Raw genomic sequence first — 72,089 nt, forward strand, 5'->3', positions numbered from 1 at the left:
TCAATTTGCTTAAATGGCTTCATTACTAATATATTTGTGGATCTTATTTGTGAAAGTTTTTCTTGTCATGGTTTTTCACAACATATCCCTCAATACATTTTTGAAAAACCATGTGCTTCAAGTCATACTATTAATTGCTTTCCATGTTGGCATGAATACTATTAATTGCTTTGCATGTTGGTATGAATACTTTTAATTGTCCTGCATGTTGGTATGAATACTATTAATTTCTTTGCATGTTGGTATGAATACTATTAATTGCTTTGCTTGTTGGTATGACTAATTGAAGCTATCAGGAAACTCTCTTTGCATGATGGTTAAATCTTATCCTTTACCATATGCTTTATTTGGTGTAAATATGATCTTATGTATACTTACAAACTACCACCGGGAAATATTTCCTAATACCACTTGTCCTAGGGCAATTGGCAATCTTTTATGAGGTAGAGATTTATTGATCATATTTACATTGGCTCTTGTGTTTAAATTGCCTTATCTATTGCCATGAATTTGTTGTACTTTGACTCCCATGTGTCTTCCTTGCATCTTATGAATCTAATTTGTCTATTCAAACTTTCTTAGCTTTTTTAGTAGATATAGGTAGCGTGATGATCCTAGTTTTTATGCATTTTGTATTCATATGCGAAATCCTAGATAATGCACTAATCTTGGGGGAGCTCTCCTATATTTGTTAGAATGCTTAACGTCTCTTGATCATTATCGAAAATTTGGTTTTGGGAGACATAAATTTTTTTTTTGGTACTTTGTGCCATCATAAAAAGTGTCGAGGGTTTGGTTTATTTGTTGGAACCTTGCTCTCTTGAGAGTTGGTTATCTCATTCCTTTGTGTTTAGGTTTAATTAGCTTCTTATAATGAAATAAGTCTTTGGAGTGAATCTTGTGTTGATTTGATTCTTTGATATAAGTTGGACAACCATTGTCTCTTGATTTATTTGGTGGTTTGTCCAAATTGTATCTTCCTTTGGTTCTTGAAAGTATTGTGCATGCATATTTAATATATGTATATCTTATGGCATGTGTTACTTTCTTTGATCCAATATATAGGATAAACTCCATCAAATCCTAATTTGGCTAAGATGTGCATGAAATTCAATTTCATATCTATAGGCACATAGTATTGTGGAGTTTGTCCTATATGTTGTAGTATGTCTAACTACTTCGGACCCAAATAGTTTGGGGACCATTTTGTACTTACCTTTATGTTAGGTACAATGGACATGCATTGGATGCTTGTCTCACTCTTGGGAAGAAATGGTGACTCAATGGTAACTTGAGGCAAGCTAGGATGGTCAACAAACACATATCTACTACATCCACACCAATGCTATCTCGGTAACAAGTATCATCTCATGCATATTTTTCTAGCATCCAACCATGTGGTTGCATCTTGGCATGAATCTCTTGATTTGCAAATGTTGTGCTTCTTGGAAAAGTCTTAATGAAACCTCTTTATTGTGAATGTGAGTAATTTGAGATGAGTGCATTTGTTGGGAAGTATATTAAATCATGCTCATGATTCATCCATCCCAACTATGTCTATCTAGCAATTTTATTGCATATCAATTCCTCAAACCTCTCACATGTGCAATATCGATGAAAGTGCAAATTGAGTTATCTCTTTTTGGTATCTTCATTTGTGATACTTGTTTCCTTTCTCAATGCATCCCAACTATCTTCTATCCCTTGTTGATATTTGTGATGTATTTTATATGTTTGTGGTTGAAGTTCATGAATATACAATAAGATAAAATTGAGTCTTTGGCCGTGCTATTAAGCAAAAATTCTTATTGATATATTGCATGACTTCGTCTTGGATATCATGCTATATTTCTTGTGTATCTATTTTGTGTGTGCATGTTTCTTTGTGGATAAATATCTTTGTGATATTGCCCACTTAGAGAAACTTATACACATAAGAGATGATACATCTCCATTCGATATCATATTTATTTGTTGCATGTTGATTGGTCATGCTAAGCAATATAATTCATTGAAGACTATGATGATGCTTTTTGCTCATCCTTGTAATAGTCTTATAATATGCTTTATCATGCCTTTCACATATCCTCTTGGTTGAGCCTTTTATTATGGTGCCTCTTACTTGTTGCTCAACCATTTGTTTGTTGCAAGTGTTAAGCTTAATTTTCTATCTATGATCTATTGCAAATGTCCGTGCTTTAAATGGTAATGAGGGAGTGAGGATTCCATGTTATGCATATTGTATTCAAATGCAACATTTTAATTTATACATGTACCTTGGGGAGCTTCCTCATTTTATTTAAGGCACTATTTTGTGGTGATCATTATAGTTTGATTCACTTGGTATCTTTTGTTTTGAATGATATTATGGGAGTGATGATTCCATGTTTGTGCACTTTATACTTCAATGCAAATTGTCTAGTTTTGTGCACAAACCTTGGGGAGCTTCCTCATATTATTTAGAGCAATCTTCTTGATCTTATCATAATATCTATCTTTCTTTTGGTATATTCTTTGTGGTTCATTTGGTTGCTTGCTTCATTTGTTGAAGCTTCTTGACTCTGTTATCTTTTTGCAATCTTTGATCTTATCTATAGTGTGATTCCTTCCGAATATTCGTCATTGGATACATGCATTTGATTCCACTCAAATTATGAGAAATGCACACGCTATGGAGGAACTCCCACTATATTGGCCTTCTAAATTTTTAACCCATTTCGGCAATTGGTGCCAATGGGGGAGAAGTTTGGAGGGTTTAAGGGAATTTGGTTATGTCTTTGCTTTGTGCTTAAGCATGTGCCTTTATTGCATTGCATCTTGTTGCTTTGCATAGTTGAATATTTAGAGGAAACTCCACTAGGCTTTGAATGCCAATATATGCAATGAAAGTCAAGATCATTCACACATGCATATATTATGGGGGAGTTTGCTCTATATATTCAACTTGTTTGTTACTTAAATTCCTTATATATACCCTCTCAAAGAGATTGTCATCAATTACCAAAATGGGGGAGATTGAAAGTGCATGGAGCCCCCATGTGTGGTTTTGGTAACTAATGACAATCCCTATGGACTAAGAGCATCTCCAGTCGCGTCCCCCAAAGCGTCCCCCAAAGGGATTTGGGGCGCGCCGGACAGAAAATGCGTTCCAGCCGCGTCCCCCAAAGCCCATTTTTTGTCCGGCGCGGCCCGATACGGTGTCTGGCGCCCCGAGCCCGTCCCCGTCCCACAGGGGACGCACCGGGGACGCCGGACACAACGAAAAGCGAGGCGGGCTCCCACATGTCGGCGACTATTTGCATAAACCGTTGGTTCGCGCCTCTTTTCTCGTCGCTCCTTCCTTCCCGCGCCTCCCACCCCACCGCCGCCGCTGGATTTCCCGGCCATTTGGGCGTCTGATCTCTGCTGAGAGTCGGCACCGTTGTCGCGGCTGGGGCTCCCGCCGGTCGTGGCGCCGCCGCCGCGTCGCCAGCGCGTCCCAGAACGCGTCATCAAATCCGCCCCACCTCCGCGCACAGAAGGTGCTCGACGACTTGCCAGGTAGGCACGATTGGCCGCTGTTTGTTGCGTCGTCTGCCTCGGCACAATTTTAACCATTGATTTTGCTTTAGCCATGGACAGCGACGATGAGATGGTTGCCCTGCTGCTGGAGGACGAGCAAGCCTTCGACAACGACCTGCGGGAGCATTTGCTGATCATCGCGTCCCTCCAGGACATGCTTGACGCTGAGGCGGAGAAGAGGAAGAGGTCGCGCCGCGGAGGATCAAGGCCGGGAAGAAGGAAGTCGAAGCCCCGGCAGAGGATGGAGGGGCATGCCATGCTGCACAACGACTACTTCGCCGACGAGGCAACACATGCCGACAATTTTCGGCGCCGGTACAGGATGAGCAAGGGGCTGTTCATGAATATCCTCCACGGCGTTCGAGAGTTCGACCCCTACTTCAAGCTCAAGCTCGACGCTGTAGGCGTTCTTGGGTTCTCGTCCATTCAGAAGTGCACCGCCGACATGAGGATGCTTGCATACGGAGCACCTGCCGATACACAGGACGACTACCTTCGCATGAGTGAGTCTACTGCCATTGAGTGCATGTACAAGTTTTGCCGAGCTGTGGTGGGAAAGTTTGGCAAATACTACTTGAGAGGGCCAACTGAGGAAGAGACTGCAAGGATCATGGCACAAAATGCTGCCAGAGGATTTCCTGGAATGCTTGGAAGCATCGATTGCATGCACTGGGCATGGAAGAACTGCTCGTTTGCTTGGCAAGGTATATACAAAGGGCGTCATGGATATTGCAGTGTGGTGCTTGAAGCTGTGGCAGATTATGACCTGTGGATTTGGCATTCTTTCTTTGGCATGGCGGGATCACACAATGACATCAACGTGTTGCAGCGGTCTCCGGTGTTCAGCAGACTAGTGGAAGGGCATGCTCCACCATGCAACTATGAGATCAATGGCCACCAATATACCAAAGGCTATTATCTAGCCGATGGTATATATCCAAAATGGGCCACTTTTGTCAAAACAATCTCGAATCCATCAGGTCTGAAGAATTCCCACTTTGCTACATGACAGGAGGCTTGCAGGAAGGATGTCGAGCGGGCATTTGGTGTGCTTCAAGCACAATTTGCCATTGTCCGGTACCCTGCTCTAAGCTGGTCTCACGACCAAATGTGGGAGGTGATGCAGGCTTGTGTGATCATGCACAACATGATCATCGAGGATGACCGCAAGAATCATGTTAGGTCACATGTTGGTCCCTATGAGTGTCAAGGCCCTCTTGCGGAGGTTGATCATGAGTTGCCTGCAGATTTTGCTGATTTTCTCGCTATGCACGCAGAGATCCGTGACAGCAATGTTCATGATCAACTTCAAGCTGATCTCGTTGAGCATTTGTGGAGGATCAAAGGAAATACTGTGGCACCTTGATGTAGCATCTAGCCCTATTTATTATATTTGATTACTTGTTTTATTGTTTGTTGTAATTTAATTTGAAAACAATCCTCGCAAACATTTTTATTCATATGCTACATTTGATAAATGGTTATGTGTTTAAAAAAGTATTTTAAATGTTTGGGGGCGGCGTTTGGGGGACGCGGATGGGGAGCAACGTCCCCCAAACGCGGCACGAACAAAACACGTCCCCCAAACGCTCAATCCGGCGCGGTTTGGGGGACGGTTTGGGGGACGCTTCTAATGTTTGCATTAAGTTATATTTGTAGGAGTTGTCCATAGGCAATGCTTGAACCATATGTTGGCTTCAAGGTTTCAAGAAGAAGAATTTGATGAAAGATATCAAGTGTCAAGTATGACTTGAAGATGAAGATGAAGATGAGCCAACTCGAAGAGATCATATGCTTGAAGCTTGCCATGAAGAAATGAAGTGCAAGTTCAAGATGAGCCAACTCGAAGAGATCATAAGCTTGAATCTTGCCATGAAGAAATGAAGTGCAAGTTCAAGATGAGCCATCTCGAAGAGATCCTTTGTTTGACTCTTTCCATCCATATGGTGATCATGGATATGTGAAGTTGCACCGAAGAAGAAGCTCTCCCATGGTGGATTATGGGGGAGCAATCCACAAGACTTCGTCAAGCAAGCACAATCAAGAAAGGCGTTCCATCTTGTTGAGGTCAAGATCGTCATCATCGATCTCAAGTGGAATGCGCAAGTATAAGGTTTGCTCTTGATAGGGTTTCTTTCTCACCGGTCTCATAGTGTAGTTGGAGACCGGTTTATAGTTTAGTTGCCGTACTATCAAGAGGGCTCTCGAGTGAGTAACTCGATCGTATCGTTCGGAGAGAGCTCAAACCTTTGCATCCTTGCATCATATTTCTTGGTTGTTATTTGGATCTTATCCATGTGGTGATTTAGAACTTGTGGTTATTTCCATAGCAAGCTCTAGTTCATCGAAAACGGATTCCGCATAAATCACTTGTTGCGTTTTCGATATTGGAGTTTTTCTCGGTTTCTCGTATTGAGAGGTTTCACTCTAAAATACATAGAAAAACCTACCCCACTTGTTCTTAAGCTTTTCACAATTTTTGGGGTAGCTCTTGTCATCTTCTTTACAACAAAATTGGTTTCACCTGAATCCGAGTTTCCTAACTCAAGTTGTTGCATTTTCCATAATGGAGGTTTTACCGGTTTGCTGTTTATAGATAGGTAAAACCTTTTTCCATTTTTTTTCTATCCTACTTTGCTGGACTATGATGTTTCTATGCATATTGTTGTAGAGCTCGTTGTTGTGATTTCAACGAGCCCAAGATCATTGAAATTGGAGTCCGGATGCAAAAGTTCTTAAGGTTTTCGTATCGGGTGTTTGGGCAAAAATTGGGGGGGGGGGGGGGCAGAACTGCCACCGCGAACTCCCCGGCACTGCCGCCGGGAGCACCCCGGCACTGCCGGTGGCCAAGGCCGGAACTGCCGGCCACCCCTGCACTGCCGGTGGAACAAGGCCGGCACAGCCGGCTGATATGTCCCAAACGTATCTATAATTTCTTATGTTCCATGCTAGTTATATGACAATACTCACATGTTTTATATACTTTACATCATTTTTATGCATTTTCCGGCACTAACCTATTAACAAGATGCCGAAGCGCCAGTTCCTGTTTTCTGCTGTTTTTGGTTTCAGAAATCCTACACAGCAAATATTCTCGGAATTGGACGAAACAAAAGCCCACGGTCTTATTTTGCACGGAGCCTTCCAGAAGTCCGAAGAGGAGACGAAGAGGGGCGACGAGGTGGCCACACCCTAGGGGGGCGCGGCCCCACCCTTGGGCGCGCCGCCCTATGGGGTGGGCCCCTCGGGCGCCTCCCGACTCTGCCCCTTCGCCTATAAATTCCCTCCGTCGCGAAAACCCTATTACCGAGAGCCACGATACGAGAAAAGTTCCAGAGACGCCGCCGCCACCAATCCCATCTCGGGGGATTCAGGAGATCGCCTCCGGCACCCTGCCGGAGAGGGGAATCATCACCGGAGGACTCTACATCATCATGCCCGCCTCCGGATTGATGCGTGAGTAGTTCATCCTTGGACTATGGGTCCATAGCAGTAGCTAGATGGTTGTCTTCTCCTCTATCATGTTTAGATCTTGTGAGCTGCCTATCATGATCAAGATCATCTATTTGTAATGCTACATGTTGCGTTTGTTGGGATCTGATGAATATGGAATACTATGTCAAGTTGATTATTGATCTATCATATATGTGTTGTTTATGATCTTGCATGCTCTCCGTTGCTAGTAGAGGCTTTGGCCAAGTTGATACTTGTAACTCCAAGAGGGAGTATTTATGCTCGATAGTGGGTTCATGCCTCCATTGAATCTGGGACAGTGACAGAAAGTTCTAAGGTTATGGATGTGCTGTTGCCACTAGGGATAAAACATCGATGCTTTGTCTAAGGATATTTGTGTTGATTACATCACGCACAGTACTTAATGCAATTGTCTGTTGTTTGCAACTTAATACTGGAAGGGGTGCGGATGCTAACCCGAAGGTGGACTTTTTAGGCATAGATGCATGCTGGATAGCGGTCTATGTTCTTTGTCGTAATGCCCTAAGAAAATCTCATATTAGTCATCATGATATGTGTATGAATCTCTATTTTTCAATTGCCCAACTGTAATTTGTTCACCCAACATGCTATTTATCTTATTGGAGAGACACCACTAGTGAACTGTGGACCCCGGTCCATTCTTTACATCTGAAATACAACCTACTGCAATCATTGTTCTCTGTTGTTCTTTGCAAACAAACATCATTCTCCACACCATACGTTTAATCCTTTGTTTACAGCAAGCCGGTGAGATTAACAACCTCACTGTTAAGTTGGGGCAAAGTATTTTGATTGTGTTGTGCAGGTTCCACGTTGGCGCTGGAATCCCTGGTGTTGCGCCGCACTACACTCCTTCACCAACAACCTTCACGTGGCCTTCATCTCCTACTGGTTCGATAACCTTGGTTTCTTACTGAGGGAAAACATGCTGCTGTACGCATCATACCTTCCTCTTGGGGTTCCCAACGGACGTGTGCTTTACCGTCACAAGCAGCTCTTTTTCTGGCGCCATTGCCGGGGAGATCAAGACACGCTGCAAGGGGAGTCTCTCACATCCAATCTCTTTACTTTGTTTATTGTCTTGCTTTACTTTATTTTATGTTCTATTTTGTTTGCTTCCTTATATCAAAAACACAAAAAAAAAACTACTTGTTTTACTTTACTTAATTCGGTTTGCTTTATTATTGCTAAAATGAATACTCCTGAGAACACTAAGTTGTGTGACTTCACTAGTTAGGCTTAATGGAAAACAACAAAAATATTAGAGATCTTTATAGTATTTATCTTGAGTTAGGACATGAGGTGTTTGAAGAGAAAATTAAAAAACCTATGGAACTTTATATGCATGCTAATGACAATGTTATTAGTATGAATGCTTTGAACACCATTCTTGCTAATGCTATGGAAAATTCTAAGCTTGGGGAAGCTGGTTTTGAGGAGCATGATATTTTTAGTCCCCCAAGCATGGAGGAGAAAATTTACTTTGATGATACTTTACCTCCTATATATGATGATTACAATGATGACTATCATATTTTCAGTCCACCTACTATTGAGGAGAAAATTAATTATGATTACAATATGCCTCCTATATATGATGATTATGGTGATGAGAATAATAATGATAGCTATCTTATTGAATTTGCTCCCACTACAATTAATAGTAATGACTATGCTTATATGGAGAGTACTAATTTTATGCATGTAGCTCATGATAAGAATGTTTCATGTGATAGTTATATTGTTGAGTTTGTTCATGATGCTACTGAAAATCTTTATGAGAGAGGACAATATGGTTGTAGGGATTTTCATGTTACTAAAACACCTCTCTTTTTGCTTAAAATCTTGAAGTTGCGCTTGTCTTGTTTTCCTATGCTTATTGCATTATGCTTACATGACTTGTTTATTTACAAGATTCCTTTTCATAGGAAGTGGGTTAGACTTAAAAGTGTTTCTTATTTGCTTTTGATTCTCTCTTTTGCTTCAACTTTTATTTCTTGCGAGAGCATCATTAAAATTACTGAGCCCATCTTAATGGCTATAAAGAAAGCACTTCTTGGGAGATAACCCATGTTTTTTATTTTGCTACTGTTTTGTTGTGTCTTGGAAGTTGTTACTACTGTAGCAACCTCTCCTTATCATGTTTATTTCATTGTTGTGCCAAGTAAAGTCTTTGATAGTAAAGTTGATACTAGATTTGGATTCCTGCGCAGAAACAGATTTTTACCTGTCACGAATTTGAGTAGATCTCTCTGTAGGAAACTCGTAAAATGCTGAAACAATTCATGCGTGATCCTCAGATATGTACGCAACTTTCATTCAATTTGAGCTTTTTCATCTGAGCCTGTTAAGTGCCTCTAAAAAATTCGTCTTTACGGACTGTTCTGTTTTGACAGATTCTGCCTTTTATTTCACATTGCCTCCTTTACTGTGTTGAGTGGATTTCTTTGTTCCATTAACTTTCAGTAGCCTTGGGTAATGTCCAGAAGTGTTAAGAATGATTGTGTCCTCTCTGAACATGTGAATTTTTGATTATGCACTAACCCTCTAATGAGTTTGTTTGGTGTGAAGGAAGTTTTCAAGGGTCAAGAGAGGAGGATGATATAATATGATCAAGAAGAGTGAAAAGTCTAAGCTTGGGGATGCCCCCGTGGTTCATCCCTGCATATTTCAAGAAGACTCAAGCATCTAACCTTGGGGATGCCCAAGGCATCCCCTTCTTCATCGACAACTTGTCAGGTCACCTCTAGTGAAACTATATTTTTATTCCGTCACATCTTATGTGCTTTACTTGGAGCGTCTGTTTGTTTTTTTTTTGTTTGAATAAAATCGGATCCTAGCATTCCTTGTGTTGGAGAAAGACACGCTCCGCTTTTTCATATGAACACTGGTGTTCTTAGCTTTACTTTTAATGTTCATGGCGGAGTTGAAAACCGCTTCGTTGATTGCTATTTGGTTGGAAACGGAAAATGCTTCATGTGTTAATTGGTATATGGTCTTGAATAATTTGATACTTGGCAATTGTTTTGAGCTCTCATAGATCATGTTTAAGCTTTTGTATCATGTAGTTTAAACCTATTAGTGGAGAACTACCGTAGAGCTTGTTGAAATTTGGATTGCATGATTGATCTCTCTACAGTCTAGATATTTTCTGGTAAAAGTGTTTGAGCAACAAGGAGACAGTGTAGAGTCTTATAATGCTTGCAATATGTTCTTATGTAAGTTTTGCTGTACCGGTTCATACTTGTGTTGCTTCAAACAACCTTGCTAGCCAAAGCCTTGTACTGAGAGGAAATGCTTCTCGTGCATCCAAAAACCTTGAGCCAAAACTCATGCCATTTGTGTCCACCATAACTACCTACTATGTGGTATTTCTCTGCCATTCCAAAGTAAATTGCTTGTGTGCTACCTTTAAAAATTTCATTCCTTGTCTTTGCAATACATAGCTCATGGGAAAATAGCTTAAAAACTATTGTGATATTGAATATGTTGCTTATGTATCTTATTTCTTATAAGTTGCTTGTTGAGCGGTAACCATGTTTCTGGGGACGCCATCAACTTTTTACACCTTTGTTGAATATCATGTGAGTTGCTATGCATGTTCGTCTTGTCTGAAGTAAGGGTGATTTATCATGATTAAATGGTTTGAGTATGCATATTGTTAGAGAAGAACATTGGGCCGCCAACCAAAGCCATGTATCATGGTGGAAGTTTCAGTTTGGACATTAATCCTCAATCTCTTATGAGAATATTATCTGTTGTTGAATGCTTAAGCATTAAAAAGAGGAGTCCATTATCTATTTTCTATGTTGTCCCGGTATGGATGTCCTCAAGTTGAGATCTATCAAAACTGAGAAATCAAATGCGATCTATCTCCTTGGACCTTTGTACAGGTGGCATAGAGGTACCCCTTTGTGATACTTGGTTGAAACATATGTAATGCAATGATAATTCATGGAAATCCGAGCTAATTAGGACAAGGTGCGGGCACTATTGGTATTCGATGCATGAGGCTTGCAACTTATAGGAGGTCTTATGCATAACACATATGAATTATTACTACCGTTGACAAAATTGTTTCCATGTTTCCAAAATAAAAGGCTCTAGCACATGAGTAATCCATGCTTCCCTCTGCGAAGGGCCCTTCTTTTACTTTAAGTTGAGTCAGTTTACCTACTTCTTTCTATCTTAGAAGCAAATACTTGTGTCAACTGTGTGCATTGATTCTTACATGTTTACTTATTGCACTTGTTATATTGCTTTATGTTGACAACTATCCATGAGATATACATGTTACAAGTTGAAAGCAATTGCTGAAACTTAATCATCCTTTGTGTTGCTTCAAAACCTTCTATTAAGAATCTATTGCTTTATGAGTTAAATCTTGTGCAAGACTTATTGATGCTTGTCTTGAAAGTACTATTCATGAAAAGTCTTTGCTATATGATTCAGTTGTTTAGTCATTATCTTTACCATTGCTTCGAATCACTTTATTCACTTCATATGCTTTACAATAGTATTGATCAAGAATATGATAGTAGCATGTCACTTCAGAAATTATCCTTGTTATCGTTTACCTACTCGAGGGCGAGTAGGAACTAAGCTTGGGGATGCTTGATACGTCCCAAACGTATCTATAATTTCTTATGTTCCATTCTAGTTATATGACAATACTCACATGTTTTATATACACTTTACATCATTTTTATGCATTTTTTGGCACTAACCTATTAACAAGATGCCGAAGCGCCAGTTCCTGTTTTCTGCTGTTTTTGGTTTCAGAAATCCTACACAGCAAATATTCTCGGAATTGGACGAAACAAAAGCCAACGGTATTATTTTGCACGGAGCCTTCCAGAAGTCCGAAGAGGAGACGAAGAGGGGCGACGAGGCGGCCACACCCTAGGGGGGCGCGGCCCCACCCTTGGGCGCGCCACCCTATGGGGTGGGCCCCTCGGGCGCCTCCCGACTCTGCCCCTTCGCCTATAAATTCCCTCCGTCGCGAAAACCCTATTACCGAGAGCCACGATACGATAAAAGTTCCAGAGACGCCGCCGCCACCAATCCCATCTCGGGGGATTCAGGAGATCGCCTCCGGCACCCTGTCGGAGAGGGGAATCATCACCGGAGGACTCTACATCATCATGCCCGCCTCCGGATTGATGCGTGAGTAGTTCATCCTTGGACTATGGGTCCATAGCAGTAGCTAGATGGTTGTGTTCTCCTCTTGTGCTATCATGTTTAGATCTTGTGAGCTGCCTATCATGATCAAGATCATCTATTTGTAATGCTACATGTTGCGTTTGTTGGGATCTGATGAATATGGAATACTATGTCAAGTTGATTATTGATCTATCATATATGTGTTGTTTATGATCTTGCATGCTCTCCGTTGCTAGTAGAGGCTTTGGCCAAGTTGATACTTGTAACTCCAAGAGGGAGTATTTATGCTCGATAGTGGGTTCATGCCTCCATTGAATCTGGGACAGTGACAGAAAGTTCTAAGGTTATGGATGTGCTGTTGCCACTAGGGATAAAACATCGATGCTTTGTCTAAGGATATTTGTGTTGATTACATCACGCACAGTACTTAATGCAATTGTCTGTTGTTTGCAACTTAATACTGGAAGGGGTGCGGATGCTAACCCGAAGGTGGACTTTTTAGGCATAGATGCATGCTGGATAGCGGTCTATGTTCTTTGTCGTAATGCCCTAAGCAAATCTCATATTAGTCATCATGATATGTGTATGAATCTCTATTTTTCAATTGCCCAACTGTAATTTGTTCACCCAACATGCTATTTATCTTATTGGAGAGACACCACTAGTGAACTGTGGACCCCGGTCCATTCTTTACATCTGAAATACAACCTACTGCAATCATTGTTCTCTGTTGTTCTTTGCAAACAAACATCATTCTCCACACCATACGTTTAATCCTTTGTTTACAGCAAGCCGGTGAGATTGACAACCTCACTGTTATGTTGGGGCAAAGTATTTTGATTGTGGTTTGCGGGTTCCACGTTGGCGCCGGAATCCCTGGTGTTGCGCCGCACTACACTCCTTCACCAACAACCTTCACGTGGCCTTGATCTCCTACTGGTTCGATAACCTTGGTTTCTTACTGAGGGAAAACTTGCTGCTATACGCATCATACCTTCCTCTTGGGGTTCCCAACGGACGTGTGCTTTACCGTCACAAGCACCGGCCACCCCGGCACTGCCGGCCTGTCGCGATTTTGGCCCCAACGGGCAGAAATCTGAGACCCCTATTTAAGGCCTTCTTCCTCCTCTTTCTCCCCACTTCTTCTTTCTCCTTTTGCTCTCCTCCATTGCTAGTTTTTGAGAGCTCCCTCTACCTCAAATCCCTCCAATGATTCTTGAACCTTTTTGAGGGAAAAGGAAGAGGAGATCTAGATCTGCAATTCTACCAATCAAATCCATCCCTTTGTGAGTGGAACTCTGTAGATCTTGATCTTGGTGTTCTTTGTGAATTCCTTTGTTCTTCCTCTCTTATTCCCCCAATATCTTTTGTAGCTTTGTTGGAATTTGAGAGAGAAGGACTTGAGCATCTTTGTGGTGTTCTTGCCATTGCATTTGGTGCATCGGTTTGAGTTCTCCACGGTGATTCGTGGAGGTGAAAGTAAGAAAGTTGTTACTCTTGAGTTCTTGGAACCCTAGACGGATTCTAGGCCTTTGTGGCGATTTGTTGGGAGCCTCCAATTAAGTTGTGGAAGTGTGCCCCAACCTTTGTGTAAGGCCCGGTTTCCACCTCGAAGGAAATCCCTTAGTGGAACCGTGACCTAGGCCTTTGTGGCGAGGGTCACCGGAGATTTAGGTGAGGCGCCTTCGTGGCGTTCGGTGTGTGGTGTGAGTACCGCATCTTGGGGTGAGGCCTGTGTGGCGTTGGTGTGCATCGAGCAACCACACCTCAAGGTGAGCCTCTTGTGGCGTTCGGGAGCACTAAGCCACCGCACCTATCCACCGGAGATTAGCACTCGCAAGAGTGTGAACTTCGGGATAAATCATCGTCTCCCACGTGCCTCGGTTATCTCTATACCCGAGCTCTTTACTTATGCACTTTACCTTGTGATAGCCATCGTGCTTGAAGTTATATATATCTTGCTATCACATACTTGCTTGTATTGCTTAGCATAAGTTGTTGGTGCACATAGGCGAACCATTGCTTAGAATAAGTTGTTGGTGCACATAGGTGAACCATAGTATATAGGCTTTGCGCTTGACAAAGTAAACGCTAGTTTTATTCCGCATTTGCTAAGCCCATCTCGTAAAAGTTTTAAACCGCCTATTCACCCCCCCCCCCCCCCTCTAGGTGACATCCGTGTCCTTTCAGCTTCTCCTTCGTGGAGCTTGTGAAGTGGTTTTGGAGCTTACCATCTCCGGAGTGGAGGAAAAGCTAACCATAAGGAAAGGGCCATTATCCTTCGTGGGTTTGGCTCGGAGAATAGGGTGTGCCTTCGTGGCGTTGGGGAATCCTTCGTGGGACATCCACTCCTCCAAACGTGACGTACCTTCTTGCAAAGGAAGGGAACACGGGAATACATCCTCGTCTCCGTGTGCCTCGGTTATTTCTATACCCGAGCTTACTTTTTCTTGTGATAGCTATCGTGCTTGAAGTACATATATCTTGCTATCACTTGTGCTACATATATCTTGTGCCTATCTTGCTTAGCTCTAGTTGTTGTTGTTGCACTTAGGTGAGCCTAGCATATTTATGATTTGCTCTTGTAAAATAAACGTTAGTTTAATTCCGCATTCTTACAAGCCAAATCCGTAAGAGTTTTTAAACGCCTATTCACCCCCCCCCCCCCCCCCCTAGGCGACATCTCGTCCTTTCAGTATATATACACTTGTGTGAGTGCCTGTGATTATACTGTGTTTCGCAAAAAAAAACATGAGAAAAAGAATGAAAAAATAGTAAAACACTTAATGTGACTTTGCAGAGAACCTCCAATCTCAAAAATAAATAGAGAAACTTCTAAAACAATTTGCGGGTCATACTAGATTTACTCTAAGGTGGAACCAAAGTCCCATAAGAAGGATGCATCACATATAAAAAAAAAGTGAAAGGGAAAATATGAAACCCGTACTTGTGTAGACACTATGCAAGAATCAGAGGACACGCATCTCGGATTAAGCATGTACGCGAACAAGCATCAAGGATGCATGGGCTCCTCTGCCTGCCAGATTGAGCGCCGCCATCGATAGCAAAATCTAGGTTCAGAACACCACCGACAGGCAGGAGAAGCACTATGACAATCAAATTCCAAGTGACACAGTGGATGCATGTACGGAGGATCCAAAATTCATTGAGGCAAATGCAAATGTTGAGTCACCACCATCATCTGAAGAAAAGCCCTTTAAGTGGGCGATGGACGCATCATGACCGTGGGAACAACAACACCGTCCTCCTTGCTTCGCTACCCAACCTAGAAGCAACGAAGGGGCCACAAAGTTTCGAGGCTGAGAAGGATCTAGATAGCATCACCGTGAGCCATGCCTGCGATGATGGACTCGCACCAATGGTAGGAAAACACACCATTGAAACATCACTTGCACAAGAGTGGCCCGAAACCCAAAACTCAATGAAAAGATGTCTTGGGTCCACCCCATCTTTGTTCCCCTAGGGAAACAAGGCAATAAGAACAAAGCCAAGGTCTCCAGCAGCAAGACATTATGGGTATATTCCTTTAAAAAAACACTTTAGTGTTGTCTTACTTGATCTTATATGTTACATGCATTTAATTTTGACATCTTATTGCAACCAATGAGAATCACTGCATACCCAAAATTGTTTGATGCATGGGCATATTTCTATGTTGCAATGAATTTGGAAGGTTTCTTGGAAGTGGGGGAAGATTTGTGGGAACGAGTTGCAAATGAAACGAAGATATCGCAAGCTGGGGTTTTATGTTTCAATGCTCGTATGACCCCACCTCACGGTTTTAGGTAAGGAAGACGGCCAATCCACCCCCGATTTTATCTTTTGCTGGCGAAGACGGAAAGCCAGTACTTATTTCACTGTATTTATGAAGCGCACAGTCGTTCACGGCAGAGCAGATTTGGGCAATTATGACGCTCTCCAGTCCCAAGATGGGAAGGTTGCTCTAGCTCGTGAAGGTTGAAACTTCGAGAACAATTACAAAACCAGACGGCGTATTTACAACATGTCCAAAGAAAATTTCATGAAAATATGGGTTCTCTAAGAGCATCTCCACCGGTAGCCCCAAAATAGGCGTCGGTAGGGGCGTCGGTACCTCCGTCTGAGGGACGGCACTGCATCCTCTATTTAGGGGAGCTGTTCCCACACCGGCGACCCAAAACGGTGGGCCCGATAGATGTTTTGAATTAAAATAATAATTAAATGCATAGAAAATTGAATAAGAAACATTTTATTCCACAAACTAATATATAATTGGGAACGTGGTTTACACGAAGATATAGTTTGGAACATGGTTTTCCACAAACTAATACATAGTTTGAACCATGGTTAACACAAATATAAACATTGCAAAAAACTAAACCTAACTAGGCAGGTCATTGCAGGTTTCGTGTGTTCGCTGCCAAGAAAGAACACTCGAGGGCACACCCAGTCACCCAAACTGGAAAATCCAGCTGGCGAGGGTGCCCCTGTTGGTTCTTTCGAGGAAGAACATCCAAAAACATGCGAGCCGATATTCGCTGCGAAGAAACAACACTCGTCAGTCGTCGTCCTCCTCAGCGTTGTCGACGTGGTTCGACGTGGTAGTTCCGGCGACGTGGTAGTTCTGGCGGCAACGCGTCTCGTCGAACACCTTGACGCTTTTGTCCCTGTCGCCAAAGTAGGAGAACACGAGCACGAAGCCGGCTTGGAGGCTGTGGTGGCGAGCGAACTTCTCCCAGCCGATGTGGAGGTACATCTTGCCGCGCCACGATCCACAGCCGCACGAATCCTCCCGCAGATACAGCATGCCCGGGCGGTCATCGCCGGCGAAGCTGTCTGGCAACCTCTGGATGTCGCGTGGGTCACCCTTGAGGACGAGGACGAACTCGAACAGCACGAGGCCCTCCCGGCAACATCTGGTACCCGGTACCCGTCTGGCATCCATGCGGATACCCACACCAACGCCAAATTTGGTAGATGCTGGTGCAGGACGGCGCCGGCGAGGAGGTGATCTGGGGCGACGCCGGTGACAAGTGATACGGGAAGACGTCGACGATGAGGTGCTGTGGGGCGACGCCGGCGACGAGGTCTCCGTTGACGGCGAGCGCTCAGGTCGATAACGGCGGTGAACTACTCATTCCTAGCCTACAGAGTGGTAGGAGGGTGGCTGGATGGAGGTGCGCCGACGACCGCCCGCGCCGCCGGTGGTACTGTGGTAGCCCTCGCCCTCGCACAATTTGGGAAAAGTTGTGAGCAGCGGCTGGGCTGTACTCTGGACTGAACGAGCGTTGCTCTTTGTTGCTATGCCTAATGCCTACCCCAAAACGATTAACTGTGCAGTGGGCCACCGAGGCGCGGGAAGCATAGCTCGCAGGACGTCGGATCGCTCTCACGGCCAGAACGACTGACCTCGCAATTCGCCAGAACGAGGTCGACTGTTTATTAGACTAGATTTTAGATGTGCGTCTTGGCGCACGATCCCGTAAAAATCGCACAAATTTACATTTTAAATAACAACGATATAAATAAAGGTGTAAAAAGATAATATGTTTCTCAAGTTTTACACAATAGTCAGTGGAATGAAATTAGGATAAAGCACACGAAATCACCAACAGTGTAGCAAACGCTTATATAAAAATACTGGACCAGAACCTCTGTTTAACTAACTTCACAAGGATCAGGGTTCTTATATTTCTCCTTCAGAAACATGTACACATAAGAAACTAACTTCCGAAGGAGCGGGACTTAGTGCCTTATAGTATTTTGACTAACTTCAGAAGGAGTGGGGTTTCTATTTTAACTTAGCCATGCTTACGAAAAATAACATATTTAACTATTTTTTTGCAATAAAGGTACTAAACCCTGCTTCTTCTGAACTTAGAAACCAACTTATACCGTCCTTATCATCATTAGATTGATGTTCACCATTTTTTCTCCTCTGCAAACCTAATAATGCAGCAACACAAATACTTTGCATCAGTGTGTAATTAGGAGGAACCAAGACAGTACCTAACTGATACAACTATGGAACTCCTTTTACGCAAGTGTTAACAAAGACCCCTGAATCAGAGCACTTTTGTAGGTTCCATCAAAGTAAATGGGATACCTAGGTTTTAGTTGAATTCAAGTATTAATCTAATCTCAACCATTCTCAACAAAATTTTGCTTTATTTGCAACGACTGAAGATGATATTTAGAGGGTCTTTACTGATTAAAAAGATTTAATTCTGACATGTACTACTGAAAATCTGTGGCAGAACATATAAGCGTTTCGTGTCCATGGGGAATTGGCGATAAATTTCAATAGACATATAATTACCATATAAAAGCTACTCATGTACACACAATCACCAGCTCCAGAGATATTTATTATTCAAACAACAGAAAGAACATATATTACATCAGAGAGGTTAAGCTTTACCATTTTCCTGATGTAAATACCAATGCAGTATTTTTTGCTTCTCTTATACGCATGATGACTGCAGCAAAACGCTGTTTAAAATAGACAGCTAGCAAAAGCAAGCATAAAGTATATGCTGTTGAAGAAAAGCATGAGACGTTGTTTAATCTATTTGGGGAGCAACTGTTCTACAATTTATCATTCTATAAGCATGAATTCTGAAGAGTCTTCAGTATGTTGGTTCCATGAAATAACACATGCACAAATTTACCAACTCTTATACCAGGTCATTCACAAAGCAGGAGACAGAAAGACAAACACTCAATATTCACGGAAATTGAAAATATAGCATCAAAAGGCCAATAACAAAGGTCATGAAGGTATTAGGATAATGATTTCACCTTGAGGTTATATCCTGCAGTGCGCACCTGTATAGCTATTTGTTTCAGGTCCAATTGACATGGACACAATATTCCTGTCATCAGAGCAAACACCACCAGAAAGCAGAATCCACCGAGAACATCAGTAGTAAAAAACACATTAAGGAACTCTATTTGCTCCCGAAACTCAATATATCATAAACAAAATAAAACTAATAGCGAATTTGAACACGCTGCGTTGACAGGGTTTGTGCATAATTACAGCCTTGTTTTAAAACTGATGTTGAACATAACAAATTACTTTTTATCCCAAATTCAAGTATGTGTATCTTAGCAATGCTTCTTTTTCCCCGAACTGTGGGTAGCATAGCATTATAGGTTTCATTCATGCATTTTAGAGCATTCAAGTCATGTTGTGGCATGAATCTTAACCCAACCTATTTCACCGGTGGACCTCGTTATGTGAGGGCCAGGAAATTTATATAGGTTATTCACGGTACAAGGGCCGCGACTCTGGGTAGTGAACATCAAAGTTTACACAGAGAAAAGTATGTCGTCTGCACCTCCAAGTCTAGAGCATACAAAAAAATACCTAGACCAACATTTTTTGAATATCCAGGAGGATCATATAGAATTTTGGACAAAAGAGAGGAAAAGCAATTGTTTTTTCAAGCACCACATGACCTCACCTGCTGACAATTTGTCTATTACTTTCTTTAAGCATAGCAAATCATGTATTACTTTCTAAATATTATTCAATAATACTTCCATGGATTGTATATGTCAACACTTCAGTGGCAGTCTGGGTGTGCCACTGAACGTTTGATTGTATTATTCAATAATATACTTCCATGGATTGTATATGCAACCACTTCTAAGTTCATAATTGATTAATCTGGAATAGGAGAATATAAAGAAAAGGAAATATTCAGAAAAAATGAAGTCAGTATTCAGGAAAGGCGAAGGAAATGTTCAGGAAAAGATAAAATAGCACGAAAAGCAAAACTACAGCTGGTAGAACCAACTAGTCTACCAGGCCTAGGGCGGAGGTTGTAGGGGAAAGAAGGGGCGGCGTGCGTGCGGAGGCGAGGACGCCGGCGGCAGGGCGCCGTCGCGCGGCTGAGGAGAGGCGGCGGCGCAAGGCGAGGCGGCGGCTAGGGTTTAGACTCCGACTCCTTGAGGGGTCGGCAACAAAGATATGTTTATTGCTTGCTTGATCTTGTCTATTACAACTCGTATTTATAAAAGAAACTGCGAAACCCTAATCTGCTAATTGGGCTAAGCCCCTAACTAAGCCTGGCCGGTCGGGCCAGTGGGCCCCCTCCGGCGGTAGACCAGACCGGTCATAACATCTCTCCCCGCCTGCGCAAACAGCTCGTCCTCGAGCTGGTAGTCTGGATAATGTTGCTGGAACTCCTCACGTGGTTCCCAAGTCGCCTCTTCCTCGGAAAGGCCCTCCCACTGCACCAACAAGTGCCAAATATCACGACGTCGCTGAGCGCGGAGCACCTTGGATGGGCTGGGTAGCAGACGACCCTCTGCCGTCGGCGGAAGTGGCGGAGTGGCCACCGGCGGAGCACCGCGATAGGGCTTCAGCAGCCCCACATGGAAGACGCCGTGAATGCGGGTCCCCTCGGGCAACTGAAGACGGAACGCCAAGGTCCCAATCCGCTCCATGATGACGAAGGGCCCGGCATAGCGCGGACCAAGCTTGCGCTTGGCACGCGGGTCGAGGGACTGGTGAGAGCGGTGCAACAGGCGAAGCCACACCCAGTCACCCACCGCGTACTCAACCTCGCGGTGACGCCCGTCATAGTAGTGCTTGGCGACCTGCTGAGCCTGAACAAGACGCTGCCGCACCTCGGCCAGCATCTCGTCGCGGGCGCGGATGAGCTCGCCAGCTGCCTCCGTCCGCGCCGTCGCCGGGTCCACCGGCAGAATAGGCGGTGGTGGCCGACCGTAGACCACCTCGAATGGCGTAGCGCGCAGGGCGGAGTGGTAGGAGGTGTTGTAGCAGTACTCCGCCCATGCAAGCCAATCCACCCAAGCGCGAGGGTGATCACCTGTAACACAGCGCAAATACATGGTGATCACCTTATTGACCACCTCGGATTGGCCATCCGTCTGAGGGTGGAACGCCGTGCTGAATCGGAGTTGGACCCCGGCCATGCGAAGAGATCCCGCCATACATGCCCCGTGAACACCGGATCCCGGTCACACACAATGGATGAGGGAAACCCGTGTAGGCGGACGATGCCGTCGAAGAAGGCGCGGGCCACCGATGATGCCGTGTAGGGATGGCCAAGCGCGATGAAGTGGGCGTACTTGGAGAAGCGGTCAACCACCGTGAGGATGACCGACTTGCCGCCCACCTTCGGAAGGCCCTCGATGAAGTCCATGGAGATGTCGGCCCACACCTGCGAGGGGACGTCGAGCGGCTGCAAGACTCCGGCCGGGCGCAAAGTCTCCGTCTTGTTGTGCTGGCATGTCTCACATGAACGCACCCAATCCTGGACCATGGTCTTATCGCCAGGGACGTAGAAGTCCGCGCGCAGACGGTGGAGTGTCTTTTGGACACCCTCATGACCCGCGGAATGCGCCAAGAGTAGCACCTGGTAGCGGAGGTCCTCGTGGTCAGGGACGAACACGCGGCGGCCGTGGAGGAGAAGACCGCCGACGAAGCGCCAGGGGTCATGCAGCTCGCCCGCGTCGAGCTGTTGCCGCAGCAGCTGGGCGTCCGGTGCGGACGCGGTCGCCTGGCGGATGCGGTCGAAGAGGGCGAAGGAGGGCCCTGAGCGGATGCATAGCAGGCGTCCGTCCGAGACTCCCTCACCAGCGTCGAGATCAGCGTCGCGGCGGGACAAGGCGTCGACCACCGTGTTGAGGCGCCCAGGACGGTACTCCACCGTGAAGTCGAAGCCAAACAGCTTGCTGAGCCACTGGTGCTGGGGCACCGTCGACAGCCGCTGGTCCAAGAGGAACTTAAGACTGTAGTGGTTTGTACGTACGCGGAACGAGCGCCCCCATAAGTAGGGACGCCAGTGGCGGACGGCCTGGACCAAGCCAATGAGTTCCTGCTCGTACGCCGCAAGTTTGAGGTGGCGTGCAGCAAACGGACGGCTGAAGTAGGCGAGCGGTCCGGCACCCTGGTGAAGGACGGCGCCGAACCCCGCCCCGGAGGCGTCGCAGTCGACGATGAACGGCCTGTCGAAGTCCAGCATCTGGAGGACGGGACCCGTCGTGAGGGCCCCCTTGAGGGCCTCGAAGGCAGCGGTAGCCTCGTCGTCCCAAGCGAAGGCATCGCGCCGCAGCAGGCGCGTGAGGGGCGAGGCGATGAGGCCAAACCCCCGGATGAACTTCCGGTAGTACCCGGCGAGGCCCAGGAACCCGCGTAGGGCGCGTGGTGAACGCGGCGTCGGCCAAGCGGCGACAGCCGCCACCTTGTCCGCATCCATCGCCACCCCGTCGGCGGAGATGACGTGACCAAGATAGGCCACCGAGGTCGTCGCAAACGAGCACTTCGAGCGCTTAAGGTGAAGTCGATGCGCTCGAAGCTCGTTGAAGACGATGGCGATATGCTGCAGGTGCTCCGCCCAGGAAGTGCTGTAGATCAAAATATCATCGAAAAAAACCAGCACAAAACGGCGTAAGTAGGGGCGAAGTACGTCATTCATCAGGGCCTGGAACGTCGCGGGCGCGTTGGTGAGGCCGAAAGGCATCACCACGAACTCGAAGTGGCCATGATGTGTCTTGAACGCCGTCTTGGCGATGTCCTCCGGGTGCATGCGCACCTGATGATAGCCTGAGCGGAGGTCGAGCTTGGTGAAGAACCGCGCCCCGTGGAGCTCGTCAAACAATTCGTCGACCACCGGGATCGGGAACTTGTCCTTGAGCGTGAGGGCGTTGAGGGCGCGGTAGTCGATGCAGAAGCGCCACGTGCCATCCGACTTGCGCACCAACAGCACCGGCGCGGAGAACGGGGATGTGGAGATCCTGATGATGCCTGCGGCCAGCATGAGCGCGCACTGACGCTCCAGCTCGTCCTTCTGCAGCTGGGGGTAGCGGTATGGACGGACCGCCACTAGCGCCGACCCCGGGAGCAGGTGTATGCGATGGTCACACGCTCGAGGGGGCGGCAGGTCGCGCGGCTCCTTGAAGATGGCGTCGTGCTGCTGCAGGAGGTGCGTCAGGAGGGGGTGCTCGGCGTCGTCGGCGCCGGAGACGAGCTGCAACTGCGGTGCGGGGGAGGCGCCCCCGAGACCCTCCCAGCGAATGTGGCGCCCCTGGCGCCAGAAGGTCATCGTGAGGGCGTCGAAGTCCCAAAGGATGGGACCGAGCGTCCGCAGAAAGCCGACGCCAAGGATGAAGTCGAAGCAGCCCAAGTCGATGCCGGCGCACGTGATGACGAAGTGCTCGTCGCCGATGGTGAGGGGTACGTGCTGGGCCACCCCGTGGCAGTGGAGGCGGTCACCGTTGGCCACGGTCACGCGGAGGTTATCCCAACCCGTCGGCTGGAGCGCAAGGCGGCGCATCGTGGCGGCGGGGAGAAAGTTATGTGTAGACCCCGTGTCCAGCAGGGCCACCAGAGGCGCGCCCTGGATAGTGACCGGCAGCAGCATCGTCCGCTCGTGGCGGATGCCGGCGAGCGCGTGTAGAGAGACGACGAAGGCCGTGGCAGCCGCGTCGGGCGGCTCGGTCGCGGCGGCAGCCGTCCCGGACGTCGGGTCGCCCTCCTCCACGTCGAATGTCTCCAGGTAGAAGAGGCGGGGGCACACGTGGCCGGGCGTATATGGGTCGTCGCGATTGAAGCAGCCCAAGGCGGCGGCGTTCGAGCTGCGCGGCCGGGGTGAGGCGGCGGAAACGTGCGCGTGGCCGCGAGGCGGGGCCGGCCGGTCCAGTGGGGCGGGGGCAGGTGGTAGCCGCGGCCGTAGGAGGAGGCCGGGCGGCGCGGGTATCGCGGGCCAGGGGCGCCTGCTGAACCGCCTGGGCGCGACGCTCATAGGCGCGTGCGTAGTGCATGGCCGTCTGTAGGTCTTGCGGGGCCTGGAGCTCGACATCCACGCGGATGTAGTCCGGCAGGCCGCCAATGAAGAGCTCGGCGCGCTGCTGGCCCGTCACGCCGGGCGCATGGCACGCGAGGGCCTGGAAGCGGTCGGCGAAGTCCTGTACCGTGGTGGTGAACGCCAAACGCCCAAGTTCCGCCAAGCGGCTGCCGCGGATCGGGGGGCCGAAGCGGAGAAGGCAGAGCTCACGGAACCTGTCCCATGGGGGCATGCCGCCCTCATCCTGCTCCAGGGAGTAGTACCACGTCTGGGCGGCGCCGCGGAGGTGGTACGAGGCGAGCCACGTCCGGTCCGAAGCAAGGGTACGTTGTCCCCGGAAGAACTGCTCGCACTGGTTGAGCCAGTTGAGGGGGTCCTCGACGCCGTCATATGTAGCGAAGTCCAGCTTGGTGTAGCGTGGGGGTGCGAGGCCGGCGGCGCCCTGGGCGGGGTACTCCGCGCGACCCGCGGAAGGCTCCGCGAAGCGCGAATACGTCGGGTCCGGGAAGGACGGGCGCGGAGGGTCCCCGGCGGTCGTGTAGACGGGGGAAGGCGCCGGTGCGGCCGAGTAGATGGGCGGGGGCTCCGTCGCTGTCACCCACGCCGGAAGCCGGGAGGGTGATGGCGGGAACTGCACCCGCTGGATGGGCACGCCCTAGGGCAGCGATGCGGGGCCCCCGCTAGGGGCCGGCTGCCACGACGCCCATGGCGGCGGAGGGCGAGGCCGAGGGCGGCACGAGCACGCCCGGGCGGGTAGGGCCGCCGGCGCGGCGGTGCGCGGCGAGGCGGTGGCGGGGGTGGAGCGGTCATCCCTGCGTGCCGATCAAGTACGGCGGATGCCACAGACGGCGGTGGCGAGGTCGCGGATGGCCGTCGAGAGCTCTGCTGCGAGAGGAGAGAGCGGCGGCGGCGCGGCGATGGTGGCGGTGGGCAGGCAGACGACATGATCGAAACCGAGGTCTACGATACCAAATTGGTAGAACCAACTAGTCTACCAGGCCTCGGGCGGAGGTTGTAGGGGAAAGAAGGGGCGGCGTGCGTGCGGAGGCGAGGACGCCGGCGGCAGGGCGCCGTCGTGCGGCTGAGGAGAGGCGGCGGCGCAAGGCGAGGCGGCGGCTAGGGTTTAGACTCCGACTCCTTGAGGAGTCGGCAACAAAGATATGTTTATTGCTTGCTTGATCTTGTCTATTACAACTCGTATTTATAAAAGAAACTGTGAAACCCTAATCTGCTAATTGGGCTAAGCCCCTAACTATGCCTGGCCGGTCGGGCCAGTGGGCCCCCTCCGGCGGTAGACCAGACCGGTCATAACAATAGCTGGTTGTGTTTGATACATGCTCTAGACTGAGGATATAAATCTGAATAAAACAATACATATAATTAAGTATTTGTTATCCAAACATAAGGGTCTCGCTAAGAGTAATCCGCGCCGCTAGCAGCGGCATGCAAGAACTCTAGACCAGCAACAGTGGCAAATAAAGAGAGTAAGATAGCAGTAAGCTATTACTGCTTACACTTACATGCAGATGCAAACACTGGGGGTGTTATCTTAGTGAGCTTCTGGCTTTGTGCTTTTCTGAGTGGATCAAGTTTTTACTTTGTGCTTTTCTTTCACTGATAGTCCACTCATGTCTTCCTCTGATAGTCAAAGAAAAGCACAAATCCAGGGGACATTTTTACCTGTGGGGATGTGAAATAACTAAGAGTTTGGTAGGTTGATCTTAAACAGAGAAAGGGGAATACCAAAGTGCCACATAACTTTGAACTTAGAAAATCTATTACTCTAAAAAAATGCAAAAAAAAGTAGACTTAAATTATTCTCAAATGCAACATGGGTTTGTATATTCCTTGGAAACCCATCAATGTGAAATATTATTCCACCTGATCTAAGGAGATTAAAGCATAAAAATTAAGTTTTAGGACTATTCAGGCAAGAATAATAAAGCAGAAATGCGCAAGAGGAAGAGGGAGCAACAAGTAGAAAATAAAGAAGTTCAGCATAAGAAACTGCAGGCAGGAAAACCTCTATTACGTCCTCTGCTTGTATGGATACAAGCACAACACCATGACCAACCAAGATTTATGCCATGTCTGTTCTAGAATGATCCTATTATATTTCTTCCGCCACCATCCAATCGAAAAGAAAGAGGAGCTCAAAATCCAAAGTGAACCATTAACCTAAGACAGCTTCTTTCACCCCAATTATTTGTAAGAGAACTTTTAGTTTGGCAGCAAAGATCAAACAGAAAAAACTTACTTGTGTAATGTTATTTGTAATGACAAATATTTTAGCACCACTGACTATTTTGTCAAACATTGTAAAATAACAACCAAGCTAATATCCAGTGAACCATTGAAGGGATCAATATTTGAGAAAGCAAGATAAATTCAGGAAGTGATGGTAATATCCATATTTGATCTCACTGTGAATGCAGATCATCAAGCAAGATGCAAACAAAAGTGTAAGTCTAGGGAGTAAAGCGTTGAACTGAGATGAAGCAAATCGTATGATAGGGATGCCAAATTTATCTGAAATAGCAACCACTGTAGGAAATGAGAAGCTCCAGGGAGTATAAATATGAGGTAGTAACTACTATGTATTTTTTCAAACACTGCATGCATGCGCTTTCTACAGTATTAAAGATGGTTTGGTATAGGAAAGAGTGAAATATATTGAATGGATGATTATTAATGGCTAGAAATGTTCATGCTAACAGGAAAGGAGCAAGAAAATTATGTTCAGTTCATTCAGTAACATTCAGTAAAGACAGAGCATAAACAATTGCAAATAATTCAGTTCTGAACATTTAAGCCGTCATAGAAGAAAGCGAGTTGAAACATGAGATGGCATGCATTTCCATACTTTTCAAACAAAGATGAATGGTTGAATTTTTAAAAAACAGTTGCATCACTGAAAAAGCATGTACATGATACATACACTTAAGACTACTCTTAGTCTTATTCAACTGATAATTTGATCCAGCGAGATGCCGTGTGTGAAGAGTGTTACTTCCATTTAACATCTTGACAAAATTATCACCCGGAAAAGATGCACCGCGGAAAGTTAGGATGCATAAAAATTAAAGGTATTTCTCTCTGGTAAAATAGTAAAATATATTTAGGAGTCCATTTCAGTTGAAAAGTGTGGTTCTCTGTAGACAAATAATTTAATTCACATGTTCAAACAAACAAACCTCATAAATAGACTTGAGATGCTGATACAAATCACACTCCATTTCAACAAACATAGTAGAATACATCCCACGTTTCTATTCAACATAGAGATAAAGCATGTGACTTACCAACTTAATTCTATGCATTTCTGATGCATTTAGTGCAAGCACACAATCAAGTAATCAACTGCAGAACTTGGAGCTATCTCACTAAGACCATCTTCGGATGGCGGAGTCCACCGCCCTTGATTGTTTCTACCGGTTTTGTAGGGCGGTGATAGCAGTGTTGGGGTCATCTACTTGAGATCACCCACTATCGAAGACACTGCTAAGATCCTCGATGTCAATGAAGCTCGAAGATTTCCAGGGATGCTTGGAAGCACTGACTGCATGCATTGGAAATGGAAGAACTATCCGTTTGCCTGGCAGGGAATGTACAAGGGTCACAAAAAAGGCTGCACTGTGATACTTGAGGCAGTGGCTACCCATGATCTCTGGATTTGGCACTCCTTATTTGGTATGCCGGGATCCAACAACAACATCAATGTCTTGCAGTGCTCGCCGATCTTCTCCAAACTTGTTGAGGGTCATGCTCCCCCGGTTAACTTTGTGATCAATGGCCGAAAGTACAACAAGGGATACTATCTTACAGACGGTATCTATCAAAAGTGGGCAACATTTGTGAAGACTATCTCAGGCGCCGTCCTCCCGAAGGAGCTGGAGTTTGTCAAGGAACAAGAAGGTTGCCGAAAGGACGTCGAGCGTGCATTTGGTGTCCTCCAGCAGAGATTTGATGTAGTCCGGTTCCCCGCTTTGACTTGGTCCAAAGATCAGATGTGGGAGGTGATGACCTGTTGTGTCTGCTTACACAACATGATTATCGAGAATGAGCGGAAGTATCCGGTCCCTCTCAGCGAACAAGCTGCACCATATGATGCACCATATGACAGAGAGGGTCCTTTTGCACAGCCTAACCACCACGTGCCGGCATCGTGGGCTGCGTTCATCGCTATGCGTCAGGAGATTCGAGACTCCACAATGCATCAACAGCTGTAGGATGATCTGGTGGAACACATATGGACGCTTCGAGGCAACACCAACTAGTTTCTATTTGATTTGTTTGAAAACTTGTCTTGTTTTGTTGAACTGTAACATTTATTTGTAAAAATAAGCCAAATGTTGGCAAAACTGGTCAAATTCACCGAATTATGCTAGAACTTCGGCGCTCTCCAGTCAAAACTTTCGTCCAATCCGGCGCTATTTAGCGCCTAATTTGACCGTGGGGAGCGCCAACAGCTGGAGATGCTCTAAGGGCCCTGAAGTCTAGTTCGCCCCGGGCCTTTGGAATCTCAGGACCGGCCCTAGCTATGTGAAAAAGGTAAGGAATGGTCTTCTAAAAACATTCTCTATTTCCTTAAAATTTTGTATTTTTAAAATTGTTCACTCGATAAAAAAATACACTTTAAAAATTGTTTACTCAGTTAAAAATAGTTCAGATTTTAAAAATATTCAAATCTAGAAATTGTTCATAAAATGAAAACCGGTTCAAAATTTAAAAAATATTCACCATCTAGAAAGGTCTCAATTACAAAAAAAAAATGTTCACAATTTTTTAAATATTTCAAAATTTTAAAAAATGTTCACGGTCTCAAAATGTAAAAAAGATTCAGATTTTTAAAAATTGTTCACTCAGTAAAAATTGTTCAGATTTTAAAAATATTCAAATTACAAAATGTTCGCATTTCAAAATTGTTTACAAATTGAAAATGGTTCAAAATTAATTACAAAAATGTTCACCATCCACTAAAGTCCTAATTATAATTACAAAAAAAAGTTCACATTTCAAAATTATTTATAATTTTTAAAAATGGTTCAAAATTTTATAAAATATCCACCGTTTAGAAAAGGTCCAATTACAAAAGTTATTAATGACTTAAATTTACGAAAAAAATAAAAACTGAAAAAGATAACTGGGAAAAACAGAAAAGAAAATTGTTCGCGAGACAACAAAAAAAAACACGAAACAGGAAGAAGCCAGAGAAACACAACGGTGGGCTGGCCCATCGCGCGGAATCTTGCAGGTGACCAGTATAAACGCTTGCAATAAGCGATATACAGTCGCTGGGTTATATTTGTAACTCTTGTTTCCATCTTGACAGACAGCCAAGCTAATGCGGCAGATGGTCCAGCTTATTCACAGATCTCAACTCATAAAGAAACAAGCAGAAGCTAAGTGCAACGGAACTTACAAAGGCACCAACTATGGAAACCAGATAATTATATCAGTGTAACTTTTCATAATAAATAGTCTCAAACCAAATGATTTCTCTTGATACCACACCAAACTACTAAGATTAGCATTGCAAGGTCTGCTGATAGCAAAATATAGTTACAAGAAAGTTCTGGGCTGTGATATTTCACACAGGCTTTCTGACATTATCACAACCTCTTTTGCAAGTGGTTAAATAGATCTTGAAAATGTGGGTCACTGATAACATTTCAAGTGGGATGGGACTTTCCAGTAATCCCAAGTAATTTCATTAATCCCGTAAGGGCTGAGTGGGATGAGCCCAATTAGCCCAGGGACAGCCCACGCGTCCCTCACTCTGTCTCGAGTGAATTACTGAACCCACGCGAACCTTCGTCGCCGCCACAGTACCGCCGGTGTCCCGACGTTCTGGCCACCCCCGCGCCCATCCAAGCCCACCAGGACATCCGCCTCGCTCTCCTCTTCAACCTGGCGGAAGGAATCGAGCCCAGGCGCCTCGTATCGACGTCGCGATCGCCGTTCCCCCGCCACGGCCACCGCGCTCCGGTGAAGCCCGCGACCGCTTCGTGCCTTCCCCGGCCTTTCCGACCATCCCAGCGTGCTCCTGGTAACCTTCTGCATCTCCCCGACCTCATCCCTCTCCTCCTTTCCTCTTTGGAACATCCTCCCGACGGTGACCCCGCCGTTTTCCCCGCAGATGCCGTCGTCCACGCCGTCTCCGGCGACCTCCCGGTGGCGGCGCTTCCACCGGCGACTTCCCGCACCGCCGGCGCCTCCGTTTCCTCCGCGCCAGGGACCATCTCCATCCGCCGCGCACGCGCGCGCGTCCCGGCCTCGCAGCTGCGTCTCCAGCACTGAAGGATTTCTTCAGTTTCGTCAGTGTTATGTGCATGCAAGGTTGCCACGTGAGCATCCGACGTGGCAAGGGTCCCACCCGTCAGTCTCTCCTGGCATGTTCAAGTCCCGTGGCCTGCTCAACTCACGTGGTCTAATAGGGGCAAGTGGGATATCCCGAAGAAACCCAACTCGTTTTTGAGTTGCTGGGATTAGAGGGAGATGGGACAACGGGATAATAGGGACATGGGAGAATGGGAGGCGGACGTCCCATGTCCATCCCACCTGAAACTTTAGTCACTGAGGCCTTAAGGAGAACAAACGCCCTAAAGAGAAAAACATAAGAAAAAAATAATAATCAAGAAACCAACATCAGATTTATGCAAATGGTACTGTACAGCACAAATAAGACATTACCTCATAAATGCGTCTTATCCTAATCTCCTCATCCACCTGTATAAGAGGGGAGAATGCATGTGACTAACAATGAAGCAAAACATATTAAAGTGCTAGCCAAAGAGTAGATCATCATACAATGTTTTCAGAGTCGCTCCACTCAAATGGCAAATATGTGTTTAGATGACCACCAGCATATGCATAGGAGTTGTTGGGATGCTTCATATCAGCACTTCCATTATTTGTACAACCATAGCAGTGACCTTCATTCAGAAAAAAAAAAAAAAAAAGGTAAACAAACAAACAATAATATCTGAACAGCTCAAGGTAAACAAACAATGTATATGAGTCATTACGGATGACTGCGCGTCAGCCAGTTCAACATATCTATACCTAATAATAAAGGGGGTTCCATCGTCCGTTTTTTGTTCCCGGTTTTACCCTCCCACTGAACATTGAATTACCCACCAATGCCACTTCTAAGTGGAAGGAAATACGGCTGGCATGGTTGGCTGCCAGCGAGCGGCGGGGGCGTCGTGGAGGCGCTCGTGGGGTCAAAGAGCAGGGCCGCAGGTGTCGGGGCGCACAGTGATGTTTTTTTCGTGGCGGCGGCTGGCCTGGTTGGGTGCCTGCGAGCGGCAGGGTCGTCGTGGAGGCGCTCATGTGGTCGAGGAGCAGGGGTCAGGGGGCAGCCGAACGTGACTGAGATGGTTGTCGACGACGCTTGGACCAGGAGCCCGTGAGGTTGGGGTGGAGCCGTGCACGCGCTCAAGGGCGGCGACCTGAGGCGAACAAGGTGGCCAACGCGCCTCCGACTGGAGGTGACGAGGCGGGGCCATGGTGGCACTTGGCTGGTGGAGGGGACCGATGGGGAAGGCACCGAGTGATTAGGTGGCGGATCATAGATCAGCGGGGGCCGGAGCTTGTCTGCGGGGAGAGGATGGTGGCATGGATGCGTGGCCGGGCCGTAGCTCGCAGCAGGCAGCACCGTCGCGCGATGCAGGAGGAGCATCGAGCACGGGAAGAAGGGAATTGGGGCCTTGGGCTTGATCGCGTTTGAGAAAACATGCGGGAGGTTAAGTGGAAGATTGCCAGAGGGCAGGGCACCGGTTGTTGATTGATGATTTTGTTTTTTTAGAACTTACCGGTTGGGGATCTAGGGCAGAGTTAGGTGAGAAAGCCTGGTCGGCTGGGTCTGCTGGGCTGCTGCCTCTAGGGTTGTTTTATAGAAGTACAAAGACTCAAAGAGACAATACCTTTGAATATTTTGGGTTGTATACCTTGATCACTTACAATAAGCATCACCAGTTTATATACGTTCACTTTTCTGAAATATGAGCAAGCTAACTCGGCAATCAAGCAGCAACACCATTTGATTGATCTGAAATCTGATGGTCTGCTATGGAATTCCCCAAGTGCTGATGATGGGAAAAGGATTAAATAAAACTGTGTTGGGCTGCTGCCTGCATTAAGGATGAAAGGTGGACGCTGGGCAAGGATTGTGTTGAAACGAGGATGCTGCCTGTGTATGTGTAGTAGTATGAGCTCAATTAAATTAAAAATACAGGGGGGATGCTGCATGCATGAATGAAAAGATGACGATGCCTAGCTAGCATGAGCTAATTAAATCGACACTGCGACAGTGGGCGTAGCACATCACAAATGTGGGGTTTGCTCGAACGTCAAAAATTATAGTGTGATTAACACGTCATTGCATTGTTCAGGTGAACTGTATCATGCATCAAAGATTTAAAGTCTGAATACTCTGTTGTTGTGCCTGAATCATGGCATGCACATGGAACACACGATTACTAATTGGCTAACACTGTGTTTGATGTATGGAATTGACGCTGGAATTAGGAATCTGGAATTCTGAACCAATTTCTGCCGTTTGGATTGCACTTTGAATTGCTGCGTGGAAACAAACTCCAATTCCAAGCCCCCGCTCCCTCATGTACAAACAGCGCACTCAAGATTCAGAGGTCCGCCCCTCGGAATCGCGTGGAAACAAGCCCGCGCGTACCTGTTCACTCGAGCAAAACAGAGCGAGGTCATCGTCAACACGAGCGAGCGCTTCCCTCCCGACGCAGCGACCTCAGCAGCGCAGTCCCGTCCTCCCTCTCGTGCTCCTTCCCTAGCCCCGTCCGCCCTCTCCTCCTCCTTCCCGCTTCCCGCCCTCCTTCCCAGCCCCTTGGTCAACCGCCCCTATCCCCTCATCACTCCCCTCTAGCCCTAACCCTAGCAGGAGGCTGCGGGTGGCAGACGGCTGCAGGATGGTGGTCCAGCGATGGGATTGGGGTAGCGGTCCGGCGACTGAGCTCCAGGCCATCCTCCTCCTTCTCCCTGACACTCTTCCTCATTTTCCAAGTCACTCTATTCTATCGTGTGCTGATGCCCACCATGTGTTTGACCTTATGCTTAGGGGAACTGGACTTTCTTCACTCGTTGGTGTATAGCTGCTAAAAATTAATGTGTGCTCACAACATTGGAACTAGCTACATAAGAACTGATGTACCGCATGTGATCGTTGGTTTAGTGTATCATCTGTATAATTATATCGTGTATCTTCTCTCTTCATATGAATCATGCTAGTATGTGAGAATTAGGAGTGGTAGTTCAGTGTCACAACACCAAAATTCAGAGCCTATATTTGTGCGCATATGTGATTTTGTTTGATAAACAGATGACAAACAAAAAATAATTCTATGGTTATATTGTCCAAAGTCAACATTCTATTTTTCGTGATTATGTGTAAAAAATGTTATATATACATTGTATTATACACATGCTATTTTCTGTACATGTACACAAGTTTATATTGTCCAAAATCAACAAATCATCAAATTTGATGGTGTTTACATCCAAACAGGAATCAGAATTAGGTACCACCATTTGATGTCAACAGCAAATTCAAGCACACCCAAACATTAGAATTTGAATTGGAAGCCATTTCCTTTCCATGTTGGATTTGGAATTTCCAACCCGATTCAATTCCAGACTCAATTCTGTGCATCCAAACACAGTGTAAGAGTTTTCGGTATATCAGCTCGGCAATTTATATAAAATGGGGCCAGTTCAATAATAATCAATAGCTGTTTCATTTTATTTTTTTTTGGATTCACGTACGTTCTTTTTCTATCTGCTTTGGTGTGGCAACCTATGACGCCTGTAGTATTTGAAATCAAATTGTGCCATTCCTTCTAAATCATGTTGATCAGTTAGCAAATGTGGGTAGGAAAATGATTGATTTATCAAGTCAGACTGAAGATTTATAACTTGAAAATACTGAACATTAGTGGAAATGCATGCAACTAGATAAATAACTTTAATGTCAGAACTCAAGATGCTAAATTAAGCTTTGGACAATTGCCAAAGGGGAGAAATTGATATCTTCAATACACTCTCCTACCAATTTTTGACCAGCCACCATTTTTCTAACTATCGTGTAAAGCTTAATTTTGTTTTTGTGTTCGATAGAGGTGTGAATTAGGATTTAGGAACGACAACATCAATGCCGGCAAGAGAGAGGGAGATTGAGGCATTAGTGTGCCACAACATGCAAGTCACAAGTTGTTTCTTACCCCAACGAAGTCTTCCCACGAAAATGACACGGATTGGGCAATCAGCAGGGAGGAACAAACGATGGCATTGGGTTCGCGACGACACAGCTCAGATATCTCGTGTTTGCTCCATAGCGAAGCATGGGCATTGTCCTAGTAACAAATATAGAGCTAAGGATAATGGATGAGAATATGAGATAAAGGGAAACATGACATAACAGGCCAACAAAACGGTAACTGCAATGAAGATCCTATACTACTGCTAAAAACACATTTTTTTACTATTAAATTGAAACAGGTGAGTGCCTGGTGTCACAAATGGGCTAAAAAGTTCCTTTTTAGGCCCAACATGCAGCAGAGTATTTTTCTAGGCCCAATGTGTAAATCCCATCTAAGACTAAAGTAAACCGGTAGCTTTAAATAAACCAGCGAACGGAAACCAGTAGCGATCGGATCAGATCGGTCGAGCTGGAAAAATAGGTTAACTAACACGCATGTGATGCGTCAAATCATCGATCGAGTACTGTAAAAAGACTCGTGCAATCATATTCCGTGTCCCTCTAGAATCCGAAATTAACACGTGCTCCACCAGCTAGCTAGCTAGCACAAACTTCATGGCGCCAGAACAATGGAGCAGGAGCCTGCCAATCCGGATAGTCGGCATTAGTCTAGCTCGATCCCACGATTGAATCGTGGAGTTACGCCTGAGTGAGAGTTCTGGCAAGTCACCATCAACATCCACCGAGAGGGAGGTTCGCTGCGGCTGTGCTCACAATAGGCGTTGAGGCTTGAGCTGCCCGCAGACATCAAGGATGAGCGTGACGAGTTCGATATGGAGTGAGGTGTGATGATTATTTGGGGCTTCGTCGGGAGTGTATGGTGGCTGACCCCTTCTTTATGCTTGTTCCTGGGCCTCTTTCGCTTAAGCCTCGAGGTCCATTGTTTGATACTTTTGGGGTTCTGATTCAGCCTAGGATTGATCTTGTGTCTTGCTTCTGCCTGCCAAAACTACCGAGCATGTACTTCACCTTCCGGCCGCGGAAAAGCAGAAGACAAAGATTTTCCACATCTAAATATGTTTGCTTTAACAGTAGATTATCTTTGTTTATATTCTCTCCTTTCAGATTTAGTCCAAAGCGGAGTGTTGGGAGAGGGGTGGAAGAACCCTTTTATCACTATTGCCTACAGAACTACATCCTTGTGTATTGCAGCTGCCACCGGCGACAACAATTTCATGAAAATTTTGAATGTTCTCCCGAACACTACTATCCGGTAATTAATATAGGACGATGAATTATTTCGCAACAACACGCGGGCACTTAGCTAGTTTACAATAAGATGTAAATAATAGTTCAATTAGTGCAATCAGGAAACGGTATTTCAATAATATTTAATTTTAGATAAGAGTGCAGAATACCATTGTCGTTAGGTGTAATGATGCAGAAACGGCTGACCACCAATTCTTCATGTTCTCCTTGCATAAGTTCAATTTCAACGAAGAATAGATCATCGGTGCCATAGTCAAAATGATCAGCTCCTTTGGTCTTCATGGTGAAGTTCAAATGATAGTACTTACTCCTCTTAGGGATGGTTCTATGGCCCTCAGAAATAAATTGGTAGTGCAGAACATCTTTGAGTTCATATGCAAGATCCTAAAGTAAGAAGCGAGAAAGGGATCAGCAATTGTTACATGAGTAAGACAATAAGACAATTTCAACACTGGTAGCGGGATTTAGAGCAGGGGGGCGGAAGGAGAGAGAACAAACCCCCAACAGATTATGATCCTCGTTGTACTTGTCCACTAAAGCTTGAACCAACAGGCGGATACGATCACGGTTTCTCTCAGCCATTTGTGATTCTGAACATTTCTTCCTCGTGCCATCAAGCCAGTAAAGAGAACTTCGTATAGCCATTTCTACTAGAGAAACCCCCTCTTGCTTCTTGAACCTGATTTAGATCAGAGCATTCTATATGATCAGTGGATTGTACTTACTCAAAAGTGTGGTGTACATAGTAATATTAAGTATTCTGTCAATGTTATAAGCACAGCTAAGGATGCAAGTTGGTGACCCTCAGGGTACCCTCTAGCCCTTTTTAGGTCAATCAAATGAACTAAAATATTAACACACCACTTTAAAATAGTCAGTTAATTTGATTGAACTAGAGAGGGTCGGAGGGTACCCTAAGGGTCCGAAATTTGCATCTCTAAGCCGCGCGTAAGGTTAGGGTGACAAGTTTGCATAGAAGCCTGTTAAATAGTGATCAAACAGCTCCTGGCAACTGCTTACATACATATAATTTCCAGATGAATAATTTTGTTTCTTTTTAAGAAACAAAGGCATCCATGTCTCATTTTTCAAATCCCCTACTCAGTGTGCTCCCACTGTACTGTTTTGAACATTTGACAGAACTTACTGCTGCGGCTATCACATTGTTTAGAGCTGCATGGACGTGATGGGATGAAGGCTACCCAGTTCTACAAATTGCAGTTCAGACAAAAAAAAATACCTACTTACAAAGTTGTGTCATATATTTATGTCTAGTTTGGCAATCTTTAGCTATGCTTAAGATATCAGACCTGATTCAACAACTCTCTCACAAAAGAATTCACAAACATAATGTTTCACTAACTTTCATTGGTAGCATGACAGGAATCTAGCAAAAACATAGGCATGCACTCTTCGCATCAACTTGCCAGCTTTTTTTATATCAACTAAGTCAGGTATGGTGGTCCTTTTCCTGATTTGGTGTATAAGTTGTGACTATCTTTTGTGGACTGTATAGCAGCATCCAAACTATGTAGCACTGTTCAGTATATAATGAAAAGCAAGGATGGACACAAAACAGGATAAATGAATTGTTGAAAATCTAGAACAAAGTTAAAGAAGCATTACATTGTATCCTTGCAATCATCAAGATGACAATCGATGGCAATGTTTGCTTCCTGTAAGCTCTGAAATGGCCCACCCAGATGAGGATATGTGTGAAAATCCCCCTCACGGTCAACCCTAATGTAAAACGTCAAACCCCAATCAGGAAGTCTGCGGACCAAAATGGTTGAGTAAAGGCAACGCCTTGACTGTGGTGAGATCACGCTGGTGTCATAAGAAACTGCCTGTTCAGGGGACGGGGAAGCAGCAGCAGTGGCCGATGCAGGCAATGCTATAGAGTCAAGGAACTCTTTCAATGCCGACAATGAAGAACCAGGGTTAATGACACGATGCTCCTTGTCACACCTGAGGTAGAAAAAGCTCGACCGATGAGTAGAAGAACAATTTTATATAGTATTTGACTTAGGACAAATCTAGATGCCGATTATTTTGTAACGGAGGGCGTACTTATATGATCCCCCCTCCCACCCAAGAAAATAAATCCCCATCGTATGGAGAAACAGAACAAGTCGATTTGGACTCTATCCAACAGAAAACAATGTAATCGAGAGTGAGAGGGCACACCGTGGAGACAGACGCCGGCGGAGCTGCACTCGCCGATCCCTGTCGCAGGGCGAGGCGCTGATCTGCTCGTAGTTCCCATCCAAATCAAGAAAAGCGATTGGTGCCGCGTCGGAGAGGGGGCGGTCAACGTCGTGCCATGGACGGCGGTGGCCTGTGAGGGGTAGAGCCATGGGGTTGCCGCGGAGGAAGATGGGATTAGCTAGGGTTGGGAAAAGCTCGGCAACGAGGGGAGGGGAGGGGAAAGTAGAGACGGTCCGTGTGACGGTTATTGGGCTGCGCCTGCTTTGGGTACGGACAGCGCTGGGCGTCCCCGGGGAATCCTCCGATCCCCCGGGTGGATAGAACGACACGTGTCCATCTTATCTATACCTAATAATAAAAGCAAAAGTGTTTCCGTGGTTTGGATTGATTTGGTACGTCGCGGAATCGTGTCTGTCCGTTCGTAAGTGATCGTGAAATCGTGTCCGTCCATGGTTTCTGCTTGTCCTATTGCTTTGTAAAGTATACTTCCGTCTGTCACCCGCGTTGGACCGAGTTGTGCCCGTGTGCGATTCTGTATCCGTTCCGGCCGAGACGTAGCTTCTGGTATCTGTCTTTTTTTGCGGGGAGCTTCTGGTATCTCTGCGCAGGGTGCATCGCGTATTGTAGTGCGTTAGTTCTGGTCTCTGTACCTTGCTTCGAGAAAGAGTCCAAAACAAGGAATAAACGCTCGTATGTATCCGCTCGGGTGTTGTACCCATGGTCCGCACTACCACGTTTCTACCGTGAACTTGAGTATATCCCAATCTAACACGAGCTTCCCTCTTCTTGTCGTATCCCAATCATACACGTTCTCTTCTTTCTTGCCTTCTCTAAGCCAATAAATACGGGATCAACAGATGTTATCAGAAAAATACTATATGGGGGCGATTGACGGTAGACGGAACCAAAGTGGATGAGATCGATCGACGGTAAAAGGACCTATAGTGGATGAGATCAGAAAAAAAAAATATGGGAGCGATTGACGGTAGACGGAACCAAAGTGGATGAGATTGATCGACGACAAAGGGAAACAAGGTCGACGAGACCGATCGATGGAAGACGGCAACAAAGACAACCGGATGAACGACGGGCAGACGGAAGCAATGTTAACGAGATCGCAAACCAACAAGCTCACGCGGTCTGCTGCCACGGCGAGAACTTTGTGACCGTAGAATTTTTTCCAAAATAGGGCAAGCTTCGATCTCTGCATCAATAGCTGCACACAGTCTGGTCGAGGGTTTTTATGCTATATTAGACACGAGGCACGAGTTATGGCCATGACAGACAGAAGCAAGGTCGGCAGGATCATAAACGAGAATGGCAAGATGACCACACAGTCAGGTCCAACGGCAAGCGCTTCGAGATCAAGTCGCAGCATAAGTGACAACAATTGCCCATAACGAACACTTTGTCCTAAAAAAAATTCTGATTTCCAATTAATAGGGGAAATAACCATTGATTAAACAAATATTTAAGGAAAAAATATATAGCCATCACATGTTTACCCGGCGCAATGCGCGGGCACTTTTGCTATATTCCTCAAAAAACAATTCCCCAAAAAGAAGAAACTATAAACTGCTGCACAGCCGGCCCTCTCTTCTCCGCCCCGAACACGCATCGCTCCTCCCGTGAGCCACGACGGTCGACGGAGAACCCCGGGCGTCGCCGGAGAATCATCAACCCATCGCCGATGCAGTGTCTTATCCCCGCGCCGCGCCCGTGCATCCCCCTCCATGCACGTTAGCATCGGTCTTCCATCAGCCACGGTCATCGTCGGACTCGTCGGAGAACCCCGACACAACGTCCCCAGTGTAGCAGCGCCTCCACCTTTGCAACGACGATGTTGACCCCTTGTAGCACCACCGCGCACCCCCGGTAGCATCACCTCCCCTCGTTTGTAGCAACGCTGCCTAGCCATGGTAGCAACGCATGTAGCAGCGCCGCCACACCATGGTAGCAACTCCGGTCGCCACTTGTAGCACAGTCGGCCGCCCTTTGTAGCAAGGCGGCACTGGCAGCAACAGTGGTGCGTGGACGACAGCAAAGAGGGACGCCGCTGGCAGCAATGGAGGTCGCCGATGGTAGCAATGGTGGGCGACGCTGGTAGCGAACGGCGGCGCGCGCACGGCAGAAATGAGGGACGTCGTTGTCCTCTGACAACAACAACGCCCTCCGCTCGGAGCAACACGGCCCACCGCTCGGAGCAGATCCAGCCTTTGCTCGCAGCACTAGATGTGCGCCCCTCCGCTGGGAGCAACTGCGCCCGCCGCTCGGTCATGAGGAGGTTAATTACAAAATTATGTTACTTTATTGATACATGGCCCACTTTTCACTTCCTCAAAGTGTCTAGAGCACGTGCAAGAGCTAGCTCTTGTATTAGAGCTCACCTCCCTTCTCTCTCCTCTTATCTCTCTTCCAACTAAACAACAATATACTATTTTAATCCTTATAGTCAGCTGATTTAAGTGTTGGCGCGTCCCACCCTGACCTAGCCGCCGCCCCTCCCTGACCTAGCCACCGTCCCTCCACCCTGGCGGGGAAAGGGCGGCAGCGGGATCGCTGCTAACTGATAACCCACAAGTATAGGGGATCGCAACAGTCTTCGCGGGAAGTAAAACCCAATTTATTGATTCGACACAAGGGGAGACAAAGAATACTTGAAAGCCTTAACAGCGGAGTTGTCAATTCAAATTTGCACACTGGAAACAGACTTGCTCGCAAGAGTTTATCGAGTAACAGCTTTATAGCGATGAGTAGTGAAATAACAGCAGCAGTGGAATAAAGACAGCAGTAGTGATTATAGTAAACAGCAGGATTAAAATACTGTAGGCACAGGGATGGATGACGGACGTTGCATGGATGAGAGAAACTCATGTAACAATCAAAGCAGGGCATTTGCAGATAATAATAAAACGGTGTCCAAGTACTAAGCAATCCATAGGCATGTATTCCATATTTAGTCGTACGTGCTCGCAATGAGAAACTTGCACAACATCTTTTGTCCTACCAGCCGGTGGCAGCCGGGCCTCTAGGGAATCTACTGGATATTAAGGTACTCCTTTTAATAAAGTACCGGAGCAAAGCATTAACACTGCGTGAACACATGTGATCCTCACATCACTGCCTTCCCCTCCGGTTGTCCCGATTTCTGTCACTTCGGGGCCTCGGGTTCCGGACAGCGACATGTGTATACAACTTGCAGGTAAGATCATAAAACAATGCATATCATCATGAAACAATAACATCTTCAGATCTGAGATCATGGCACTCGGGCCCTAGTGACAAGCATTAAGCATAACAAGTTGCAACAATATCATCAAAGTACCAATTACGGACACTAGGCACTATGCCCTAACAATCTTATGCTATTACATGACCAATCTCATCCAATCTCTACCATCCCCTTCAGCCTACAGCGGGGGAATTACTCACACATGGATGGGGGAAACATTGCTGGTCGATGGAGAGGCGTCGGTGGTGATGATGGCGATGATCTCCTCCAATTCCCCGTCCCGGCGGAGTGCCAGAACGGAGTTTCTAGTCCCGAGACGGAGTTTCGCGATGTGGCGGCGTTCTGGAGGGTTTCGGGCGACTTCGACTTCCTTTTTCGCGTTTTTAGATCAAAACCTTTAAGTAGTCCAGAGGAGGGCGTCAGAGGGCAGCCGAGGGGGCCACACGCTAGGGCGGCGCCCCCCCCCCCCCCCTCCAGGCCGCGCCGGCCTAGCGTCTGGGGGCCCTGGGCCTCCCCCAGGCCTGCCCTTCTGGCTCCGTGATTCTTCAGGTAAAATAGGCCCTTTGGTATAAATTCCGAGGATTTTCCCGAAAGTTGGATTTCTGCACAAAAACGAGACACCAGAGCAATTCTACTGAAAACAGCGTTAGTCCGTGTTAGTTGTATCCAAAATACACAAATTAGAGGCAAAACAATAGCAAAAGTGTTCGGGAAAGTAGATACGTTTTGGACGTATCACTGACCTCCACCGGCCGGGTTGGAGGAGGAAGATGGGCCGCGGTTCCCAGCCATGGCGGCGGCTGAAGGAGATATGCCCTAGAGGCAATAATAAAGTGGTTATTATTTATATCTTTATGTTTATGATAAATGTTTATATATCATGCTATAATTGTATTAACCGAAACATTAGTACATGTGTGATATGTAGACAACAAGAAGTCCCTAGTATGCCTCTTAAACTAGCTTGTTGATTAATGGATGATTAGTTTCATAATCATGAACATTGGATGTTATTAATAACAAGGTTATATCATTATATGAATGATGTAATGGACACACCCAATTAAGCGTAGCATAAGATCTCGTCATTAAGTTATTTGCTATAAGCTTTCGATACATAGTTACCTAGTCCTTATGACCATGAGATCATGTAAATCACTTATACCGGAAAGGTACTTTGATTACACCAAACACCACTGCGTAAATGGGTGGCTATAAAGGTGGGATTAAGTATCCGGAAAGTATGAGTTGAGGCATATGGATCAACAGTGGGATTTGTCCATCCCGATGACGGATAGATATACTCTGGGCCCTCTCGGTGGAATGTCGTCTAATGTCTTGCAAGCATATGAATGAGTTCATAAGAGACCACATACCACGGTACGAGTAAAGAGTACTTGTCAGGAGACGAGGTTGAACAAGGTATAGAGTGATACCGAAGATCAAACCTCGGACAAGTAAAAAATATCGCGTGACAAAGGGAATTGGTATTGTATGTGAATGGTTCATTCGATCACTAAAAGTCATCGTTGAATATGTGGGAGCCATTATGGATCTCCAGATCCCGCTATTGGTTATTGGTCGGAGTGAGTACTCAACCATGTCCGCATAGTTCACGAACCGTAGGGTGACACACTTAAAGTTGGATGTTGAAATGGTAGAACTTGAATATGGAATGGAGTTCGAATATTTGTTCGGAGTCCCGGATAAGATCCCGGACATCACGAGGAGTTCCGGAATGGTCCGGAGAATAAGATTCATATATAGGATGTCATTTTATGTGAATTAAAATGTCGCGGAAGGTTCTATGGAAGGTTCTAGAAGGTTCTAGAAAAGTCCGGAAGAAACCACCAAGGAAGGTGGAGTCCACATGGGACTCCACCTCCATGGCCGGCCAACCCTAGTGGGGGAGGAGTCCCAAGTGGACTCCCCCTTAGGGGGCCGGCCACCCCCCCGTATGGGAGGTGGAACTCCCACCTCTAGTGGGAGTCCTAGCTTGGCTAGGTTTTCCCTCCATATGGAAGGTTTTTGGTTCGGGTCTTATTCGAAGACTTGGAGACCAACTCTTGGGGATCCACCTATATAATGAGGGGCCAAGGGAGGGGGCCGGCCACCCCAAGACCACAAGCTGGCCGCCCCCCTTGAAGTGGCCGGCCACCCCCTCCCAAACCCTAGCCGCCCCCTCTCCTCCATATCTCCCGCGTAGCTTTAGCGAAGCTCCGCCGGACTTCTCCACCACCACCGACACCACGCCGTCGTGCTGTCGGATTCAAGAGGAGCTACTACTTCCGCTGCCCGCTGGAACGGGAGGTGGACGTCGTCTTCATCAACAACCGAACGTGTGACCGAGTACGGAGGTGCTGCCCGTTCGTGGCGCCGGAACCGATCGTGATCAAGATCTTCTACGCGCTTTTGCAAGCGGCAAGTGAACATCTACCGCAGCAACAAGAGCCTCCTCTTGTAGGCTTTGGAATCTCTTCAAGGGTGAGACTCGATACCCCCTCGTTGCTACCGTCTTCTAGATTGCATCTTGGCTTGGATTGCGTGTTCGCGGTAGGAAATTTTTTGTTTTCTATGCAACATTATCCTACAGTGGTATCAGAGCCATGTCTATGCATAGATGGTTGCATGAGTAGAACACAATGGTTTTGTGGGCGTTGATGCTCTTGTTATCTTTAGTTTGAGTACTTTGCATCTTTGTGGCATAGTGGGATGAAGCGGCTCGGACTAACTTTACATGACCGCGTTCATGAGACTTGTTCCTCGTTCGACATGCAACTTGTATTGCATAAGAGGCTTTGCGGGTGTCTGTCTCTCCTACTATAGTGAAGATTCAATTTACTCTTCTATTGAAAACATTAGTATCAACGTTGTGGTTCATGTTCGTAGGTAGATTAGATCTCTCTCGAAAACCCTAAACCACGTAAAATATACAAACCAAATTAGAGACGTCTAACTTGTTTTTGCAGGGTTTGGTGATGTGATATGGCCATAATGTGATGATGAATATGTATGAGATGATCATTATTGTATTGTGGCAACCGGCAGGAGCCTTATGGTTGTCTTTAAAATTCATGTTGAGTAGTATTTCAAAGTAGTTGTAATAGTTGCTACATGGAGGACAATCATGAAGACGGCGCCATTGACCTTGACGCCACGCCGACGATGATGGAGATCATGCCCGAAGATGATGGAGATCATGTCCGTGCTTTGGAGATGAAGATCAAAGGCGCAAAGACAAAAGGGCCATATCATATCACATATGAACTGCATGTGATGTTAATCCTTTTATGCATCTTATTTTGCTTAGATCGCGATGGTAGCATTATAAGATGATCCCTCACTAAAATCTCAAGATAATAAAGTGTTCATCCTTAGTAGCACCGTTACCAAGTCTTGTCGTTTCGAAGCATCTCGTGATGATCGGGTGTGATAGATTCAATAAGTACATACAACGGGTGCAAGACAGTTTTGCACATGCGGATACTAAGGTGGCCTTGATGAGCCTAGCATGTACAGACATGGTCTCGGAACACGTGATACCGAAAGGTAGAGCATGAATCATATGGTTGATATGATGAACACTTTGAGTGTTCGCCATTGAAATCACACCTTTTCTCGTGATGATCGGTTTTAGGTGCGGTGGATTTGGTTCGTGTGATCACTAAGACAATGCGAGGGATATTGTTTTGAGTGGGAGTTCACTTAGTTTTTTTAATTATGTTGAATTAAAATTTGAACTCAATTTGTCATAAACTTAGTCTAAACTTTTGCAAATATATGTTGTAGAGATGGCGTCCCCAATCAATTTTAATCAGTTCCTAGAGAAAGAGAAACTTAAGAGCAACGGTAGCAACTTCACCGACTGGTTCCGTCATGTGAGGATCTTCCTCTCTGGCGGAAATCTGCAATATGTGCTTGATGCACCGCTAGGTGACCCTCCTGCAGAAACTGAAACCGATGAAGTAAAAGTTGTTTACGAGACTCGGAAAATACGGTACTCTCAAGTTCAGTGTGCCATCCTATGCAGTCTGGAATCCGATCTTCAAAAACGTTTTGAGCACCAAGATCCTCATGAGTTGATGAAAGAGCTGAAAGCTATTTTTGAGACTCATGCGGCCGTGGAATGCTATGAAGCATCGAAACAATTCTTCAGCTGCATGATGGAAGAAGGCAGCTCCGTTAGTGAGCACATGCTCGCCATGACCGGGCATGCGAAGAAACTCAGTGACTTGGGAATAGTGATTCCTAACAGACTGGGGATTAATCGTGTCCTTCAATCATTGCCACCAAGTTACAAGAACTTCGTGATGAACTACAATATGCAGAACATGAACAAGGAGTTACCTGAACTTTTTGGCATGCTAAAAGCTGCTGAGATTGAGATCAAGAAAGAGCACCAAGTGTTGATGGTCAACAAGACCACCAGTTTCAAGAAACAGGGCAAGTCTAAGGAAAAATTCAAGAAGGGTGGCAAGAAAGCTGCCACACCTCCTGTGAAACCTAAGAACAGCCCTAAGCCTGATCTTTGAGTGCTATTATCGCAAGGAGAAGGGACACCGGAAGCGTAATTGCTCCAAGTATCCGGCTGATACGAAGAGCGGCCTTGTCAAGAAGAAGAAAGAAGGTATATCTGATATACATGTTATAGATGTTCATTTCACTGGTTCTCGTTCTAGTAACTGGGTATTTGATACTGGTTCGGTTGCTCATATTTGTAACTCGAAACAGGAACTAAAGAATAAACGACAACTGCTGAAAGATGAAGTGACGATGCGCGTTGGAAACGGATCCAAGGTCAATGTGATCGCAGTCGGCACACTTCCTCTACATCTACCTTCGGGATTAGTTTTAAGCCTAAATAATTGCTATTATGTACCTGCATTGAGCATGAACATTATATCTGGATCTTGTTTAATGCAAGACGGTTATTCATTCAAGTCTGAGAATAATGGTTGTTCTATTTATATGAATAATATCATTTATTGACGAGAACCAAAAAAGAATGGCTTATTTCTGTTAGATCTCGATAGTAGTGATACGCATATACATAATATTGATGCTAAGCGAATTAAATTGAATGATAATTCTACTTATATGTGGCACTGTCGTCTTGGTCATATTGGAGTGAAACGCATGAAGAAACTCCATACTGATGGATTACTTGAATCACTTGACTTTGAGTCACTTGATAGATGCGAAGCATGTCTAATGGGTAAAATGACTAAGACTCCATTTTCTGGTATGATGGAGCGAGCCATCGACTTATTGGAAATCATACATACCGATGTATGCGGACCAATGAGCGTAGCATCGCGCGGTGGTTATCGTTATGTTCTAACCTTCACAGATGATCTGAGTAGATATGAGTATATCTATTTCATGAAACATAAATCCGAAACTTTCGAGAAGTTTAAGGAATTTCAAAGTGAAGTAGAAAATCAACGTAACAAGAAGATTAAATTTCTACGATCTGATCGTGGAGGTGAATATCTGAGTTATGAGTTTGGCATGCATTTAAAGAAATGCGGAATACTTTCACAATTGACACCGCCGGGAACACCTCAACGTAACGGTGTGTCCGAACGTCGTAATCGAACTCTCTTAGATATGGTTCGTTCTATGGTGTCTCTTACTGATTTGCCATTATCATTTTGGAGTTATGCATTAGAGACAGCCGCATTCACTTTAAATAGAGCACCATCAAAATCCGTAGAAACGACACCGTATGAATTATGGTTTAATAAGAAACCTAAGCTGTCGTTCCTGAAAGTTTGGGGTTGCGAAGCCTATGTAAAGAAGTTACAACCGGACAAGCTAGAACCCAAAGCGGAGAAATGCGTCTTCATAGGATACCCAAAGGAAACTATAGGGTACACTTTCTATCACAGATCCGAAGGCAAAATCTTTGTTGCTAAGAACGGAACCTTTCTTGAGAAAGAATTTCTCACTAAAGAAGTGACTGGAAGAAAAGTAGAACTCGATGAGATTGATGAATCTATACTCGTTGATCGAGTAGCGCGATGCGGAAGTTGTACCAGTACCGCCTACACCGGCAACGAGAGGAAGCTAATGATAATGATCATGAAACTTCGAACGAGGAAACTATCGAACCTCGCAGATCGACAAGGGAACGTACCACTCCTGATTGGTATGATCCTTGTCTAAATGTCATGATTGTGGATAACAATGATGAGGACCCTGCGACGTATGAAGAAGCGATGATGAGCCCAGATTCCAACAAATGGCAAGAAGCCATGAAATCCGAAATGGGATCCATGTATGATAACAAAGTATGGACTTTGGTAGACTTACCTGATAGCCGAAAGGCTGTCGAAAATAAATGGATCTTCAAGAGAAAAACAGATGCTGATGGTAATATTACTGTCTATAAAGCTCGACTTGTCGCAAAGGGTTTCCGACAAATTCAAGGAGTAGACTACGATGAGACTTTCTCACCTGTAGCGAAGCTAAAATCTGTGCGGATTTTGTTAGCAATAGCTGCATTTTTCGATTATGAGATTTGGCAGATGGATGTCAAAACGGCGTTCCTTAATGGAGACATTGAGGAAGAGTTGTATATGGTATAACCCAAAGGTTTTGTCGATCCTAAAAATGCTGACAAAGTATGCAAACTTCAGCGTTCAATCTATGGACTGAAGCAAGCATCGAGAAGTTGGAACCAACGCTTTGATAAGGTGATCAAAGACTTCGGGTTTATACAGTGTCATGGAGAGGCCTGTATTTACAAGAAAGTGAGTGGGAGCTCTGTAGCATTCCTGATATTATATGTAGATGACATATTATTAATCGGGAATGATATAGAACTATTAAGCAGTGTTAAAGGTTATTTGAATAATAGTTTTTCAATGAAAGACCTTGGTGAAGCATCATATATATTAGGCATAAAGATCTATAGAGATAGATCAAGACGCCTAATAGGGCTATCACAGAGTACATATCTGGACAAGATTCTAAAGAAATTTAGAATGGACAAAAGTAAGAAAGGGTTCTTACCTATGTTACCAGGCAAAGTCTTGAGTAAGACTCAAGGACCGGCTACGGCAGAAGAAAGAGAAAGGATGAGTAAAATCCCCTATGCCTCGGCAGTAGGATCTATCATGTATGCCATGCTATGTACTAGACCGGATATAGCACATGTCGTTAGTTTGACTAGCAGATATCAAAGTGATCCAGAATGGAACAACGGACAACAGTCAAGAATATCCCGAAGTACTTGAAAAGAACTAAGGATATGTTTCTTTGTTATGGAGGTGACCAAGAGCTCGTTGTAAATGGTTACACCGATGCAAGTTGGAACACCGATCCCGATGACTCTAAGTCACAATCTGGGTACGTGTTTATATTGAATGGTGCTGCGATAAGGTGGGCAAGCTCGAAGCGGTGCACGGTGGCGAAGTCTTCAACAGAATCGAGTACATAGCGGCTTAGGAGGCTTCATCAGAAGCGGTATGGATGAAGAGGTTCATTGTAGAGCTCGGTGTGGTTCCTAGTGCATTGGACCCATTAATCATTTACTGTGATAACATGGGTGCCATCGCCAATGCACAAGAGCCAAGGTCACACAAGAGGCTGAAGCATATCAAGATGCGTTACCACTCGATTCGCGAGTACATCGAAGATGGAGAAGTAAAGATTTGCAAAGTACACACTGATCTGAATGTAGCAGATCCGTTGACTAAAGCTCTCCCTAGGGCAAAGCATGACCAACACCAGAATGCCATGGGTGTTAGGTATATTACAATGTAATCTAGATTATTGACTCTAGTGCAAGTGGGAGACTGAAGGAGATATGCCCTAGAGGCAATAATAAAGTAGTTATTATTTATATCTTTATGTTTATGATAAATGTTTATATATCATGCTATAATTGTATTAACTGAAACATTAGTACATGTGTGGTATGTAGACAACAAGAAGTCCCTAGTATGCCTCTTAAACTAGCTTGTTGATTAATGGATGATTAGTTTCATAATCATGAACATTGGATGTTATTAATAACAAGGTTATATCATTATATGAATGATGTAATGGACACACCCAATTAAGCGTAGCATAAGATCTCGTCATTAAGTTATTTGCTATAAGCTTTCGATACATAGTTACCTAGTCCTTATGACCATGAGATCATGTAAATCACTTATACCGGAAAAGTACTTTGATTACACCAAACACCACTGCGTAAATGGGTGGCTATAAAGGTGGGATTAAGTATCCGGAAAGTATGAGTTGAGGCATATGGATCAATAGTGGGATTTGTCCATCCCGATGACGGATAGATATACTCTGGACCCTCTCGGTGGAATGTCGTCTAATGTCTTGCAAGCATATGAATGAGTTCATAAGAGACCACATACCACGGTACGAGTAAAGAGTACTTGTCAGGAGACGAGGTTGAACAAGGTATAGAGTGATACCGAAGATCAAACCTCGGCCAAGTAAAATATCGCGTGACAAAGGGAATTGGTATTGTATGTGAATGGTTCATTCGATCACTAAAAGTCATCGTTGAATATGTGGGAGCCATTATGGATCTCCAGATCCCGCTATTGGTTATTGGTCGGAGTGAGTACTCAACCATGTCCGCATAGTTCACGAACCGTAGGGTGACACACTTAAAGTTGGATGTTGAAATGGTAGAACTTGAATATGGAATGGAGTTCGAATATTTGTTCGGAGTCCCGGATAAGATCCCGGACATCACGAGGAGTTCCGGAATGGTCCGGAGAATAAGATTCATATAGAGGATGTCATTTTATGTGAATTAAAATGTCGCGGAAGGTTCTATGGAAGGTTCTAGAAGGTTCTAGAAAAGTCCGGAAGAAACCACCAAGGAAGGTGGAGTCCACATGGGACTCCACCTCCATGGCCGGCCAACCCTAGTGGGGGAGGAGTCCCAAGTGGACTCCCCCTGAGGGGGCCGGCCACCCCCCCGTATGGGAGGTGGAACTCCCACCTCTAGTGGGAGTCCAAGCTTGGCTAGGTTTTCCCTCCATATGGAAGGTTTTTGGTTCGGGTCTTATTCGAAGACTTGGAGACCAACTCTTGGGGATCCACCTATATAATGAGGGGCCAAGGGAGGGGGCCGGCCACCCCAAGACCACAAGCTGGCCGCCCCCCTTGAAGTGGCCGGCCACCCCCTCCCAAACCCTAGCCGCCCCCTCTCCTCCATATCTCCCGCGTAGCTTTAGCGAAGCTCCGCCGGACTTCTCCACCACCACCAACACCACGCCGTCGTGCTGTCGGATTCAAGAGGAGCTACTACTTCCGCTGCCCGCTGGAACGGGAGGTGGACGTCGTCTTCATCAACAACCGAACGTGTGACCGAGTACGGAGGTGCTGCCCGTTCGTGGCGCCGTAACCGATCGTGATCAAGATCTTCTACGCGCTTTTGCAAGCGGCAAGTGAACGTCTACCGCAGCAACAAGAGCCTCCTCTTGTAGGCTTTGGAATCTCTTCAAGGGTGAGACTCGATACCCCCTCGTTGCTACCGTCTTCTAGATTGCATCTTGGCTTGGATTGCGTGTTCGCGGTAGGAAATTTTTTGTTTTCTATGCAACGTTATCCTACAGCGGCGTGGGGCCGACCGTTCCGGCTTTCATGGTGGTGGTCCTAGGGTTCTTCTTTCGTGAAGATGAAGACGTTCCGGATGCCGATCTTTCTTCGTCTAGCCGGAGTGATGAGTTCCAGAAGGCTCCGACAGCGAATGGAACAGTGCATCTTTTGCCTGGAGTTCACAGGATCAGGTGGTATTCGATCGCGCGCACACATGCTTTTATTCCGACCGTTTGGTTCCGGAGGGAGCGGCTGATACGTCCAATTTGCATCACTATTTTATATCATAATTTGCTGTTATTCATTGATATATTTCATATTGGGACACAATACTTATGTTATTTCATCTATTTTGCATGTTTCATCATTATTGGAGGATCAAGCACCGGAGCCAGGATTCTGCTGGAAAAAGCACCGTCAGAACGCAATATTTCGGAAGATCAACTGTGGGAGGAAATTATACCAAAAATCCTATTTTTCAAGATGACGAAGGAAGCCAGAAGGAGGGGCCAGGAGGACCCAGGGTGGGCCCACACCCTAGGGCGGCGCGGCCCATGCCCTGGCCGCGCCGCCATGTGGTTTGGGGGGCCCACGACCCCTTTCGCCTCCTTTTCTTCACGAAATCCTTCGTCCCGAAAACCTAAGCCACAGGGGTACCTCGCGAAGAGTTCTGACCGCCTCTGCGGGGCGGAGAACACCAGAGAGAAAAGAGCTCTCCGGCGGGCAGGAATCCGCCGGGGAAATTCCCTCCGGGAGGGGGAAATCGACGCCATCGTCACCGTCATCGAGCTGGACATCATCGCCATCACCATCATCATCATCTCCACCATCATCACCGCCGTCATCACCGCTGGACACCGTCACCGCCGTAGCAATTTGGGTTTGATCTTGATTGTTTGATAGGGGAAACTCTCCCGGTATCGATTTCTACTTGTTGTTGATGCTATTGAGTGAAACCATTGAACCAAGTTTATGTTCAGATTGTTATTCATCATCATATCACCTCTGATCATGTTCCATATGATGTCTCGTGAGTAGTTCGTTTAGTTCTTGAGGACATGGGTGAAGTCTAAATGTTAGTAGTGAACTATGGATGAGTAATATTCAATGGTGTGATATTTAAGTTGTGGTGTTATTCTTCTAGTGGTGTCATGTGAACGTCGACTACATGACACTTCACCATTTATGGGCCTAGGGGAATGCATCTTGTATTCGTTTGCTAATTGCGGGGTTGCCGGAGTGACAGAAACCTAAACCCCCGTTGGTATATCGATGCAGGAGGGATCGCAGGATCTCAGAGTTTAAGGCTGTGGTTAGATTTATTCTTAATTACTTTCTTGTAGTTGCGGATGCTTGCAGGGGGGTATAATCACAAGTATGTATTAGTCCTAGGAAGGGCGGTACATTAGCATAGGTTCACCCACACAACACTTATGATAACAATGAAGATTATTTGGCCGTATGTAGCGAAAGCACTAGACTAAAATCCCGTGTGTCCTCGAGAACGTTTGGTAATTATAAGTAAACAAACCGGCTTGTCCTTTGTGCTAAAAAGGATTGGGCCACTCGCTGCAATTATTACTCTCGCACTTTACTTACTCGTACTTTATTCAACTGTTACATCAAAACCCCCTGAATACTTGTCTGTGAGCATTTACAGTGAATCCTTCATCGAAACTGCTTGTCAACACCTTCTGCTCCTCGTTGGGATCGACATTCTTACTTATCGAAGATACTACGATACACCCCCTATACTTGTGGGTCATCAAGACTATTTTCTGGCGCCGTTGCCGGGGAGTGAAGCGCTATTGGTAAGTGGAATTGGTAAGGAAAACCTTTACTGTTTGTGCTGATTTTATTTCTCGCTCTTGCTATAAGTCATTATGGAGAGATCTTCTCTTCAATTTTTATTTGGGAAATCTACTACTACTGCAACGGTAGTGGATGAGGCGCCAGGTGAGGAAGTAATACCATATAAAATACCTATGAAAATTATTGAACGTGTTGTGGATAACCGCTATGAAGGGGATGGAACTGTCCATCCCGGTGATCATTTACTGTTTTTGCATGAATTATGCGGGTTATTCAAATGTGCAGGTATTGCTATGGATGAAGTGAGGAAGAAACTATTCTCTTTATCGCTGTGCAGTAAGGCGGCGCATTGGTATAAATTACTGGATAATGGGGATTCTCTTGAATGGAATGATATTGTGCCCCGGTTTTATTCTAAGTTCTATCCTCCAAGTGAAATTCACAAGGATCGGAATCGCATATATAATTTTTGGCCTCATGATGGAGAGAGTATTGCCCAAGCTTGGGGGAGATTGAAGTCTTTAATGCTCAAATGCCCCATTCATGAGCTTCCTGGTAATGTTATTATTGATAATTTCTATGCAAGACTTTCTTTTCAAGACAAGACCTTGCTGGATACTTCTTGTTCTGGATCATTTACACGCAACAAAGAAGAGTTTAAAAGGGACCTTCTTGATCGAATCCAAGAAAATACTGAAGGTTGGGAGAACGACAAGGATAGAGAATCGGTATAATTTATGATTATAAATGCATTGAAGCTTTTATGGATAATCTGATAAATTTCGTAATATGAGTGCTACATATGGTCTTGATTCTCAAGTTGCTGCAAATCTTTATAAAGCTTTTGCCTCTCATTATGAATTGCCAAAGAAGAATTTTGATAAGTATCATGAACCGTATAAAGATAAAATTGATTCATCTATTAATAAATGTGTTGTAGTTGAAACTGCTGATCATGTTATTCCTGAAGCTTATATTGAAAAAACTCCTTTCCCTGCTAAAATGAAGGAGTACTCTGTTATAAATAGTGCGGTTCATAAAAGTGAAAAGAAACCCGTAGAACACGAAGAACAAATAAAAGTTGAACCTCTTTGTTGCAATAATTAAAGATCTTGTGACTGAAAATGTGGAGGATGGTCATATTATTCTCTGTGAAGATGCTTCTAATATTGTTTCACATCCTAATAAACCCAAACAAGCTAGTGTTCCTATGCTATCTGTTAGAATTGGTGATCATTGCTATTATGGATTATGTGATATTGGTGCAAGTGTTAGTGCTATTCCGTATGAGCTTTACACGGAGATTATGCACGAAATTGATTCTTGTGAACTTGAAGATATTGATGTGGTTATTCAGCTGGCTAATAGAGAAACTATTTCTCCAATTGGTATTGTTCGAGATGTGGAAGTTTTATGCGGTAAGATTAAATATCCCGCTGACTTTTTGGTACTTGGTTCTGCTGCTAGTGATTATTGTCCTATTATTTTCGGTAGACCTTTTCTAAATACTTGTGGAGCTATTATAGATTGCAAGAAAGAGAAAAATTTGACTAAATTTGCTGGTGAATCTTATGAGTTTAACTTCTCTAAATTTACCAAAACTCCTTATAAAGCTGATTTGCCTAGTGATGATTTTAAAATGGAACAGTGTGCATCTATTGTTCTTGTTCCTAATAATCCTTTGCAGCAACATTTGGAGGATAAGCGAGAGTGAAGTTTTTAGGAAAGAAAGAGATGAGCTTGAGGAAATTTTTCTTCGCCAACCTATTCTCAAGCATGATTTACTGGTGGAAGATTTGGGTACAACACCGCCACCAAAGGAAGATCCTGTTTTTGATTTAAAGCCTTTGCACGATAATCTTAAATATGCTCATATTGATAATAAGAAAATATATCCTGTTATTATTAGTTCTAAGCTTTCAGAGATTGAGGAAGAAAGGTTATTGGAAATATTGAAGAAGCACCGAGGAGCTATTGGCTACACTCTTGATGATTTGAAAGGGATTTCTCCTTCTATTTGCCAACATGCTATTAATATGGAAGATGATGCAAAGCCTGTTGTTGAACATCAGCGTCGTCTAATTCCGAAGATGAAGGAAGTGGTAAGGAATGAGGTATTACGACTTCTTGAAGCTGGTATTATATATCCTATTGCTGATAGTAGATGGGTTAGTCCTGTGCATTGCGTTCCCAAGAAAGGAGGAATGATTTGTTGTGCCTAATGATAATGATGAGCTCATCCCTCAAAGAGTAGTTGTAGGGTATAGAATGTGCATTGATTTTCGAAAAGTTAATAAAGTTACTAAGAAAGATCATTACCCTTTACCATTTATTGATCAAATGCTAGAAAGATTGTCTAAAAATACTCATTTTTGTTTTCTTGATGGTTATTACGGATTTTCACAAATTGTTGTTAAAGCTAAAGATCAAGAGAAAACCACTTTTACTTGTCCCTATGGAACTTATGCTTATAGACGCATGCCTTTTGGTTTATGTAATGCTCCTGCTACTTTTCAAAGATGCATGTCTGCTATTTTTCATGGTTTTTGTGAAAGTATTGTAGAGGTATTCATGGATGATTTTTCCGTCTATGGGAATTCTTTTGATAGTTGTTTGCGAAACCTTGATAAAGTTTTGCAGAGATGTGAAGAAACTAACCTTGTTCTTAATTGGGAGAAATGCCACTTTATGGTTAATGAAGGAATTGTATTGGGACATAAAATTTCTGAGAGAGGTATTGAAGTTGATAAAGCTAAAGTTGAAGCAATTGAGAAGATGCCCTATCAGGGATGTTAAAGGTATTCGTAGTGTTCTTGGTCATGTTGGGTTTTATAGGAGATTTATTAAAGATTTCTCCAAGATTTCAAAGCCTCTTACTAATCTTCTTCAAAAAGATGTACCATTTGTTTTTGATGATGATTGTAAGGAAGCTTTTGAAACTCTTAAGAAAGCCTTAACAAGCTGCTCCTATAGTTGAACCTCCTGATTGGAACTTACCCTTTGAGATTATGTGTGATGCTAGTGATTTTGTCAGAGGCGCTGTTCTTGGACAAATGAGTAGATAAAAAACTGAATGTTATTCATTATGCTAGTAAAACTCTTGATGCTGCTCAAAGAAATTATGCTACAACTGAAAAAGAATTATTAGCTGTAGTCTTTGCTTGTGATAAATTTAGATCTTATATTGTTGATTCAAAAGTTACTATTCATACTGATCATGCTGCAATTAGATACCTAATGACAAAGAAAGATGCTAAGCCGAGGCTTATTAGATGGGTACTTCTTTTGCAAGAATTTGATTTACATATTGTAGATAGGAAAGGTGCTTTGATAATCCTGTTATTGATAATTTGTCTAGATTGGAAAATATTGCTTATGATCCTGTTCCTGTTAATGATAGTTTTCCAAATGAACAATTGGCTGTAATAAAGGTGAACTCGCGAGACAGTCCTTGGTATGCTGATTATGCTAACTTTATTGTTTCCAAGTACTTGCCTCCAACCTTTTCAGCTCAGCAAAGGAGGAAATTCTTTTATGACTTGAGGCATTATTTCTGGGATGACCCACACTTATATAAAGAAGGAGTGGATGGTATTATGCGAAGATGTGTTCCCGAATATGAACAACAAGAGATATTGAGTAAATGTCATGGTAGTGCTTATGGAGGACATCACGCCGGAGAAAGAACCGCGCAAAAGGTCCTACAATCAGGTTTTTATTGGCCAACCCTCTTCAAAGATGCGAGAAAGTTTATTTTATCTTGTGATGAATGCCAAAGGGTTGGTAATATCTCCAGGCGCAATGAAATGCCTATGAATTATACTCTTGTTATTGAACCGTTTGATTGTTGGGGATTTGACTTCATGGGACCTTTTCCGTCTTCGGAAGGTAACACTCATATACTTGTTGCTGTTGATTATGTTACTAAATGGGTGGAAGCTATACCTACAAAAAGTGCTGATGGTGAGACCTCTTTAAGAATGCTTTTAGATATTATTTTTCCTAGATTTGGAGTACCTAGATATATTATGACTGATGGAGGTTCTCATTTTATTCATGGAGGTTTTAGAAAAACCCTTGCTAAGTATGGTATTAATCATAGAATTGCTTCCGCTTATCATCCTCAAACTAGTGGTCAAGTATAATTATCAAATAGAGAGATTAAATCTATTTTGGGAAAGACCATTAATAAAACTAGAAAAAATTGGGCTAGTAAATTGAAGGATGCACTATGGGCTTATAGAACTGCTTATAAAAATCCCATGGGAATGTCACCTTATAAAATGGTTTATGGGAAAGCTTGTCATTTACCTTTAGAACTAGAGCACAAAGCTTATTGGGCTGTTAGAGAATTAAATAAAGATCCTAAACTTGCCGGTGATAAGAGGTTGTTGCAATTGAGTTCTCTAGATGAATGGAGAAGTGAAGCTTATGAAAATGCTAAACTCTTTAAAGAGAAAGTTAAAAAATGGCATGATAGGAGGATTATCAAAAGAGAATTTAATATTGGGGATAAAGTCCTATTGTATCGGTCTCGTCTCAGATTCTTTGCAGGGAAATTACTCTCGAAATGGGAAGGACCATATGTTGTCGAGGAGATGTATCGTTCGGGAGCAATCAAAATTAGCTCTCTCCAAGGCAATGCTACGCAAGTGGTGAATGGACAAAGACTCAAGCATTATATCTCGGGTGATTCCTATAATGTTGATGTTGATATTATTCAAGTGGAAACACCGGAGGCTTTCATCAAATGGCAAATTGACAGTCCGCGAGAACTCGACTTTGAATAGGTAACAGTACTGGTAATGAAAATTACGCAATTTACTTTCCGAACAATATTTTTGCTGTTTTTAGAAAATATGAAAAATTATGAGTTCGAAACGGAGTGGAAAGGACGCACGAGGGGGCGCCACCATAGGCCGGCGCGGCCAAGCCTGGGCCCGCGCCGCCCTATGGTTTGGCCGCCCCGTCGCCCCTTTCCGGCTCTGGTTCGATCTGGTACTTTCCGTTTGTCGTGAAAATTTTTGCTATATAATCCCCCGGACCCCTAGAGGTCCGTATATCGTTTTCTCGACGTGTTTTGTTTCGAGTTGTTTCTGCCAGGATTTGCTTCGGATCTAGAGCCATCATGTCTTCGTCGGAAACTCCGAAGGACAGCTCCAGCAAGGATGTTGGCAACTTGTACATGGAGGAGCTGAGGATGCACCCCAAGGAGTTGCTGCTCGTTGAAGGAGAACTGCAGGTCAAGGATGTCCAGGGTCCTAAAGGAGAAGGAAGCCCGGAAGACAGGATGGAGAAGCTAGAACAAGAGGTTTTCAAATACAAGAAGATGGCTGAGCGTGAGGTGGATATCTTCCACAGGATTGTGTCTGAACTCATTGCTGAACATGAGAAGGAAACTGCAAAGCTTTGGAGCGACATCCTCTCACTTCACGACACCACCAACAAGCTCCAAGCACAACTCTATGATTTTCAGAATCAGAACTGTGAGTATGAAAACAGGTTTAAATACATAAGCCGTGCTGCTAGTTTCAGGATCCCCGAGACCAAGATGTCGTTTCTTGATGAAGAGCCTCTTCCTTGGAAGTTTGATGACGGGAGTTCATCACCACCATCGCCGCAGGAGTAATTCATCATCGGTATTGGCATCCCCTTGGTTTGTTCCAAGCTTGGGGGAGTGCCGCGGTATCACATTATCACTACCTTTTACTTTTATTGTCAAGTAGTGTCATATCATGAGTAGGGAAGTTATCATATAAGATGGGTTGCAGTTGGAAGTATCTCTCTTTAGTTGGTTATCTATGTATCCCTTGGTGTGAGTTATCGTTATGGAATATTAATGAGAAGTCTTATCATTTACATATCGCACATCCTATTCTAGTTTGCAATCTCTATTATATGATTTACCTTGTTGTTAGTATTGGTATCACTTTGGGAGCATTGAATAAATCTATTTGGTTTTGGCAAACTTAGCATTGGTCAATAGCAACAACACTTTGAGGTTTAAGTAGAAAAGAGAAATACATGTAGTTGTTTCATTGTCTTTCTTTCTTGTTATCTCATAGCTTATTATTCTGAAGTTAAAATTGTTTGTGCTTACAAGGAAGATGCATGATTGTTTCTATCACATGTATATTTGTTTGTTTCCCTCGACTCTTATGCTTGCTAATTAACCTTGCTAGCCAAAGACCTGTACTGAGAGGGAATACTTCTCGTGCATCCAAACCTTAACCCAAACCTATGTCATTTGTGTCCACCATACCAACCTACTACATGGTATTTTCTGCCATTCCAAGTAAATACTTCATGTGCTACCTTTAAACAATTCAAAACTTAGTATCTCTTATTTGTGTCAATGTTTCATAGCTCATGAGGAAGTATGTGGTGTTTTATCTTTCAATCTTGTTGGGCAACTTCCACCAATGGACTAGTGGCTTCATCCGCTTATCCAATAATTTTGCAAAAAGAGCTGGCAATGGGATTCCCAGTCCCAAATTAATTAAACTAAATAGACACTCCTCCATGGTATGTGATTGATGGACGGCACCCGAAGGATTCGGTTAGCCATGGCTTGTGTAAGCAAAGGTTGGGGGGAGTGTCAGCATCATAATAAAACTAAAATAAAAAGGCACTCCTTCATGGTATGAGATTGTTGGCAGGCACCCGAGGATTCGGTTAGCCATGGTTTGTGAAAGAAAAGGTTGGAAGGAGTGCCACACAAAATGAAAATAATATGGGAGCCGCTCTTAGGAGGTTGTCTGGCAAGGGGGTTAGAGTACCCGCTACCAGTCGTTGACAACAACAAACACCTCTCAAAATATTACTTTTATTCTCTTTATATGATTGCAAAACTGAAAAAGCTCCAGCACATGATTTAATCCCTGCTTCCCTCTGCGAAGGGCCTGTCTTTTACTTTATGTTGAGTCAGTAAACCTATTTCCCTCCATCTCAAGCAAGCATTTGAGTAGTTGTGATCAAACCATTATACTGTGATTTGCTTCATCATGTCTTTTATTCTTCCTTGTTTGGTACAAGTTTTATCTGAATGAATATAGCTTTGCAAGTTATCAATGATCATGAAAAGACCATTATGATTGAGTATGCAAGTTGTGCCTTATAAACTTTAACATGAGAGCGCTGCTCAATGAGATAAATATAATCTGTAAATTGTTCTCTGACCAAGAACGAAGTTTGCCATCACCAATTATGATTTCTTATGCACCTTTACTTGTGATTACCTTATACTTGTTTCAAGTTGAGTTATAAGAGGTTGTTTACTATAATGTCTTGTGTGAATGAATATGATGCTTCTTGTCCGTATTTTATTTATCGACTCTTCACTCCATAAACATGTGGTCCTGTCTATCGAGTTCAGTTTCGCTTGGGGACAAGCGAAGTCTAAGCTTGGGGGGAGTTGATACGTCCAATTTGCATCACTATTTTATATCATAATTTCTTGTTATTCATTGATATATTTCATATTGGGACACAATACTTATGTTATTTCATCTATTTTGCATGTTTCATCATTATTGGAGGATCAAGCACGGAGCCGTGGATTCTGCTGGAAAAAGCACCGTCGAACGCAATATTTCGGAAGATCAACTGTGGGAGGAAATTATACCAAAAATCCTATTTTTCAAGATGACGAAGGAAGCGAAGGAGGGGCCGGGAGGACCCAGGGTGGGCCCACACCCTAGGGCGGCGCGGCCCATGCCCTGGCCGCGCCGCCATGTGGTTTGGGGGCCCACGACCCCTTTCGCCTCCTTTTCTTCGCGAAATCCTTCGTCCCGAAAACCTAAGCCACGGGGGTACCTCGCGAAGAGTTACGACCGCCTCTGCGGGGCGGAGAACACCACAGAGAAAAGAGCTCTCCGGCGGGCGAGGAATCCGCCAGGAAATTCCTCCGGGAGGGGGAAATCGACGCCATCGTCACCGTCATCGAGCTGGACATCATCGCCATCACCATCATCATCATCTCCACCATCATCACCGCCGTCATCACCGCTGGACACCGTCACCGCCGTAGCAATTTGGGTTTGATCTTGATTGTTTGATAGGGGAAACTCTCCCGGTATCGATTTCTACTTGTTGTTGATGCTATTGAGTGAAACCATTGAACCAAGTTTATGTTCAGATTGTTATTCATCATCATATCACCTCTGATCATGTTCCATATGATGTCTCGTGAGTAGTTCGTTTAGTTCTTGAGGACATGGGTGAAGTCTAAATGTTAGTAGTGAACTATGGATGAGTAATATTCAATGGTGTGATATTTAAGTTGTGGTGTTATTCTTCTAGTGGTGTCATGTGAACGTCGACTACATGACACTTCACCATTTATGGGCCTAGGGGAATGCATCTTGTATTCGTTTGCTAATTGCGGGGTTGCCGGAGTGACATAAACCTAAACCCCCGTTGGTATATCGATGCAGGAGGGATCGCAGGATCTCAGAGTTTAAGGCTGTGGTTAGATTTATTCTTAATTACTTTCTTGTAGTTGCGGATGCTTGCAGGGGGGTATAATCACAAGTATGTATTAGTCCTAGGAAGGGCGGTACATTAGCATAGGTTCATCCACACAACACTTATCATAACAATGAAGATTATTTGGCCGTATGTAGCGAAAGCACTAGACTAAAATCCCGTGTGTCCTCGAGAACGTTTGGTAATTATAAGTAAACAAACCGGCTTGTCCTTTGTGCTAAAAAGGATTGGGCCACTCGCTGCAATTATTACTCTCGCACTTTACTTACTCGTACTTTATTCAACTGTTACATCAAAACCCCCTGAATACTTGTCTGTGAGCATTTAGAGTGAATCCTTCATCGAAACTGCTTGTCAACACCTTCTGCTCCTCGTTGGGATCGACATTCTTACTTATCGAAGATACTACGATACACCCCCTATACTTGTGGGTCATCAGCGGCGTGAAACTCTGCTCTGTGTTGACATCAAGAGACTTTTGGTCCATGGTGAAATTAGAAGTAGAGAATTTCATGAAGGCGTAATTGGGGGATTAGCTAAAGAAGGTTCAACTCTCCGCGATGTTGAGGATCTTGCTTGGTATTTCGGGATTCTCAGCAGTGGTATGAAAGTGGGGATGACACCACATGTGAAGTTCAGAGTCCTACCTTTCAGGGTGAAAATCCAAGGTCTGGCCTTAATTGGTTGTGCCTGTCAATGACCTTGTTGGAGGCATTGTTTTGAGAGCGGGAACTATCTTCAAGGTGAAAACCTAAGATCTTTGACCGGACGATGCATTGTTCCCTTCTTGGAGGCGTCGCTTTTGGAGAGCCTGTATTTCAGGTGTTGTCTAGGGGTGAACGTATTACTGCTGCTAGGCATGGGATACTATAGCGGGACTTTTATTTTATAGTTTTTCTTTTATCTTTTTTGGCTGTGTGCATCCCTACTATCATTAGGGTGTTGCGTCGTTGCAGATGCTGAGTGTAATTGGTATATAATGATATTAATATATTCTTTTTATCAGAAAAAAGTCAGCTGATAATGATTTATTGTACTTGCTCTGGGACGGACATATGCCAGGCTCAAATCGAAAGAGAAAATTACACAACCCAAAACCTATTAGGAAAAGTCTATTAATCCGCCGAATGTAGCTACAGTTGGCTCTTTCTTCCCCACGCGCACGCGCGTCCTTGGCCATGGGCCGCCACGCCCCTGTCGCACCCCCACCGTCGCGTCCCCCTAGCCTACGCTCTCCTGATGGTGCCGCCCACTCCTATCGCGAGCTCGTGCCCTTGTCGCCACCGCTGCGAGCTCGTGCCATGTCCATCGCAGGGGGTATCGGCTGCGCACCGGCCATCGCAGCTATTCCCCCACGCACCGTCGCTACTCATCCTCTCATTGGTCGTCGTGGTCGTGGATGCCCCTCTGACGCCAGTGGATTCATTACCGGTGGCCTCAGATCAGCCATGGTGGTGTCTCCATAGGTATGGTACAAAGTGATTTACACCAATGTTGCATACGCTTATCGTGTAATGCTACATACATTACACCAAAATATTTGATGCATTGCGGAGAAATGTTGCTTACTACTGTCGCATTTTTTTAAATCTTACATACCCAAAGGAAAATGATAGATTCAAATAAAAATTGCACCATTGGCAAAGAAAAATTATACCATTATTTGTGACTAAATAAAAAATGTTGGAGACCGATGTTACATACTATGAAAAAAATTGTACCATTGACGGTAATTTTTGTACCGCTCACAAAAAAATGTTGAGAATAAATGTTACATACTCTAGAAAAAGTTGTTACAGACAAATCCTTTTTGTATCATAATCAGACGCACGAGAATCGCTCACTTAAACAGATCGGATGGTCGGAAAGGCGACTGATAAGAGGCATTTATACAGCCGGCTGATCCCTAGCGCTTGCCAACCTATTATGTGCCTGCTCACGATCTTGTCTTACATGGTGCTCATACTTTTCTTTCGTTAGTCATCTCTGGCGACTCGACGCATTTCGGACCAAAAAATTGACTGTTTGGGTCGGGCCATGGACACGGAAAACCGTTGAAAACGTCCGGGTCACAGTTTGCGTCGGGAGTGTGTGTCCCCAGTGGCCACATAAAATAATAACTTCAAAGATCGTTTTAAGCTAGACATATTGGGAGTAACATGTTAATAAGATGCACATGTTATTACTTTATGTTACTAACTTTATACTTGATAGTAATTTATATTTAGTTTTATGTATTATATTGTAGACTTATTTTATCTTAGGGTATGTAATGTTATGATAATATAACTAATTACCACATCCAACCGTGCTTGGAACTTTGTTTAATTCCACAGTTCTAAAATGTCGGTTCCGCTATTTCGTTGTGCACGCAAAAAATGGAAGATATACCCGTGAATCGTTACGTAAAATAAGGCTGAAAAAGAACGGAGCAACTAAAATTCTGGTGAACCAAGCAGAAGCACTGATTCATAAGTTAATTTACATCTCCAGATTTTATGGAGATCTTTGTTAGAGCATGTGCAATGGTTGATAAGATCGTGTTATCTTAATCCTGTCAAGTAATCTAGATATAACAATAAAATATAGTGTATAATGAGTTATTTTTCAGTCTTATCATCTTTAGTAAAGATACATCCACTAGTAGAAAAGAGGGCTTTGGTTTTTTGCTCCAAAGAGCATTAGCACCGGATTTGGCACGAACCGGTGCTAAAGGGTGATTAGCACCGGTTTGTGCGGTCTGGACGTCCAGGGGACCAGCCGCGGCATTAGCACCGGTTCGTGCGGGACCTTTAGCACACTGTAAAATAGAAAAGAAAATGATAGGAAATTCAAAAAAATAAAATCGTTTGAGATTCATGTATGTTACGCAACCTACTATTAAGAAAAATTAACAAATTTGAATTTCGATTTTTTTGCATAAAAAGTTTAGAAAAAAGGTAAAATGGCATTATCTTTTGCCTACGACGTCGGAAAAAGGCGTATAGTGTATCAAAATGATCGTGGGAAAAAATTACATCCAAATTTACCTGGGTTTACCCAGTTAGCCAATTTTTAGATTCTCAAAATTCCAAATTAAAATATGAAAGCAGGAAAATTTAAGTTTTTTGCTAGAAATTTAGGATTTTATATTTTTTAAAATTAAAATTAATAATTGCATCCTGCATAAAGATTACTATTACTTTTAGCAAATTATAAGATTTTCAAATTTTCATGTTTTAGGTTTGGCAAAAAAAATATTAAAAAAAATAAATAATTAAAAATAGTTAAAATAATACAAATTATAAAGTTAATGTTTATTTATTTATTCAAGATTATTATTACATTATTACTTTTGTTTATTAAAAGAATTATTTGAAATACGAATAATAAAGAAATATGACATCAACCAACATGTTAATAGGATTGATATGATACTAGTATCGCATACATGCGCGTGAAGCACTTGGATACGGGACGGAAAGGAACTTGGAAGTTAAGCGTGCTAGTGCTAGAGTAGTGGGAGGATAGATGACCGAGCGGGGAGTTTGAGCACAAGTAAGTAATTGGACTAGAGATAAAGGTAGTTAGAGACTAAACTTGTGAAATAACTAAAATATTAGAAATTCTGAAAAAATGAAAAAAAGAGGTGGGGTGCCGCAACATGATCCACGAGACCAAGAAATCCAATCCCAAGCACGCAACATGATCCTTCCTAGTAGTCTTATCGCGGCTGATGTGGGGCGCCGCCCCCTAGATGTGTGTGCGCTACTAAGTTTGGCTAAATTGTATGTTGCATCATGTTCTATCATGTTTGGCGTTTTGGCACCCGGGAGCATATGCTCCCGGTTTTTAAACTTCGTTCTAAATGCACTTTTATAATGTTGAAAATTTTGATTAAAAAATTTAGTTGATACATCTTAAAATTCTATATGTTCAAAAAATGGTTTCACAGAAAACCGATATTTTGAGTGCCATCCGTAAAAAAGACAATTTTTTGTGTAAAAAAAGGTTGTGTACGAGATGTTTTATTTGTCTTTTTTACACAAGTCACAAAAAATATCAATTTTTCGCAAGACTTGATGTGCGCACGTAAAATGTTGATACGTAAGCGAGAAATTTTTTGTTTGATTTTTTAAAATATTTCAAAATATTTTTTCGATGGTAGGAGCATGTGCTCCCATGTGCCGAATTGAATTTCCGCGAACATGAGGACTTTATTAATTTAAAGCCGGGCAAGAGTTGCCTTTCATCTAAAGAAAACTCTAGCACGCCCTTGAAAACACCGCAATCTCTAAAAATTGATATTTTATGAACAAACGCCACACTCTAATCAGCGCAAAGCGGGTGTTCTTTTGACACGGTTTAGGAGAACAATCCCCGAGGGCGGCGTATGAGGAGGGGGAGGTGCCAAGTACAGTTTTGGCATCATCAGAGCATCTCCACTCGTTGGCGCTCCCCACGCCCAAATCCGGCGAAATTTTCGTCCGATTGGAGGAAGATTTGGCCTGGGGAGCGCCGAAGTTTCAGCCGTCCCCCCGACAGGAAACCCCCAACCTCGACCATTTGACATATTTCAAACAAATTCAACATAAAATTTAACAAGTTCGGCGAGCAAGAGTACGAAAATTACTGAAACAAATACGGCGATAATCAGTACAATATTTAACAAGTGCTGAAACAAATGAAGCACACAATTTCACAATTTTTCAAACAAATTATGACAGACTAGTTGGCGTCGGCGTCGGCGTTGCCTCGGAGCGTCCATATGTGCTCCACCAGATCATCTTGCAGCAGCTGATGCATTGTAGAGTCTCGAATCTCCTGGCGCATAGCAATGAAGGCGGCCCATGATGGAGGCACCTGGTGATTAGGCTGTGCAAGAGGACCCTCTCTCTCATATGGTGCTTGTTGCTCAGCCAGAGAAACCGGATGTTTTCGCTCATTTTCAATAATCATATTGTGTAGGCACACACAACAGTTAATCACCTCCCACATCTGATCTTTGGACCAAGTCATAGCGGGGAACCGGACGACAGCAAATCTCTGCTGGAGGACACCAAATGCACGCTCGACGTCTTTTCGGCAAGCTTCTTGTTTCTTGACAAACTCGCAAAGTTTGGGGGTGCTAGGTTTCGAGATAGTCTTCACAAATGTTGCCCACTTTGGATAGATACCGTCTGCAAGGTAGTATCCTTTGTTGTAGTGCCGACCATTGATCACATAGTTCACCGGGGGAGCATGACCCTCAACAAGCTTGGAAAAGACCGGGGAGCAGTTTAGGACGTTGATGTCATTGTTGGATCCAGGCATACCAAAGAAAGAGTGCCAAATCCAGAGATCATGGGTAGCCACTGCTTCAAGTATCACAGTGCAGCCTTTTTTGTGACCCTTCTACATTCCCTGCCACGCAAACGGACAGTTCTTCCATTGCCAATGCATGCAGTCAATGCTTCCAAGCATCCCTGGAAAACCCCTAGCTTCATTTGTTGCAAGGATCCTCCGAGTGTCTTCGACAGTGGGTGATCTCAAGTAAAAGTCCCCGAACACTGCTATGACGGCCCTGCAGAACCGGTAGAAACAATCAAGGGCGGTGGACTCCGCCATCCGAAGATAGTCATCTGCACCATCACCGGGAGCTCCATACGCCAGCATCCTCATAGCCGCTGTGCACTTCTGCAGTGACGAAAATCCAACCAAACCAGTGCAATCCGCCTTGCATCTGAAGTAGGGGTCAAAGTCTCGGATGGCATACACAATTTGCAGAAATAGCTTTCTGCTCATCCTGAAACGACGCCGGAAAACACTCTCACCGTGCAATGGATTGTCGGCGAAGTAGTCGGCGTACAACATGCAGTAGCCCTCCATTCGTTGTCTCGGCTTGCACTTCCGGCGACCTGGTACCGACCCACCACGTCGACCAGTTGCCAGTCCGGCGTACATGCTTGACAAGCAACCGAGGATCATCATGTGCTCCTCGTCTTGGGCGGCGGCTGCCATCTCTTCTCGCATAAGCTCGACGAACATCTGCTCCTCCTCTTCGTCCGAGTCCATGGCCGGCGAGGCAAATGGACGAACACCTGACGGGCGTGGTCGAGGCAACCCGAGCCGCGAGCGACGAGGAGTAGGCTAAAGTCGGAAAACAGGCCTGCGGAGGAGCAGCCAGATAGGCCTTCGTCGAAAGACGGCGGAATATAGGCAGGTGGAGGAGGGACGGCGGAATCTGGACAACAAGCCGGCGGGGTGGTGCCGGCGGCGAGAGAGATACGAGGGGTGGGGGAGATTTTGAGCGAGGTGGCGGTGGGGTTCGTGTGTCGAGTCGCCGACAGATCGGGTCCTTCCCCGCTTTTCACTCGTCCGGAGTACCCGATAGATCCCCGAGGGGCCGGGGATGGCGTGGGCTCGCCGGATGGATGAAGGGCCAAATCCGGACGAAAACGAGGAACCGGGGGCGCGACTGGACCGAATTTCGCCGTCCGGATGGAAAAAACGTCGCTCGGGGGCCTCGTCGGGGAGACGAGTGGAGATGCTCTCAAACCACATGAGCTATGCATCATCAGATGTCTCCTCTTCAGGAAAGGCCTCTTCATCAACACTGACGGTACCCATCTTTGTACTGCCAGTACAGGTCCAGGTAAAGTAAAAAAGACACACCAATTTTACATATTATTGCACATGTAACAAGTTTAACCAATATACAAGGTATTGACAAGAAATCCAATGAATGCTCCCGGGCTATGCATTGGACCACTTAATTCACCTATAACAGCACTAGAGCCCTAAACAGCATGTTATCATGCAGCGGGAAAGACACTTGGCAGGGACAACTCGAGTATAAGCACAAACCGAAAGGAGCAGGCACATCGCAACCTTCCTTGATGACGGCTAACAGCTACCCCGCCTAACCTTGTCACCTGAAAAGGACACAAAATGGCCAAAGAACATGAGCAAACAACATGAAGGTTCCACAAAGCTGTACAGGATAGTATATGGTACCAACAAGTTCAAGAGAGTTACTCTTTGTTTCTAAACTCAAACAGTTGCTGTTAACCAACACTTAAAGAAGCTATCATCAATACCCTATTTGGATACATTGATATAGTGCACTCAATTCAAACTTAATAACTGCTAATATCGAGTGCATCCCCTGGTTTAATAACATCCGCGCACCATGCAAGTTTGCCACAAGCAAAGTGGGTGTTCACCAAAATAGAAATGAACAAAACGCTTTTCTGTTTGCCAGCTGCTAGTTTTTAGCTTCATTAATTGGCTCTAAATTATGCCCAAAGTTCTTTTCACCAGAATGGCATAGAGCTCCCCACAACCTGTTATATTAATTCCAGAGATAACAGCATCTCTACATAGTTGCACGCTCCCTGCTCCAGATATGATGCGCAAAGTGAACATTGGTAAAGGTGATTTCAGCTTTCATAATAACAACTGTTTTCCAGATATTCGCAATAACAAGCTCAACCGACTAACTCGAGTACACTATTGCAGATTGCTCACTGATTGCTGAAATAACAGTATAAACCTTTCATAACAGCTTGCAAACTTCATATCCAATTAGATGTGATCGCTCAGAATGATAGCTTGAAGGAAAGAAAACAAAATACAAGCACAGGGTGATCTGCATGCTGTAATGTTTCTAGGGTCAGATCATGCTTGAGTAGGATCAATGTCCTGTTAGGTGCATGACTCAAATAATGCTCTAAGCTGGGCCAGTTACGACAATGTCCTCATGTATGTGTATGTGTGTGTGGCACGCACATAGTTTCCATGAATTGAATAATTTCTAAGCTTGTGTGTAGCAGGCACATAAATTCCATGGATCGAGTAACTGTAGGCTTCAACACTCCCAATTTATTGCCATAAAAATGAGAGAAATATCACACTTGACACTGTATGAACTTAAAATTCCCAATTTTGGATGTGCGAGTGGCATGGTCTGCTAAAAACAGCTATGGCACAGAAGCATATCAAAGAAAGGATGGAGACAGGAACCAACTAAGACACAATAGTAATACAAAGAAAAGTTCATTTAATATTGGCACGAGAAGTCGAGATCTTCAGGTCCGTTATACATATATGGATATACCTTAAAAATCTAAGTGCTACTTGAGGAATGCCTTAACAATATACTAAGTGATAGTTGCGGCAAGCAATCCATAAAAGGCCAGCGGCTGCTTAAATATATCACATGTTTAGTTTAAACTTACTCATTTTTTTCGGGATTTGGATTTTTGCAGTATAACTAATACCTATATGGCTATATCCTCATAGAGAGTCTATCTGATTATGAAACTGAATGTTGCTTACACAAATAACTGACAAAATCAAACAAGCATGTAAACGAAGCGAAAAAAGGCCTTATATTTTGCTTTTCCAGATCACTTTTTCCCAGTCTGATAACCGACTGTGAGGAAAAAAAGGGTTCTTCAATCTGGGTAACATCCAATCCACGCTTAAGAGAGACTGACAAATTCTAGTACTAGCTAAAATGAGTCAATTCGTACAGGCCATAAATTAAACAGTTAGACAAACAACTTTCCACAGTAAGTTTACTTTACTTGAATTAAACTTCATGAAAAGAAATGCTACTCTTCTACATTATCTTGATTTTCTATGTCATGAATACAAAATCTAGCCCTTGACACGTGTGAGAATAACACGCAATGATACTTTAACACTACGAACATATGATGTTTCAGCAGTTTCAGGTATAGTAAGTCGTCTTTTAACAGACAAAGTGTGTCATTAAATAAGAGTAAGCTGACTGAGCGGTTCAGTGATTAGCATAGGATTACCAAACAACAAGTTTAGCTGACTACTTCAAATCATCAATAACCCTATAAGTACTTTAACAGTGAACTATGAAAGCGACAAAACAGAAATGCACATTTACATTTCACAGTTACATAATTCAGGATAAGAGCAAAAGGGCACCAACACTCAACAAGAATCCATGTGTAGCACCTACCGCATCCTGACTACTAAGCAACAACACATTGTATAAAGCACAAAATAATACATATAACCAGAAGAATGGTGTAAAAAGTATATCACTGATTCAATTATAAACATGAACACATTGAAAACTAACAAGTCCAGACAAATCCTTACAGTTATTCCGAAAGTGCCATAGTAAAGAACATACAGAATTAACAACACAAAGCACATTTATCACTAAACAACTAAGCCAACACGTGATAAGAAAAAGTATAAGCTAATTCCAAGTTTAGCTACATGTGGTTTGACTATCTAAATGCTTATATAAGATCATAAGTATTCAGGCTTATCCTGGATCAACCAGCAACGAAGACAGAACAGCTAACGTAGTGTAGCTCGACTAGTCCATACCACATTACAACACAACCAACTACTGAGGCTTCAGTCCATCTGATTACTCCACTAAGCACAAGCAGTACTAGAATGTATGAATCGTGAATAGATAATTATAGAGTAGTTGTTAAAACGCCCGTACCTGCAAGGTTTTACTTCTGGGTCAATCCAACAAGTCCTCGTCCTGAGGGGCCTCTGACATGACAGCATCAGACTCGGGGGGTGGTGGCCAATCCAAGAAGCCCTCCTCCTGACGGGCCTCTGACATAACAGCATCGGACTCAGGGGGCGGTGGCCATTCAGACGAAACAGTCTCCGCACTATTCGCAGGTCCGCTGCCGCCTTCCCCAGTCATGGCCTGCGCAAGCTGTGTAGGCGAGGTTGCAACGGGAGCCGCCGCCGCCGCGTCATTGCTGCCTCGGTTGCGGCGGCGGTTGGTCGTGAACCGGATCGTGATCTGGGTGGTGGTCTGGTCCAGCGGTTCCACCTCCTCGAGATCGGCGGACGGGAGGCAGTAGCGGCAGACGGGGCAGGAGTTGTGCATCTGCAGCCACTGCACGATGCAGGTGGAGTGGTAGAGGTGGCCGCAGGGGAGCCTCCGCGCGGCGGCGGCGAGGGGGAGGTCGTCCTTGCAGATGGCGCAGACCGCGGCGGGCTCGGACACCTCGACCGTGGGCAGGGCGGCGATGGAGGCGGGCGTCGCCGGGGGCTGGCCCTGTCCGGCGATGCGGCCCTGCTGCCGGAGCGCGGACACCGCGGCGGCCGCGGCCGTGGCCACGTAGGTGGGGTCGTCGTAGAGGCGGCGGACGAGTTGGCTGAGGTGGGCGTGCGCGGCGGAGTGGGCGAGGCCGTCGAGGCCGTCGGTGTCCTCCTCCCCGGAGGAGGAGCCGGAGTCGGTGAGGAGGCCCGGCGGCGGCGGAGGAGGAGGCGGGGGAGGGGAGGAGGGAGACGGGTTAGGGTTCTCCTCGAGGTAGTCGCTGCGGCAGCGGGGGCAGAGCAGGAGCCGCGAGGGCGAGGGCGCGGGGGGCGGAGCGGGGAGAGAAACGGTGGCGTGGCACTCGTAGCAGTACCACACGACGGTGGCGGCCTCCGCCTCCGGCTCCGCCCCCGCGGCCGTCGCGTCGGCCGGAGGAGGGGAGGACGCGGACATGGCTCTCTGCCTCAGGGATCGGGCCACTTTGGGGCTCCGCCTCCGGGCCGGGTCGTCGCTTGGATTTTTCTTTTCTTTTTTCCCCTCTCCCCCTCCCTTGTGGAAGTTGTGGGAAGGTTTTACCATATCACACCACTCTTGGTGTTCTATTTGCACCAAACCACAACCTTAACTTTTTGTTGCAAAGAACACCAATATTTAAGTTAATTATTTGCATGAAGCACAAATGCCCATAGTTAGCTACTTTAATGAATAACTAGGAAAATTGCCCGTGCGTTGCAATGGGTGAGAGAAAATAATATCGCAAAGACATGTAAAATAAGTTGTCGGTGACATGACTTTAGCACCAGATTAGATGAAGCTGGGTGCAATGATAAAGTGTGAGCGTAGTATATCGCTATAGCATCTCGAATAATTAAGCGAATTACATTTAGTTGTTATAGGAAATAAGATACATAGAAATAGTTTAGAAAACAAATCTCAATTGCAATGTGATTTTTATTTTCAGCTGCAATTGAACTGATTTCAATGGGAAAAATAAATTTCATCTCAATCTTATCCGGACGACGACTAAATGAAATATCCTATCTATATTATTGAACCGCGTGTTGTTTATCCGTTTTTCTTCACCAAAAAACTTGCACCAAGTCAAAAGATTACCATTTCCTGTTATAGATTGAGATATAAGCTTACACAGCACATTAAGCTCGTGCCTGCATCGGAGACTGGGCACAATTACGATGATGGCTGCCGGCCGCGCAG

The 72,089-nt window shown here is 44.8% G+C and overlaps 2 protein-coding genes across 13 annotated transcripts; both read right to left on the reverse strand.

Annotated features, from left to right (window-relative positions):
• Positions 1-17,846: 17,846 nt before the first annotated feature.
• On the reverse strand, positions 17,847-38,001 carry LOC127318451 (uncharacterized). 12 transcript variants are annotated; one of them, XM_051348930.2, is made up of 11 exons: positions 37,729-38,000; positions 37,168-37,509; positions 36,040-36,220; positions 35,691-35,925; positions 30,852-30,976; positions 30,735-30,770; positions 26,299-27,310; positions 25,562-25,721; positions 19,021-19,094; positions 18,641-18,698; positions 17,847-18,165 (listed from the first exon to the last, which is right to left on the reverse strand). In XM_051348930.2, the coding sequence occupies exons 1-7, from the start codon at positions 37,896-37,898 to the stop codon at positions 27,209-27,211; spliced, it is 1,191 nt and encodes a 396-aa protein (XP_051204890.1). In that variant the 5' UTR covers positions 37,899-38,000; the 3' UTR covers positions 17,847-18,165; positions 18,641-18,698; positions 19,021-19,094; positions 25,562-25,721; positions 26,299-27,208. The 12 variants fall into 12 exon arrangements, with proteins under 12 accessions (XP_051204890.1, XP_051204891.1, XP_051204893.1 ...); XM_051348931.2 differs by lacking the exon at positions 18,641-18,698; XM_051348933.2 differs by lacking the exon at positions 26,299-27,310 and having other exon boundaries at positions 37,729-37,999.
• A 29,469-nt stretch (positions 38,002-67,470) lies between these two features.
• On the reverse strand, positions 67,471-71,411 carry LOC127318546 (uncharacterized). The gene is made up of 2 exons (XM_051349022.2): positions 70,320-71,411; positions 67,471-67,749 (listed from the first exon to the last, which is right to left on the reverse strand). The coding sequence occupies exon 1, from the start codon at positions 71,325-71,327 to the stop codon at positions 70,341-70,343; it is 987 nt and encodes a 328-aa protein (XP_051204982.1). The 5' UTR covers positions 71,328-71,411; the 3' UTR covers positions 67,471-67,749; positions 70,320-70,340.
• Between the last annotated feature and the right edge of the window lie 678 nt (positions 71,412-72,089).

The sequence above is a fragment of the Lolium perenne genome, chromosome 7 (assembly GCF_019359855.2).
Source record: "Lolium perenne isolate Kyuss_39 chromosome 7, Kyuss_2.0, whole genome shotgun sequence".
NCBI lineage: Eukaryota > Viridiplantae > Streptophyta > Magnoliopsida > Poales > Poaceae > Lolium > Lolium perenne.

Bases quoted from the DNA above. Each gene is read 5' to 3' on its own strand.
- LOC127318451 (XM_051348931.2), bottom strand. From the start codon at position 37,898: ATGGCTCTACCCCTCACAGGCCACCGCCGTCCATGGCACGACGTTGAC. The intron at 37,510-37,728 runs GTGTGCCCTCTC...TTTCTACCTCAG, and splicing joins CGCCGGCGTCTGTCTCCACG to GTGTGACAAGGAGCATCGTG. The intron at 36,221-37,167 runs GTAATGCTTCTT...GATCTAAATCAG, and splicing joins GATGATTGCAAGGATACAAT to GTTCAAGAAGCAAGAGGGGG.
- LOC127318546 (XM_051349022.2), bottom strand. From the start codon at position 71,327: ATGTCCGCGTCCTCCCCTCCTCCGGCCGACGCGACGGCCGCGGGGGCG.